The sequence below is a fragment of the Rosa rugosa genome, chromosome 3 (genome assembly GCF_958449725.1).
Source record: "Rosa rugosa chromosome 3, drRosRugo1.1, whole genome shotgun sequence".
NCBI classification, from domain to species: domain Eukaryota; kingdom Viridiplantae; phylum Streptophyta; class Magnoliopsida; order Rosales; family Rosaceae; genus Rosa; species Rosa rugosa.
In genome coordinates this window covers 25,756,347-25,823,616 of record NC_084822.1, presented here as the reverse complement: position 1 = coordinate 25,823,616, position 67,270 = coordinate 25,756,347, and the positions used below count along the sequence as shown (strand labels likewise).

Sequence of the window (67,270 nt, the reverse complement as noted above, 5' to 3'; positions counted from 1 at the left end):
TTAGAGATGAGAGACCATTGTTTTGGGTTGTCGTTGAGTACTATAATTCCTTCAGAATCAGGATTGTTGGTAGAATTGGAATTAGTAGTAGTTTTGATGATTCGGAATTTGAATTGAGTTCGCGAGATGTGTCTTATATACGTGGTTGATGTTGCTTGCATCATTTTGGAACGATACGTTACGATTCACAAGGAAAACTGGATTTGAAATTTATTCATTTGAACACCATGGGTTGATGACCTGACCGTGACTTGTGAATATAGTTTTGTTCAAGTGAATGAAATTGAATTTTGTGGCCTTTGTGTGGTGAACTAGTTTTCTTAAGTTTTGGATCGTAGTATGGAGATGGACTGCAGTGAATTTGAAGTTGTTGTGTGTTTTAAGTTTAAGTAGGCGGGACACTTAAAGTTTTGCAATGGAGTTGATTTTGGTGTAATTAATTGGGAGAGTTTGAATCAGTTCTTGTTAATGATGTTGGATGAGAGTGTGTGCCTTTGGTGATTGATTTTAAGTGATATAGTTAAACGCAATTTCAGATATTGATTTTAGTGACTTTGTTAGGTATCCATAGTGGTTCAAGTGAATTACTATGTGATATGGAGTTTGATTCGATTTCTGAATCGCTAAATGTTAGGGATTGAATTGTGGTGAGTTTTTGTGGAAGCGATTGATAGATGGAATTATCGAGATTCTATAAGAGTTGTAAGAGTAACTCTAAAGACGTGGGTTTTTCCTAGCTAACTCAGGAAGTGTTTAGCTTTATTAATCCCTAATTCTAGCGACGAAAGTATTGTGTTTGGTTTGACTCAGAGGATACTAGCTTGACCTCTGTGTGACTTAATTGATTGCTAGGTTGAATGATTGTTTGTGATAAATCATTTTGAAAGTTGTGTGCAGCAGAGTTGTTTATGGTTTTGAAAATAGTATTGGGTGACCAAGGTTCGATCCTTGGTGTTGTTGTTGGTTAAACAAAAAGAAAAGAAAACATGCACACCATCTTATTGATTTAATATTACAAAAAGGAAATTGGAACTACGCTATACTAAGCCTAATTAGTAGCTCCGGATGGGTTGAGGCTGAGCTCAAGAGAAACTGGAGATCCACGGTTGTAACCGCCTGAGCCACCAGAATAGTAACCAAATGCGCTACCTTCCTCGGAAGTAGTCTTCGGGTTACCAAAGACGTCCTCGCCGTGCACGGGGAACAGAGGAAGAGTTTCAACCTCCTGGCGATCTCCTCCTCGTTGTTGCAGGGATGTTTGTCCTCCTGTTGTGCCAAAAGAGTTGTACTGGTATTAGTGTTGAAGTGTGAGGAAGAATATGAAACAAAATTTAAATCAAGAAATCCTTCATTACCAGTAGAATCGGTGGAACCAAAGTTGAGATTAATGGATCTACCATCATCAGTAGAACTAGTGGACCCAAAATTGATGTCAATGGATCCACCAGCTGGCCCAAAATTGATGTCGATGGATCCACCAGCACCAGTAGAACCAGTGGACCCAAAATTGAGATCAATGGATCCACTAGTACCAGGAGAACTAGTTCCCATGGGCACTTGAGCAGCCTGATTGCACCTCTTCATCTGCTTCTCTCGAGCCCTGACATTCTGGAACCAAAAATAAATGTTCTTGCCCTCAACCTGTCCATACTGTTGCAGCTGGAGACAGATCTCGTGAATCTGCTCTGTAGTTGGGGTCTTAACTCCCTTGTCGTAGTAAAGATCCCTGAGGATCCTTATTTGATCTGGAGTAGGAACCCACCTGGCACGGCTTCGCCAGAAATCTGTGTTGGCACTACTCCCGGCTGCTTGGTTGTTTCCTCCATCCTCGATTTGTTGCTGGGTTTGTAGCTCCATTAGTTGCAGAGTTCGTGGTTCCATGGTGATGAGTTGAGAGGAAGTGTAAATTGAAGAACGAAGTTGTTGAGTGTTTGTGGGAGATTGACCTTAGAAGGATTAAGGTCGATGAAGGGGTATTGGAGATCTGAAAGTTCAGAGGAAAGAAGAGATCGAATCTTCAAATGGAAGAAAAGATCTGAGAGAGAAGGATTGAAGATTTGAGAGTGAAAAACTGGGGATTTGAGAAGAGAAAGGCTGAAGAGTTGAGAGAGAAAGGCTTGAGCTCGGAAGAAAATTTCTTTTCCTTTGGAGTGAACAGTCGCGTCTCCAGAATGCACCTATTTATAGAACAAGGTGAGCAGATCTCCACCGTTGGATGAACGATCTCAGAATTTGAATCCACGCGTTGGATTAAAGTCGCCCCGAAACCCGGAAAAACTGTTGGCGCGTGTTGAGCGTGTAAGGGGACCGAGGGAATCTCGAGGCGCTGTGGCAGACAGCTGTAGCCGAAAGCAGATTTGACTGCAGTAAATCACGGAAGGGATAAGCCGTGACACAAGTGGGCCGTACTTGGGCCTGTCTCGGATCAAGGCATCACTGTAGCTGTGGGAGGAGGCCTGATGGGCCGAGTTTCAGAAACAGTTTTGGACATGATGGGCCGAGTTTCTGAAACAGTCTTGGATGTTTTGGGCCGAATTGTTGAAACAGTTGAAACAGTTGGTTAAATAAAAGGATTGGTATGGATAATAACGTGAGCAGCCGTGCTCGAGTGGTTGAGTGTAAAGTTCGTGTACAAGAGGTCTGAGGTTCGAATCTCGCCTCTCGTTTATTTTTATTATGTTCGTTTATGACATAATAAGTATAAAATTTGTACACATTATATTAAGCACAGCTTGTGCTCCAGTGGTTGGGGACAAAGGTTTCGTGCAGCAGGTTGAGGTTTCGAACCTTGCCTCCCCCGTTATTTTATTTATGTCGCTTATGACATAATAAATATAACACGTGAGCATATATTAATGAAGGCAGCTCTTGCTTCAGAGGTTGGGAGCAAAACCTTCGTGTTTGAGGTCGGGAGTTCGAACCTTACCTCCTACAAATATTTTTGGATCTCGTATATGCTTGATATACGGACGTATATACGGTATGTACGGTATACATACGTATATACGGTCGGTACGATATGCATACGTATATACAGTTGTACGGTACGCATACGTATATACGGTATGTACGGTATACATACGTATATATGGCATGTACGGTATGCATACATATATACGGTCTGTATGGTATGCATACGTATATACGGTATACCTACGGTATGTACAATTTCATACCGTAGCCGAGCTGAAAGTTGGTGGGCCGATTGGTAGGCCCAAATGTTAAGCCCAATTGTTCGGCCGATTGGTAGGCCCAAATAGTAAGCCCAAATTGGTTGGGCCTATTCAAAATGCATTCTGTTCGGCCCGATTGGTAGGCCCAAATGTTAAACCCAAATTGGTTCGGGCCGGTTCGAAATGTGAATGGTTCGGTTCCTTCGGCCCAAATGGCCAGCCCTAATGCTTAGCCCAAGGATTGAGCAAGCCCACGTCATCATCACTGGGTGACATATTTTATTGGTGTACTTTTGGGGATGATTTGTTTTGAGTGATGCATCTCTATTGTTGTGTAGAATAGTGCATGCTTAAGTTTTACTATAGAGATTTACCGTGATGCTAATGGAGTAGCGAAACGCTTTGTGGGAGTCTTTACTGTGCTTGTATGCCAGTACAGGGTGATGATCTATGTGAGGATCTATGAGATAATCTCTGTGAAGATCTAAGTGATGATCTCTGTGATGATCCACGTGATGATTTTGTGTAATTGATGTGGAGTGATGTTGAGCAGTTGTTTTGTGAATTTACATCGTGACGAAAGGATTTAGTGGCCATAGGAATGTATTTTTATACAAAGGGCTGTGGCTTTGTAGATTACTACAACTTTGGGAATGATAGAGATTCGATGATTAGGTCAACCTTAATTGAGAGGAATTGACTTACGCTTAAATTTCGGGACGAAATTTCTTTAAGGAGGGTAGATTGTAATACCCCGAAAAATCCAAATTAATTTCCGTGGATTTTTAGAAATGATTTCACAATAGTGGGAGCGAGTACGAGGCTCTGAGAAGTTGTAGAATTAGTTCGAACGATTAATTTTCGAAAACGTACGTTATTTAGGGGCACGCGAAAATCGACTTTTTATACGTATGGAATTTGGGAAAACTTCCTTCATGAAAGTTGTAGAGCTCGTCGACACGATCGCGTGCATATATGGAACGCAAAAATCGGAGCTCGTATGAATTAGTTATGTTTTTTTGAAAACGTTTCCAGTTTAATATAAAAGCTTCCTTTTTTGTTAATTTTTCCAAAAATACATTAAGTTTCCAAAATTGGAAACTGAACATTCTCTCTCTTCCTCACGCGTCCGAAACCGACGGAAACTGGGCAATCCTTCGCCGGCGTCTATCTTCCAATTCCGGCCACCTCTGGACGAGAAACCACGTCCATCAGCTTCGCCTCACTCCTCCGAAGCCATCTGTGGCAACCTTGCACGGCGGCACGGCCCCTAGCGGCGGCGGCGGCCCGGTTTCGATTTAAGCTCGATTTTGGTCAACGCCGGTTTTCTCCTAGCTCCGGCCACCAAAACTCACAATCATTAGCTCCTTGAACTCACCTCAACCTAGTGATCATGCTCGGAGAAGGATCGCACCTGGAGTGAAGGTTTTCACGTTCGTCGGAGCTCGACTGTTCTTGATCGAGAATCAAACCTTTCGATCGTGATATCTCGAGCTGTAGTGCATCGTTTTGATTGATTCTTGAACCAGTGAGTTCGCCTTGATGTTCTTAACAACTCTCCAGAAGGGATCGAGGCCGGAGGATGAAGTTTTCACGTCGAAATCATAGCATATCGGTTTCTGCATTTCTTCGCCGGTTTCTGGAAAAATTCCGGCCACTCCAACTGTTCTAGGTAATTTTCGACTACTTCCGGTCATTTTCAGACTTCATGCTAGTTATGAAAATTGTTAAGCTTGTTGAGATGAAGAAGGGCAGCCCGGCCCCGACACCATTGGCGGTGGTCGGCGGCGGCTCTGCCACTAACTCCGGCGGCCCTTTCCGGCCACCTCCGGGGATCAAAAATATGGTTTCTGTACATTTTCAGATTCTATATTTCAATACGATCATTTTGATATATTATGCGCAATTTTTGGATATCGTATGATGAAGTTATGAATTTTTAAGTTTCGATCGATTTCGATCGTTAGATTTGTGATATGTGAAGTTAGGACCGTCAGATGGACTTGTAGTTTTGATATGATGATCTTATGACTGTCCCAGTGGCTTTGTGTGGTCATGGGCGAAGATCCGACCGTTGGATCTTCGTATAATTGAGAAATGGTGATTCGGAAGGCGATTCGTGAGAATCTGACCGTCAGATTTTCATATAATTTTGTGGAGATGTTTGTAAGGATGATTCGAGAAGATTTGACCGTTGGATCTTCATTATAATTTTGGAGGATGATCCTAAGGGCGATCCGTGAGGATCTGACCGTTGGATCATCATTAAATTAAGATTCGACCGTCGGATCATCACATAATTAGAATCCGACCGTTGGATTTCAGTATATGTGTGGTTTATGAGTAATTTACTAAGTCAAGATAGTATCTGATTAGGTGATTGACGAATCGAGTTGGTGGACGATTCAGATGGATATGTGGCTTTTAGAAGACGCAGCTGGAATTGGAGGTGAGTAAACCTCACGTGGTTCATATTACGAACCCAATATATTTAATTGCTTTATTTTGCAATCATATGAACTATTGTTGGTGTATTAGACATTCCTGTGTGAATGTCTGTATATATATTATTACGTGAAATAATATGTATTGTTGGAGTTGTGTTGAGTTTATTGTTGAGAAACAATATATTGTGAGGGGTATTGAGTTTATTGTTGTGAAACAATATATTGTGAGGGGTATTGAGTTTATTGTTGAGAAACAATATATTGTGAGGGGTATTGAGTTTATTGTTGTGAAACAATATATTGAGAGAGATGTTGAGTTTTATTGTTGAGGAACAATAAATTGTTGTGATCTGTGGAGATCAATAGGTCACGGGGTGACCATGGCATACTATCAGCGAACCACGCTCTCGCGCCGGGTAGGTGGAACTGAATAGTATTAAATCGTGAACCACGCTCTCGCGCCGGGTAGGTGGAAACGATCAGTTAGAGCTCTAGTCTGTCTGCCAAATATTGAGTGACCTTATGGGGGAAATTGAGAGTAACTCATAAGTGTCTATATATATATATATGAGAGTGAGAAAGTAACGTGGGTTTGTGGTGGTCTTGTAATTTAATAAATCAACAGTTCTTTCTTGTTTACTCATACTAGCTGTCAAAAGCTTACCGGGTTTTGTGTTGTTGCAACTCCCGGTACACTATTCAAATTGTGTAGCGGGTAATCCTACAGGACAGGAGAACCAGGACGGTGATCGTGCGGTTAGAGCAATTGTTAGAGTTTTACAGCAATTGTACGTTGTGAGGTGTGTTATATGCTCATTTGAGCTTTACAATATTGCTTGTGAGAGTGAATTGTAATAATGAACTCGAAGTTTCGAGATTTGGATTTTGTAATTGTAATTATTCATGTTTCGGATTTGAATTTATTATTCAAAATTCGGGGCGTGACAGGCGCAATGGGAAATGGGTGTCATCTAAGAAGACCAAGAGGAATGTTGTGCGATGAAGCTGTGTCGTTTTGGGCTTCTGATTGTTCTGATCTTGTTAGCTAGTACATTTTGTTTCAGACCAAGAAACAAATTAGCCGATCTGGTTCTTGTATTGTAAGGGTGTTGTTGATTATTGAATGCAATATAAGCTTATTTCAATGCATATATATATATATATATATATATATATATATATATATATATATATATTCCAAATCTTATAAAAATATTGATGTTATTGCCATTTATGCTATATTAAGCTCAAACTGCTGTGGTTTTAATTACCATGTTTTGAACCTGGAGATGAACAGCCACACCAATCGCCTTGGCGAAGTAATGTATTAGCATTATTCACTTTTATCTCTGACTAATTGACAGATCATGGTATCAATCTCATTCTTAAGGATGGGAAAGTTGAGATCACAAATGAGTCTTCACAGCACCTGGGATATATGATGAATGATATCCTAGTTGATACATTTGTGGAACTCAGCTTTCTGCTTGATAAATGTCTGGGACCTATAAATTGTCCTAATCTTGGAAGTTAATTTCTTTGTAGTTAAATTTTTTCTTTTCTTCCTTTTGAAGTCTACTTACATGGCTGATGATGCTTAAATTGCCGTTGGTATTCAAGTTGTGTGTAACTAATTCCAAACTCCGTTGCAGATAATTTGACTTGGGTGAACAAAATCAAGGTATATTTCAAGATGGGAATTCCCAGTAACACACTCATTTGAGGCTTGTTGAACCTCACTCTAGAATCTGCATATATATATATATATATATATATATATATATATATATATGCTAGTCTAAACTAGGAAAATAGTTTTGACTTTTGAAACGGATGCTGGGACTATTGAGGATGATTATGAGAAGCTTGACAGCCATTATGATCTGCTGGAGTGGTTTTCGGTTTCCATTACAACTTTTGTTTATTCTTTTGCTACAATTATGCCGAGTTTATCTTAGCTGGAAGAAAATTAGAGCAAAGAACAGAGAGAAAATCATAAAATGATGGGAATGTTGTAGCGAATATCGGTATCATTTGAATAGCTCGTGTTTGTAACCATACAAAAAAAAAATTATTTGGTATGGTTACATAATTAAAAAACAAAATTATGTATTTTAGTAGCATATCTTAACATGTATGACCATTTTGGTAATTATACCTAGCCAAAGCACTTTTGCCTTGCAACTTACCAAACACTTAGAAATTGCTTTTTGTTCTCACAGCACTTTTAAAAACAGTTTACCAAACACTCAGCTACTTCCTCTCACAGCAAGTTCGGAAGTGCTTCCTCTCACAGCAAGTTCGAAGTGCTTCTTCTCACAGCACAACAATCCCAAACTAAGCCTAAGAGTACTTTAGGTAGCTAATTAATTTTATGCTTAACAAAAATAAACAGTACACGAAATCATGCATATGCATGTAACTCCTTTCATAATTTAGATGCAAAAGTGAAGTTAGACAAAAGGAAAAAAAAAAAAGAGTTAGACAAAAGAAATATTGTCATAGAAATTGGTTTTCTCCCTAGGTGACTCCTTTATGGTCATTGTCATCTCCAGGTGAGAGTTTCTTCATATTTTTCATGCCTAAACAATAGAATATGATTGCTAAGGGTGGAGCTACTTCATTGCAAAAGGTGGCCATCGCCTCCCTCAACATTAGACAATGCTTTGTGTTCATACTGTATCAACAATCTTTAAGAATAATAACAACCTATATTTGGTTACACTGGAAAGCTCGGAAGTGTTGAGTTGGTTCCTTCGTCATGTCTACACTATTTCATACCATTCTAGGTTAGAGTAGATTACCAACCTCTTTACTTGTACCAAAACTGATGAACCAATTCCATCCAAAATTCATGATGCAATTACTCTCTAGTTAATGTAGCATCTGGTATACATTTGATGCAAATAGATCTCAACTGACCAATCAACTTTTTTGCAATGTAAAGGTTTTGAAAGAAAATACTATAAATTTAACTTATATCCGGTCCCTTTCCCCCCCAAAAAAAAAAAAGCTATTAATACTAGGTTTTTTTTTTTTTGCACCCATAAAAGCAACTCTTGTTGGTTGAATAATGTTATATATAATTCTTATCATGGTATAAATGAATTTCTGTATTTAAATTTTATTTATTGGTCATTCCCCGAATAAATTTCCTAGGTCCACCCCTACATGGTCACATGATATATATAGTATATATACACACATATATATAGTTGGTATTGATGCAAATACATATCTACTTTATAGCTGTTTAGTTTGTAATAACTTTTGGAAGGAAGAAAATATATAATTATTGTGCTTATAAAGAGCAAATTGCAAGATATTAATAAGTTTTAGGAGAAAGGAGCTCCCGCTCTCTCCATTTTGGAGGATCTGTTTTGATTCATGTTTATTCTTTTTCTTTAGAGAACAAATGAATGCGATTAATAAATTGTTTACTTTATATCACTTTTGTTGTTTTCTTTAGTTGAATATTCTTTAATTTCTTTTTGGGTTACATAAAGGCCTGAATCATTTATTTTTTTGTTTGACAATTAAGACTTTCATTATAAGTCAACATTTGCAAAATCAAGCACCCCGTTTCGTTTCAGCTTAGAAAAATACTTAGGTGCTCCTGTCAGACCATCTTATACTGTTAAGTGGTTTGACACCCCAATGATAATTCAACATGTGACTTAAAAAAAAAAAAATTAACTCAGTTATTTGTAATAAGACCATTAAGGAGTTTGGACTTTTGCTTTAGAGCCAACATGAGATTTTATAATGCCCTTGGGGTTAACTGAAGTTGTGAAGGGGGTTAGGATTTGAAAATTTTGGATTATGACTGGGCTAGATTATTGGTTCAAATTTATTCCAATGGAAAAAAATAGAATTTTAATATTAAAATGTGTATAATTGGTTAATTATCCAATAGAAAACAATAGGTGGGAAGAAAACCTATCACTCGGCCGAATGCAGCGATGTGAGGGGAATGATTGTGTCCAGCACCAGAGTTATTGGGAAGGGAGGATTTCCGACTTTGACTTGCACATAGAATAGGCTGGATGGGGTTCCAATTATATGTGTCCGAGGTTTTGGAAAAACAGATTTTGGAAAGGGTGAGAAGCTGGCTAACATTGGGGTTGAATATGGGGTTGGGCGATCTTTTGAAGGAGAAATCATCTCCATCTCCTTGAGCAGCAGTTGCAGCAAGGAGAGTGGTGATGACGACAATGGTATAGTAGGTAGGCAAAGTATCAATGTCTGATTGTCTTTGGTGATCGATGATGATAATGATATAATAGGTAGGCATTGTATCAATATCTGGTTTTCTAGGGATGAATTGTATTAATGTCTGATCTTCTCTAGTGTAGTGCTAGGCTTGTGGAAGAAGAAGAATGGATTTATATAGGCGTTGAATAGCTAGTATTGGTACATGTGGGAGGTTAAGATCAAGTGTACGTACATGCATTTTGGGGTTCCCGGTACAAATGTTGGTATGTTACCACCTCTAAATAAAGTATCTAATGGTCTGCTCACTATATATATATATATATATATATATATATATATATATATATATATATATATATATATATATATATCACATTATCACCATTTGTGATGTTGTAATAAAAATATTCAAGACTCCTATCTTATCATGCACTAGAAGTGTTGGAAAATATGGATGACATTGTGAATGGTATACTATAGGTCACTGCTTGATAGCCAACACACTAGCCTTGACATTAGTGGGTGACGATTGCGGTTCAGCTTCGACACCAATGTCAACTGCTTGACGACTCAATTTGTTAAATTGAATACATATATAAGCATACATATAACACATATATATATACATACATACACGATATCATTTATTAGGAGCATGAATACAATATGAAGGACATGAATAGAAAACATACCATTGATGATGGTGGCAGCCAAAGATGATAGCATCAGTAACACAACAACAAGTAAGGATTCTCTTCTACTCTTCACTAAACTCTAGCTTCTGGAATGGAGCAGACTTATGCTTATTGCTATAGTGAGAGCAGAGACCATAATATCCTATTATATAGACTAGTGATGAGAGCAATATCGGCTATGTTTTTAATGTTATTCTCTCTACATTTTACTCAGTTATTCTCTTAACATTATCATTTCTAACTTAGTTTTATGTTTTTAGGTACTTTGAGTCTAAAAAGGCAGGCAAGGAGTAAATAGGGCAGAAATAGAAAGAAATGGAGAAATGAAGTTTTCCTAATCCTACTAGGAGAAGGAATCCCAGTTGAAGTAGAAATTCTGAGTCAACTACGAGTGAGCTTGTGGAAATGATAACAGAAATGACAAATGACAGAATCCCAGTTGGACTAGGAAACCTAATCCTGCCAGGAAAAAGAAACCTAACATGACTAGGAATCCCTGTTACATAAGGAGAGCTCAGGAAGGTTCCAGAATATCTTGGAAATGAAGAGTCCTAAATATACTAGAAAACGTGTTGGCATGAGGAGTCCTGATGATACTAGAATATCTAGAAAGGCTAGGAGATGCTGTGGCTTCAAGATGACTTAAGAATGTGCAAGAATGTTCCAGAATGACAAGATAACGTCACAATTAGAAATACGGGCTTTGAAACATCCATGTGAAGAAGCCTAGCCCAAAGATTGAAACATGCGACTTCCATGTGACCTTCTAGAATACTCTTCACATTTTTAAGGAATCCTAATTCCATAATAATTGCTTTATGCCATGCAATATAGAGGATAATATCAAGGGAATTTTAGCAATTACAAATTGGGAGAGTTTGGAAGAATATCTACTTCGTGTGGATTATGAAAAAGAAAGTAAAAGAAAATATTTATCAATGAATGTTTCCTGATTGCATACGAGTTGAATGAAAACCAAATTGAGGGAAGATACCTGATAATTTCCGCAATGAAGAATACAACAAGAATCAAGATTGTTCTCTACTTCTCACTGAATATTTCTATTGGTTGAATGATGTCATTGAAGTAGAAATCAACCTTGATACCTTGGCTATGTGTGCACTATATATAGGGAGGTCTAGGCGTCAACTTTTCACCACCATAAAATTCAGAATCAAATTCACAAACACTTCCCTTCCTTTCTCAAGTTTTCGTCAATCTTCCAAGTTCCAAAGTTCAAGGCCGTGAGCATCCTCTCTCTCCATTCATCATCCTTGCCGTAGCTACCATCAAGTCCACCACCTTTGAAGCTTCTTGTGTCCTTGAAGACTTTAAAAGTGTAACCATGAACATCTTTTTATTGTTTTCGATTTTGATTCTTTGTAAACCAATTTCGGATTTGGTTTTTGTTTTAATACAATGGTTGCTGTGATTTCATGTGAAGATAAAGTTTTGATTTTAGATATTTAGTTTTCGAATATCATGAAGCATGTTTTAGGTTTTAGGTTTTCAAAATTATAAATTTCGATTTCAAGATTGTTATGCATGTTTGTTGGTTTTGTGCGAATAACCCATAGTTTATGTGTTTATTAATCTTTGGATGCATACTTTGATTGATGAGCATGTAATTGAATCCATATTAAGATATGCTAGCGTTCTAGGTCTTAATAATTAAAGTGAAAAACCTATAGTTCCTTAGGTAAATCAACATTGAGCTTTGCATGATGAGATTAGCATTCTAACTTGTTATCTTTGTTTGAAATGATCAAACTTCCATGTGTGCTTAATGCATTGAAAGTGTTTTTGTGAGTAATTAGCTACCATTGGTAATTGCATGCTTAATCGGATTGACTATGATGCGTTAATCTAGTTAATTTAATTTAGGGAAGTAATAAGGACTTTGTATGCGTTCATCTCTGTTCTTGATCGATTACTTGCTATAACATGTTTTGATTTGTGATTTGATTTTTGAAACCTTGCCAGCGTGTTAGTAGTGGTTGACTTCATCTAATTTCCGTTCCATCCATCTTATTTACTTGATTATGTGTTTTGGTGAGTCACTTGTATATTATTAAGTTGTTAGAATATAAATTAAATCCCTAAATCCCCATTTATTGTAAAATCGTAAATAATATATATTTTATACTTTGTTTTATTTTTGCTAACGTTTTATTTTACAGGAATAAATGAACCCTAATCTCCGGTTGAAAACGATATCCTCCTTACTTTTACTACATTGATAGGGTTTTAAATTGTGCACTAACTTTGTTGCAGTCAACGAGATTAAGGTTTGGACTCCTCCCATGAAAGAAGTTCAGTAACCCTTGACTTCATCCTTAAGAAGCTAATATATCATTCTTAGGTAAATAGTCTAACAAATGGATTTCTATCATTAATGTATTCTTAATGAAGAGATTAGTGTAAAAAATGTGATAGATTTCCTTAAAATTAGAGAACAAATAATAACATAATATTTAATAAAATAAGAATGAAAATAGTGATAAGAAAATAAAATAAAAATAAGAAGTATAATATAATATTTAGGTTTTATATAGGAAAAACTTATTCAGTCGAGGTGTGCAAAACACAGTCCTAAGAAAAGATTTGTTCCATGCTACACACGGTTGAATAATGAACTTTTCCTAAGTGACAACAATTCTTTGAGCTCTGTCGTGCAACTAGGAAGTTCCGTTAAACCTTAAAACCATGTATACTTCAAACACACACACACACATAGTGTAAAGTCTAAGAGTACTTTAGGTAGCTAATTAATTTTATGATTAACCAAATAAACAGTACGTAATTCCCAAAATGCTAGCTACCCAAAATCATGCATATGCATGTAACTCCTTTCATAATTCATATGCAAAAGTGAAGATAGACAAAAAAAAATATTGTCATATAAATTGGGTTTTCTCCCTAGGTGACTCCTTTATGGCCATTGTCATCTCCAGGTGAGAGTTTATTCATATTTTTCATGCCTGAACAATAGAATATGATTGCTAAGGGCGGAGCTACTTCATTGCAAAAAGTGGCCATGGCCTCCCTCAACATTTCTCAATTGACCTATCAACTCTTTTTTTTTTTTTGAATAAAGGGCTGGTGCGACTGTCCTCAAGCCTTGATTAATGAAACTATCGAATACAAGGGGGGGACTTTAAGCCTAAACCCCAGATTACAATAAGCATCTAGAGAACGTCCTGAAATACTATCACGAGTCTTTACCAAATAACTGTATTCAACTAAGCACCAACTAGCAAAGAGCGCTCTACTGGAGACTCTATTTGCTTTGACATAGCAGTGACATAACGGAAAGATAACATGATATGTAACTCGATTACAACATAGCATAATTACCATACGCACAGCTTTCCTACTATGTTGCCGCTGGAGGATAACTCTGGCGACACTTGGTCTCACCCTGCCACTAGGAGGTAGCGACCATTTGACGAAGCAAGGAACTCGCCGCCTACTTAGAGCAGACAAGGCACGTTGAGTGCACACACAGATACATAGCCCGACTAGCCCTACAGAATAGCTATAGGGACTTATTACTTGCAAAAAGCGCAATCTAATTAAACAACATAAATAAATAAATAACTACTTAATTTAAAGTAAAAAATAGCTAGGGCATGGCCCAAAACTTGAACCCAAACCCAAACCCGGGTAGCAAGGAAAGCACAACCCACATGCAAGGCCCAATCCAAATCTTGTACAGCTTCCACTGTCCTCCCACAATCCTTGTCGCGCCACCACCTGCGACGGGGTGCCACCATCAGCTCTTTTGCAATGTAAAGGTTTGAAAAGAAAATACTATAAATTTAACTTATTCCCCCATGACAAAAAAAAAAAAAAAAACTAGTTTTGTCTCTTAACCCATTTTTGCACCATAAAAGCTACTTTTTTTTTTTTCTCTCTTGATATCGCTAAAAGTAAGCATATAATTTAACCCTGAAAATATCATCGTTAGTATACGGTAAATAGGGATCGTTCTAATCCGGGGATTGAGGGTACACCTGTCATTTTAAAACAATTAAAGAATTAATAAAAATACAAAGTATAATATTTACAAAAATATTTACAAGTAACGAAATAAAGGGGGTTTTTAGAATTTGGTTTCAAAAATTAAAATAAACAAAACAAAGAAAATACAAAAACACAAGTACAAGAATGAAACATAAGAAACAAAGATCAAAACCAATTCCATAATCAAATTCGATTCAACCCTACAATTGTTCTTCTAAGTCATGAGAAAGAAGTTGATCATGTGAAACATTCGAAGCAAATGATTTCCCATATTTTACTTTCCTTTACTAATTAACCTAAGTGAAAGCACCTAGATCAATCCTATCAAACATGCAATCAAAGTCTAGAAAGCTAGCTAATCAAAACATGTTCAACGCAATAAACAAGAGAAAGGTTATCAACTTAAGTGCACAACTTAGTATGAATAAGTTCATCTAATTGCAATCCTTTTCAATTAAAGTCGACTTTTGTCCAAAGCCTTTACTACTTTTGATTTAAGTTCAAAAAACTGTTAGGTGAATCATGTACTTAAATCTAGCATCAATTATATGTAAACCCTAGATGTTTCGAACCATATAAGATAAACACACAAAAGATATCAATCAAGCAAATTTAATTGAACAAACTCACATAAGCAACTTTAGAATCACAATCATAGGAATCGAAAACTTTATTTAATCATAAGAATTGGGCTTAAGACCTTGCCCTAATGTTATTGTTAACTAGAACAAATCCAACGAAAATCAAACAAGGAAAACCTTAAAGGTTACAAAGAAAGAGAACGAATTACACCGTGAGATGGAGATGGAGATGGAGAAGTTGACGTTGGAATCTTGAATCTTGGAAGCAAGTTTTCAAGGTGGACGATGGATGATGATGCTCACGGCTCCTTCTTCTCTTCTTCTTCCTTGCTTGAAAACCGTGGAGTTGCACTAGAGAATGCAGAGAGAGAACTTTGACGTTTTATGTGAATTTTCTGAATGGGGAGGATATTCTTAACGTCAAGGAATGGAGAGTATATATAGGGGACGTTGGACTTGGCCTCCAAGCTTCATGAATCTTCTATTATTTTCCCAAGGAATGATCTGAAAATGCCACATAACTCCGACCAATCACAAATTGCCATGTAAGCCCTGGTGTGTCATCCAACCAATCAAAATTCTCCAAAATTAAGTCCATATCCCTTTTAATATATTGTTGCCGAAAATATATAAAGATTTTTGTGATTTTCTTCATTATTTTCGGCCAAAATTCCTTTAGGGAATGTAGGGATGAACCTAGACTTGTTTTGAGCATTTTCTTGTTGTCCACACTTCTTCTTTCCTTAAAACTCTCCCTAGGAAATCTCCAACGTAATCTCCATGATATTTCCTTGATTTTCACGTTATTTTCTCCATTCTTCCTTGGTGTATTACGGCAAAACACAAAAACTCTCCAAGAATATCTCTTTGACGTCACAAAACCCTAATTCCAATGGGCTTTTATCCATTTGCCGAAAATCCAAATTAACCTAGAAGGTTCTTGGGCCTTCTTGCGTCATCTTCAAGCCTTGATGCTTCCTAACGTCATTTCCCTTCATTATTTTGATCATGCTTCTTGGTTGGCTTAGGAGTCTTGCTTTGTCAAAGTTTCCTCTTCTGAACAGGATTTCCTGGTTGAAACAGGAAAACTTCATTTCTTCATTTCAGCTCATATATGCAGCCCCTTTGTGTCTTGTCTTAACTCCCTCCAACGTTTCCTAGCTCCTCTTTCCACTTTTGAGCTCATTTCAGCTCGTTTATTCCAACGACCTGAAAATAGAAACTACACTACACCAATTTCGGAATCAGACAACACATATCAGACGACAGCAAACATTTTAACTGTCGTCTGAAATAATCAGACGACAGCAAGAAATATTCTGTCGTCTAAGTTTTTGAATCCAACAACAGTTTTTTTTTTGCTCTTGTGCAAAAGCATTTCAGACAATGGTTGATTTTTTTGATGTTGTCTGAATGAGTCAATTCAGACAACAGTTATTACGTGATGTTGTCCAAGGTTCATTTATACAATGGTTGATAAAAGATGTTGTCTGATTGTTTTTAATCAGACAACAGTTATTATTTCTCTGTTGTGCAATTACCATTAATACAATGGTTGAAAAAGATGTCGTCTGATTGTTTTGATTCACACAACAGTTTTTCAGTTGTCTATTGTGCAACTCTCTTTCAGACAATATACTGAAATTGCTGTTGTGTGAGTTTTAGGGTTCAATATTCTGTGGCCGTATTTGACTTCAACACTTTGAGCCAAAAAATCTTAAATTTCATTTTTCCCTCCATTCAACCAAAACACCCGAAGTCGCGCTCCCCTCTCTCTCTCTCTCTCAAAATCACTTTCGATTTCACCCGAGCTGACCAACCATCTCCCTCTCCTACTCTCCTTCTCAGCTTCCTCACTACTTCCCATCTCTTTCCTCCTCCTATACAAGAAAACACAGCGCGAGATAGACGACAATTAAGAAATCGAAGCCCAAATCGGTCTTCCTCTTTCTCTTTCTCCGCCACCCCCTACTGCAAAATCCTAGCTTTCGCTTGCCACCGCCCCTATCAATAACGTTTCATTGATGAAAGGGCTAATACAGAAGCCCACCGAACTTGTTGAAGATCTCTACTCCCGATGTAAGTAATTCTGTAAACCCTAGATTTCTGATGTGGGATTTTATAATTTGGGGGTTTTTGATTGGGAGACCCAGAACTGACATGTGTGTGGTTTTAAAGGTGGAGGTTGCAAGTTTGTGAAGAAGGGTATGACCCCGTCTTAGATCGGTGTGATTCTTCGTGATTCTTATGGAATTGCTCAGGTTAAGAGCGTTATCGGTAGCAAGATCTTGCGTATGTTTTTTTTTTTTAATTTTGTTTTTATTTTGGTGGTTAAAATAAGGAATTGGTTCAGGCTTGAGCATGACCCTGTCTCTATACTGATTTCCTCTCCTTCTTATTGGTACCATTACGCAGAAGAATAGCACTGTCACACCTCATTTCTGTCTCCTCCGAACCAAGGCAATGATTTCAGTAAGGAATTGATTTTAGGGTTTTATTTGGGGGTTTTTACATATTATATCAGAATCTCGTTTTTTGTTTATATTTTCTTGTTGTTCTTCTGTTAATAGGAATATGATACAGAGTATATTTAGGTAGTTTGTGAGTTTGATAATGGGTTTTATGAACAAATTTTATTCGACAAATGATAGAAGTCTACTGATGTCACAGTTAATTGTGTCCTGCTGCTACTTTGTTGCTAATGAATTAGTGTTTTTTTTTTCTCCCAATTGTCCTGCTGCAATGAGTGCAATCACTATTTTGTATTGATGGGCATAATTGCCTTTACTTTAGATAATCACTATAAGAAGCATAGAATCCTTCCCTACTTCCAGGTTGGATTATTTTCTCCATTTGATACTTGTCAGTTTCTTCCTTAATGACTAGATTTGCATTGTTTTCTCCATAAAGGTGTCCTGTAGACATTCAGATGCACTATCATTTAATGTAGTTTGAAGTTTCATTGTGCATTTTGATTTGCTTTCAGTTTCTTTCTTAATAGCTCAGATGCAAGGATCAAGCTAACCATCTATAAAACTTGAAAGGTATTTCCTAGTTTGTAGTTTAGTATTCAGTTTGATATTTCTGTGCAAGTAGACTGTGATTGCAATTTGTGACAAGTACAATTGGATAGATAATCCGGCTACAGGTAATTGGGATGTTCAGTTAGATAGTGATTTGTAGTTTATTTATTCGTATAGTTATGTCAGTGAGTGAGAATTAAGACTATCAAATCTGCAGTGGCATATGTACAATCTGTTGACAATTTGACAGAAAGGCAGTTTAATAGAAACTAATCTTTAGTGTAACTTATGTGGTACTTTGGTTCATATCTTCTTAAATCTTTTGTCCCAAGTCTATAGATGTATCTACAATCTTAGTATAAAGCAACCACATGTCTGATCCGTTAATGAACAATAATCATGCAATTGTACTATCTATATGAGCTGCAAGTTAAAGCAGGAGGCCTTCAATGGTGCATTCGATTATAGGGAAAAGGCCCAAAATGTGAAGGAGCATTATATGTGACTTGCCAGTTGTTTAAAGTTTACTTAAAGGTAATATTTCAAGAATACTTAGCTCATGGTACGTTTTAAGTTAACCTGAATTAGCTATAAGGTGATAGTTTGAAATCTCAAGAAAGCACAAGTTGCCTGAGCTAGATGATGATAATCTATCTTCAACTATGTTGCAGCTTGGTACAGTTCACTTTTGTCGCAGTGTGATAAGGAGTATTGAAACTGCATGGATATTTGATTTTGAGGAATTCCCTAAGAGAGATAAGGTCAGAATTAGCTGTGATTGAGCAGATGCAGTTTTCACTCCTTTTCATTTCTTCTTTTCCCTTCCCTTTTGAATTTGTTCTCATTTTACAGTTCTTTTATGTTGTTCTCATTGTTGTGCTATGGTATGCAGGTTACCTGGCCTACATGTATTATACAGGTCGTCTAGAGGTTTTCAATGAAAACTTCCCTGCTATAAGTAACCTGGTTTTTTATGTTATTGATATCGAAACTCTGATTTTCAATATCCACTATAATGCATGTAATATATATCTATATTGATCATTTCAGTTCAAGGGAAAAGACACACACTCAAGAAGGGATTGATGTAGTTCGAGTAAGGTGGGCAAAGCAGATTGATGGATATATTCAAGATTAGCATGCATATGTAGATTTCTTATTTGTGGTATTATGAAGTTATATAAATTTGAAGTCTACTTAGTGTAGCAGCTAGCAACTTTGAATTAAATTTGTCAAAACAATAGTTTTCTGCATTTATCTGATGGTTGTCTCTTCCTGATCAATGTCTTTTTGTTTCAGCTGGAGACTACATCACCGCCTTGAGCTTGCTGGATTTCAATACCTTGGTAGACCAGTGAGTTGACTCCCTCTCTCCCTCCTCCTCCAGTCCTCCCTTCCCAACCAAAAAGGTCCTAGTTTCAATACTAAATAAATAGGTTCTTATTATGTGTTCTGGATTTTAAGTAAGTGTTGTGACAGTTTTAGCTTATTCACACTGGCAAATTATATTTGACTAACTGGTAGTGTCAAACAGTCAAACCGAATGTAATTGAGTAAAAAATGTGTTCATTTATTTCATTCTTAGTAATGTTTGTTTTGAATCTTTTCTTAATAAAGTATTGTAATGTTCTTTGTCATAGTACTTTTAATGGGAAATTGACCATGTAATCATACATAAAGCATCATAAAGAGGAAAAAATGAACTGGTTTTTATAGTTTCTAGGACTATTGGACTTGTGTGCTGGGTTTTGGACCATATATGTGTTTATTACAGTAGTTTCATAATATTTCTTGTTTTAACAACTTCAGGGACAGAGATAGATATGTACAATGAGATCGCCGATACAGAAAGGGATACTGCAAGCACAACCCCAAGGAAATGGTGAAGGTATGGGCTGAGAAAGAAAAGAGGAATCTGGACAGGTAAGATGGACAACAATCTTAACTTATTTCTTGATAAGTAGATGATGGTGATATCATATACAAAGAACTGCTTGGCTTTAGCTTAAACCATAATTACGAAGCTGGGATCTTCCTGCTAATTGATAATAGATGGGTTGGTGTACATATGCAGGATGGTGAAAAATGGAATTACATGCCCAACTGCAATTGATATAAAAGATCATGTTCTGGTCCTGTTTTGTCTCTTGGATCTTCTTTAAACAGCAGCCTACAGTTTACTAATTTCCAGTTTCCAGGTCATCAGTTGCATATATTTACTTCTACTTATGGATGTAGGTTATGGAGAGCGCCTGTGGATTCCACTTACTCCTAGAATGGTAGACATGCTCAGTGAATAAGCTAAAGTAAACAAAGCAGGCCCTGAACCTTTGTTCTCTGTTAATTATATGCAGCATCTCAGCAAGGAAAATTTCTGTTCTAGGACACTTTAGGATGCCGGAAAGGGATCACTATCACATTTGCTTTAGTTATAGGCATGGTTAATGTGCAATGGACACGTTTTATGGACAAGTTTATATTTTTTGGGTTTATGTATTTATAGGCACCTAGGCAGTGTTAATTCCTTGTAAATGTTGGGATGAATATTGCTTATGGAATGAAATGGTTTTTGGAATCAAGGATGTGTTGTTCAATTGTACAGAATGTATGTCTTCTCGTCTATCTCAGACAATTCAACACCAACAATAAACCATTGTCTAACAAATAAACATGAAGAAAAAAGAAAGAAAAAACTATTGTCTGGATCATCTATCTACAATAGTTATTAAACATATTTTGTTTTAGGATGCAATAACACACAATGGCTTTAACAACTTTTCTGTTGTCTGGTTCAAAGTCAGTCAATAGTATTCAATTACTTTGCTGATCTCCAAGCGTCCTTCAGACAACAGTTTTTTACAAAAAAATGTTCTCCAACTGTTCTTTACACGTCCCATCCTTCCAGGATCTGCCAACTGAAATTGCTTTGCACAAGAGTGAAGGTACCAACTCTGTTGTTCTTTGTGGTATTCAGACAACAGACTGGGTAGTAATTGCTGTTGTACTAAATTTTATCAGACGACAGTTTTCTGGTATTGTCTGATTCATGTATCAGACGGCATTGAGATAGACAACAGCAAACCTTATACTCAGACGACAGTGAAAAACTGTCGTCTGATTGAAAAATTGGTGTAGTGCTATTACTAAAAATAGAAACTTTCTTAAAATAAGAAATGGAAACTTTCCTAAACTAAAATGGAAACTTTCTAAAAATTGGGAAATAGAAACTTTCCCAAACTAAAAGGATTTATTAAAGGAAATAACTAAGTAAATATGAGGAAATAACAGTTAAAACGTCGCATTAAAATGCTCATATCATCTCTCTGAGGGCAACGGAAGGCTGATCCATTGATATTAAAATCATATGACCTCACTCGGTCAAGCTTGAGAGGTCCAAAGACCCCTCATATTACAAATCAATGCTCGAATAAAACGACTAAAATCCAAAACTGAAACTCCAAAAAAACTAAAATCCTAAGGAACTGTACAAACAAAATGCAGAAATTAAAAACTCCCTAACCCTACACGGCCCTAAAATGAAACCACTTGATTGAACATCTTGACGCCTAAGACTTTCATGGTGTACGTCGCAACACTCAACACAGACATAACAACATTCAAGGAACAATATAGGGTAATTAAAGAGCAGGATAGACCGCCTCCCAGAAATCCCAAAACCAAGCCCAACCCAAGTGTTGGAGGAGAGGGGAATTGAAACAACTAGGCCCAGTTCACCAGCCTGCATCTGCAGCCCAGATCGGTAAAGGCCCAAAAGCCCACTACCCAAACCCTTCGCCTCCGACCTCCAGATTGACCGGTTCTAACCTTTCAAAAGATGCTGCCTCTGCCCATCACCGCTCCGGTGGCCATCCACGGCCTTCCCCCATCAAGATAGCCGGAAAGAGACTGCCTTGGATCTAACTTAGAGCAAGTTCACCCGTTGGGTCACCAGGGCAGGAAACTATTCACTGCCACTGGATCTTGGCTTCCACCCGTTGGGTCAGGGTCACCAGTCAGTTAATGTTCATCGAATATTTTATTATTTTTTTTTTTTGGAAAATGAGAAATGTATGATGTAAATAAATAGTATTGATAAACAATTTGAAAATGCAACTAAAGAAAATTTTATTGGTAGACAAATTATATGTCCACCGACACTCTTTTTTTTTTTGAGGAAGAAAGATGATTTTTTTGGTGTGAGAAGTAAAATAGGAGGTGAGGTATTTATAGGAAATTTTGGTTATATTTTTTTTTGCTACTGTTGTAAATGTAACCGTTAATAATTTTTTTTTTTTTAAATCACTGCAGCAAATCAATATCTCCTTAATTATATACCATAGGATCCCTCATATAATTAGAACCAACGGTCCAGATCTGTGGACCGTTGCATTTAAATTGCAAGCACCCAATGGCTAATTGCCATGTCACATCTCCAGCCGACAGCTTCTGGGCTTCCACGCGCTGCTCGCCTCCTTTCCGCTACACGACAAGAAACTGCAGCTCACCTCCATTGCCAGGCGCGTCTATCCTCAGTCACCACGGTGGAGGCCTGGGTCATCAACTCAGTCACCATGCTGCCCGAGCTCTTGACTTGGGTCACCCACTGCTCTCTTGCCCCAGCCCCGATGGAAGGAACAACAGTGGAAATTTGGTGACTTCAGTCACCGTTTGACGTGGTGCCCGGGCACCAGTTGCTCCGCTGAACTTGCTCTTAGGTCACCTGCAAGCAAAGGAAGAGAAGGTCCTAACACGAAGCCTCTGATGAAGCCTCGCCAAGCGCTTCACACAGCCACAGAAAACCAGGTCGACGCTGCCTCACGCACCACCGTCCTGCAACTCGATACCCTCAAAATACAACAACCAACGTCGCAAAACCAGACCTAACATCGCCCTTGCCTTCAAACCCAACACTAGATCAAAATCCTCGCCGCTGTCCACGTACCAGACGAGAACTACGCCTTAAGACGTCCTCTAGCAGGCAGGATCGAACCCGACGCTGCTGCTCTGCTACACGAAACCCTAGGTTTCGGTATATGGAGCTCCGAATTTTTGGGAGCTCTCTTGTTAACAAATTGTCTTAGTTGCTTTACCATTAAAGCTACTCTTGTTAGTTGAATAATGGTATAAATGAATTTCTGTATTTAAATTTTATTTGTTGGCCATTCCCCAAACAAATTTTCTAGCTCTGCCCCTATCTAGCCACATGTAATAATCCTATCCAGATATACAAGAAGGAAACGTAAGAAACAAAGATCAAAACCAATTCCATGTAATCAAATTCGATTCAAACCCTATAATTGATCATCTAAGTCATGAGAAAGAAGTTGATCATGTGAAACATTCGATGCAAATGATTTCCCATATTTTACTTTCCTTTACTAATTAACCTAAGTGAAAGCACCTAGATCAATCCTATTAAACATGCAATCAAAGTCTAGAAAGCTAGCTAATCAAAACATGTTCAACGCAAGAAGCATAGAGAAAGGTTATCAACTTAAGTGCACAACCTAGAATGAATAAGTTAACCTATTTGCAATCCCCTTCAATTGAATTCAACCTTTGTCCAAAGCCTTTACTACTTGTGATTTAGGTTCACAAAACTATTAGGTGAATCGTTTATCTAAATCTAGCACCAATTACATGCAAATCCTATAAGTGTCGACCCAAATAAGATAAACATATAAAAGTTTTCTGTCAAGCAAATTCAATCGAACAAACTCACATAAGCAACTTAGAATCACAATTATAGAATTCGAAAACTTTATTTAAACATAGAAATTGGGCTTAAACTTTGCCCTAAATGTTATTGTTAACTAGAAACAAATTCCTACGAAATCAAACAAGGAAATCAAAAGATTACAAGGAAAAAGAACGAATTACACCGTGAGTGGAGATGGAGATGGAGAGCTTGAACGTTGGAATCTTGAATCTTGGAAGCAAGTCTTCAAGGTGGATGATGGAGGTAGATCTTCACGGCTCCTTCTTCTTCTTCCTCTCCTTGCTTGAAAACGCGAAACTCGCAACTAGAGAGTGGAGAGAGAGAGAGAGAGAGAGAGAGAGAGAGCTTATGACGTTATGGAGAATTTCTGAATGAGAATGTGTGTTCAAAACGTCTAGCATAGGGGGTTTATATAGGGGGACGGCCAAGCTTCATGATCCTTCTTTTAATTTCCCAAGGAATTAATCTGATAATGCCACACAGCTTCGACCAATCATGTAGCGCCACGTCAGCTCTGTTGTGTCATCCAACCAATCAAAAAGCTCCAAAATCAATCCCTAATATATTGTTGCCGAATTTCCAAGGATTATTTCTGATTTTATTCATAAATTTCGGCCAAATATCTAGGCATGAACCTAGACAATGTATCTGGACGCATTTTGGACCTTTTCTCCCATAAATCTCTCCATGGATTTATCCTTAATGTCCTCCCCTTGATTTTCTCTTGATTTTCACATTAATACTGCAGATTTTAATTCCTTAATTTCGGCCAACATATCTTGAGGGAATTGAGGAACGAATCTGGACTTGTTTTGAGCCTTATCTTGTTGCACACACTTCACCCTTCCTTGAAATTCTCCCTTGATATTCTCCAACGTAATCTTTTTTATCATCCTTTGATTTTCACGTTGTCTTTGTGATCTTCTCTTGATAATTCATGGCAATTAAGGATTTATTCTCCAAAAATCCCTCTTTGACGTCCACAAAACCCTAAATCCAATGGGCTTCCTCCATTTGCCGAAAATCCAAACTAATCCATAAGATTCTTGGGCCTCCATGTGTCATCTTCAAGCCATGTGGTCTCCTAGTGCCTCCAGGACTCTTCTCCCAACGTCCTCTAGCTTTTCTTTCTCTTTTTGAGCTCATTTCAGCTTGTTTGCTCCATAGGACTTGAAAATAGAAACTATTACTAAAAATAGAAACTTCCTAATAATAGTAACTTTCCTAAACAAGAAGGATTCATTTAAGGAAATAACTAAGTAAATATGAGGAAATAACACTTAAAACGTCGCATTAAAATGCTCCTATCACTTTTCGATCGCATATCCACATCTCGACCGTTCAGGTTTTAGGTACTAGTGTATAGATCATCTCTGCAAATTTTCAGCCAAATTGATGATCGTTAAGGCATTGATAACTGCTTTAAAGCTAGTACGGTTCAGGTTGACAGATTCAGTCCGTCCATTGGTTTAAGCGAGTTAGATACCTTAACGATCATCAATTTGGCTGAAAATTTGCTGAGATGATCTATACAGTAGTACCTAAAAACTGAACGGTCGAGATGTGGATATGCGACCGAAAAGTGACCGAAAACTCGAACTTCACACGTTAATTCTGGATAGGATATGTATATATATATATATTGATGCAAATACATATCTACTTTATAGCTGTTTAGTTTGTAATAACTTTAGGAAGGAAGAAAATATAAAGTTATTGTGTTTATAAAAAGCAAATTTGCAAGATATTAATACATTTTAGGAGAAATGAGCTCTCGCTCTCTCCATTTTGAAGAATCTATTTATTTATTTATTTTGGTTACAATCGGGACCTAAAAGGCCCAAACAAAAGCAAAAGAAAACAACTTAAGTGTTAGAGCACAAGCCAAATCTTCTGGCTCTAGACACAGCAGCAATATCATCTAAGTAAGCCTGAGTAGCATGAATAGGGGGGCTCTCAAAGGTGATGATACCCAGATCATGACTGATGCTGTTCTTTGCTAATACATTTTGAAGAATCTATTTTGATTCATGTTTATTCTTTTTCTTTAGAAATAAGTGAATGCGATTAATAAATTATTTATCTTATATCACTTCTATTATTTTCTTTAGTTGACTATTCTTTAATTTCTTTTTGGGTTACATAAAGACCTAAAATAATTTTTTTGTTCTTTGACAAGACTTTCATTATGAGTCAACATTTGTAAAGTCAACTTAGAAAAATATTTAAGTGCTCTCGTCAAACCATCTTAAACTGCTAAGTGATTTAACACCCAACGATAATTCGACACGTGTCCTGAAAAACTCAGTTATTTTGTAGTAAAAACAATAGTGTGTGTTGAGTACAGAAAGCATCATTCACCGGCTAAGCTGAATAAACGCCAAAAAATATTATTATTCACTGAAAGGCATCCATCGTCGTGGGTTCGAAAAGCTCTAAACGCCAAAAAAATAAAATCGGTGCAGCGGCGATGCCGAGGAAGAGTAAAGCAAAGAAGAAGGAAGAGATTTGCGAGGAGGTTTGCTTCTATTGCAAAGACGGAGGACTCCTCTTGGTCTGCGACTACAAGTCAGTCTCCGCCTTCAAAAAGTTTGATACTTGAAAAAAAGTTTGATACTTGTTCGTCTTTTGCTTTTCAAAATCCTCTACATCGTTTTCATTTGCTACTCTAGTCTCTGCAAAACATGACCATTCTTGATTTCTTGCAATGCATTTGGTTGAATAAAGCCATCACCTTTACTTGTTCTTCTTAACTCCAATTTTTCATGTCAGTTGTCTATTGATTTCAAATATGTACGCAGATGAAAAATGTTTGGAATGTAGTATATATGTCTCGTTCTCAGTTGAGTAATCAAATGAAAAATGAAATGGGTATGTTTTGTGATGGATAAAGTTGAGTACTTCACCGTGTTTTAGCATTAGTTAGCTAAATAACAAAGGCTTATTTTTAGCAATAGTGGTCCGTTTCCTTTGGGTCTTTTGGTTCAAAGATAGTGTTTACATCTTTCAGGGGTTGTCTTAAAGCTTATCATCCTGAATGTGCGGGAAAAGATGACTCTTTTGTGGAGACTGCACGGCGCTGGAACTGCAGTAAGCTGCTAAATCTTTTTTCTTTTCTATCATGATCATTCAGATTTGTCATTGTCAATCTTATATGTCCCGTTGATGTATTGTCAGAGTTTTGGTGCGTGTAATCTGTTATATTATGCATGAAACCTGACTCGACATGTTGTTCTTGTCAATGAAATGTATCCCTTTTATGCGTACTAAGATGAGTGCTACATTTCAGAATGGCATTCTTGCTTCATGTGCCATAAGGCTGCAAAGTTTCAATGCTTTTGCTGCCCACAAGCTGTATGCGGACGCTGCCTCTGTGACTCTGAGTTTGCGGTTATTAAAGTGGATAGAGGATTTTGCAATCATTGCTTGAAGCTTGCTGTACTCATAGAAGAAAACTTGGATGCTGATTCTGACGGGGTATGATTTCTTCTGATTCATTATAAGTCTTTAGTTTCATTTACAGCTTAGGCATACATAAATACTGAAATACATTAACAATAAATACCGACATGTGTGTGTGTGTGTGCTACCATGCCCTTTTTGAAGAATGAAAATCAAATGCCACATTAAATATTAGTGATACTGCAAAATTTTCCTTCTCTGAGTTTTTTGATTCTCTAGCTTCGGTGGATACTATGTGACCATTAATATTTATATCTCTATTCAACATTCTGTCACATAAATCCATCAGACTCATTCTAGACAAAAACTTGGAAGTAGTTAAAACCTTGTCAATTAACCCTTTGTGCTTAGTGGCAATGGCAAGTTGGCAACTAAGAAAATTTTCTTTCCTTTTTGAAGTGTTGTTGTTGAACAAGTGTTGTAAATGTAATTTTTATTTTTTGACACATCTCAGCTTGCTACATAATTTTCTCATCTTCGCCTCCAGATCTACATTTCCTGTACTTCATAGAGCCTATGCATTAGAGTTTTTCTTGGAGGCCGTAGACATTTTAAGTTGTAAGCCAAGGCTTCCATTCGCCATGTGGACCTGTTTACTAATTAGGGTATGGAACACCAGGATTTGTCAGCTTCCTTGCAACATATGTCGCTAGTTTTCATGGCGAGTTTCCCTTGTTTTTGTTGTTAACTATCTCTTTGAGGGATTTTGGTGCATGTTCTCCTTGGGTTAGTTGTAATATCGTTAATTTTTATTAATAAATTTCCCTCGTACCTGTGGAATTCTATTAAAACAAAACCTCCTGATGTGGGATATACTCTCAACAATAAGACAAAACTAAATGGGAAGAGCACAAATTTACATGGTTTGACATACTTTGGTTATAATTTATTTCTCAAAATGTTTTTCCCCTTTTTCCTCATTTGTTTTTTTCTTCTTCTTTTTTTGTTTTTCGGTTTCTCTGTTTGTGCAGAAGTGGAGCATGTCAGTTCTTTTGTTCAATGATATAATATAACTTTCGTGTTCTTTTTCACCTCACAGTATGTTCTTTTCCTTTTCAGGGCAGAGTTGACTTCAAAGATATAAACACATTCGAGTACTTATTTAAGGAGTATTGGCAGGTAATGAAAAAGAAAGAACGCTTGTCTGCAGAACATGTCTACTCTGCGAAAAAGTTATTAAAGAAGGGAAAGAACTACGTGCGTGACTTTGATTCGAGTATAATTTATAAGAAAGAAGAAAAATTTTCAGAATCCGATGAAGAAAGTGACCTTCAGGTGTCTGATTATGATGGAGTGGAAAGTGGAGAAGAATACATGCCAGTTGCCAAAAAGAAGAGATCCAAGGGAAAACAGTGTGCAGTGAAAAGAAAAGTAGAAGCAGAGAAACGAGAATTTATGGGATGGGGATCAAAGTCTCTCCTAGAATTCCTTACTTCTATGGGTAAAGATACATCCAAGGAGTTGTCACAGTATGAAGTCACCTCTGTGGTTACAGACTATTGTAAAGAAAACAAGCTTTTTGACCCAGAAAAGAAGAAGAAAGTAATTTGCGATGCAACCTTGCAGTCTCTTTTAGGGAGGAAAACATTGAGTAAAAATAGTATATATAACCTTCTGACTTCCCATTTTGCTGACAATATGGAAGAGTCAACGGAAGGGGATGAGAGTGGAAGTAGTTCAGAAGACAAAGATGAGAGTTTTATGGGTACCTGTAAAAGGCAGATCAAGTTGAGCCCTAAAGTACCAGATGTGCAGAAAAGCTGTTTTGCTTCCATAGTTCCTGAAAACATCAAGCTTGTGTACCTGAAGAGGAGCTTAGTGGAGGAATTGTTAAAGCAACCTGAGACTTTTGGTGAGAAAGTAACAGGATGTTTTGTGAGAGTCAAATCTGACCCAAATGATTATTCACAGAAAAATTCTCACCAGCTCTTGCAAATTAAAGGTAATTATCATAGTGGTGTATGCTTCTGAATGTTAAGAAGTTCAACTCTGCTTGTTGCAAATGTCTTCAGAAATGCATGAGAGTAAAAAACCCATGATATTTTAGTAGGGATTTTGTCTTTGTGTTAGCTTGGGGGAGTACCATCGGTCTTGTTATGCAGAGATTACCATTTCTGTTACAACTTATCATGACAACACAAAAGATCTTAAATGTTATCTTGAAATATATTATTGACAACTTCCCTGAAAAATTAAACTTTTGGGTTCTAGAGTTTGCCTAACATGGTATCAAATTTTTGGGTTGTAGGAGGCCCTAGGTTTGAAACAATCAATCCTCATTTCCCACTGTCTGTATTTGTTAGTGACTCCACGGGATGGACATGAGAAACGGTCTAAACTAAACGTACCTTATTGTCTCATTTCCTAACAGCTTAAACTTTTGAGATTTATATTTTGTCTGTCATAAAGGCTGTCTTCCCATATTAAAATTCATAAAGATAAAGTTATAAATGTAGAGAAAACTTACCTTATCAGCAACAGGTTAGTTTAATTTAATGTTATTAAGACTGAAGCATGTCTATTTGTGCTAACACAATCTTGACTGGATAGAGTGACCTTTTAGATTACCATGCATATAGCTTGAGCTTCCTTTATAACTTATGAAGGCTATCGAGTTCATTTTTATCGAGTTCATTTTTCAACATATATGGCTCGAATTGTCAATGGAAAGTAAAGCGATGGAAACTGGTTTTGTCAAAAGAAAATCAATATGTGTATATGCACGCTCCTTGTTTCAGAATGCATTTAGCTTTTGATTTTCATTTAAGTCACTAGGATCTTAATTATTCTCATGCAAGGAGCCAAGGATTAGGATACGCATGCAATATGGAATTTTTATGTGCTCAACACTCCCAAAGAAGAGGCTGCTGATTCTTGAATGCTCAAACTGTGATCCTGCCAAATTTCCTTATTGTATCATCGTTATATGATTAATGTTCTGTTTTGTGTTATTCTTATCCTGACAGGTATACAGGAAATTTTGAGGAATGGCAGAGAGGATGCAGAAATACTTTTGCAATTTTTCAATAATTTTAAAGATTTACCTGTTTCCAAGCTGTCAGATGATGACTTCTGTAAGGTAATATCATTGTGACTGTTTGATTTTCCTTTTCTAATTAGGGATATAGAATGCCAATAGTTTTCAATAAGATGGTCAAAGTTATTAAGGTTTTATTTCCCCCCCCCCCCCTTAATTATAAATATATACTACAGAATTTACAAGAGAGAATTAGGGTAAAGTTTTATTGCTAGTGACAGCAATAAAGAATTAGGGTAAAGTTTCTGTGTTGGAACTGAGATTGTCCAGACTCCAGAGTTGAGCAATGTAAGAAGTGAGAACCTAAGTTTTGTCAGATATGACTTGTAAAAGTTCATTGTTATTACTGGGAGTTACTACTTTGATTTTTCCGCTTGTCATTCCTTATTAATTCTCATAAAGATTCTTCTTTAATTTAAAGCCAAATAGTCCCCAATGTTATGAATCAGTTTAAGTTACTATAAGTTTGTAGTTTGCAGTTTTGCTTTAGGGAATAAACCTTAGTTGAGTATTACATGCAGGAAGAATGTGAAGATTTGCATCAGAGAGTGAAAGATGGCCTCCTTAAAAAGCCAACTATTGTAAGTTGAGTTATTTTATGCGTAGGTAGTAATTAATTTATCGTGTTTCCTATAATGATGTTGCAGACTGTTGAACTATTGTAAGTTAAGTTATTTCAAGCATAGTTTAAAGGGATTTTTTTTTTAATTTTTTATTTTTTGCCCGGTCAAGTGCTCCATTTCTGAGTTTTATAAACACAATTGCATAGATATTCTAATCTGATCACTAGATGGGTTACATTTAAATCTCTTCTACACTTAACATTTTCAGATATCCAAAATCGAACCATAAATTATACAAACCATCCAGTCACTTTATGATTTACAGAAGTAACGGAGGCAAAAAAATACATTAGAATCTGGTTGTGTATGGAAAGTAATTGAGACAAGAATATGTTAGAATCTAGTTAATTAGATTTTGTATTGTAAGTAGTTGTGGCAAGAATACATTTAAATCTAGTCAGTTAGATTGCCTACATATGGACAGTTGCCATCTGCAGAGACCCATATATGCTCTTACTAGTTTCTTTTTTTGTAAGCATTTGATTTCCATTAATAATTGTATCAGTGGTCTTTACGTTTTGGTTTAAGATTTAAATTGTATAAAGCTTGTATAATATCTGGGGTTTTAGCCGGTAATTGTATGTATTGCAACCAGTTAACCTGGGTTTTCTTGTTTAATAGGTGGAGCTTGAACAGAAGGCTAGAAGTCTACATGAGAATATAACAAAGCACGTATGTTTTCTGGCTTCAACCTGAAAATAGAATTTCTATTTAGTCATAGTTCATTCAAAATTTCGCAATAGTTTCAGGTGTCTAGCAAATGGACAGCAGGCATCCTTATGAAACTTTCATCTCACATTGTTTGTGGACATTAATTATGATTTGAATCTATTAGTGGTAAACTGAAACTTTATGCTACAACTACAAATATCTGAAGGATTTTTTTTTTAATTTTTAATTTTTAAATTAAAATTTTTTTTTTCTCTAAGGTTAGAAACAGTTATTTACCATCGGGATGTTTTTCAGAAAATCTGCTTGAAGAAAACGTCAAAGTCAAATTTTCCATTCAGAAATTGAAGAAGTACAGAAAAAAAACATTTCCATTACTGTCCTGGAAACTTTTTTGACTAATAGTTTTCATAATTCAGCCAAATAGGCTTTGAGAATTCATGTTCCCTCTTTGATCATGTCCTGCCAACTGCCATCAAGACGTTCCAATGCTATAATTTCTACTTATGTAACTATGGAGTGAATCAGACTATATAGTGAGCCTTTGAAAATATCAAAGATGTAACTTTTGCATTATGTAAATGCTTCTATTTATAGTCTGCACTAGGTTACTATGGAATGAATTAGACTATCTACTCGGTAGGCCTTTCTATGTATGGTTTGAATTACATATGTATGTGCTGGTATTTCAAGTAAGTTTATATTACTATTGGTGTTTCCCAATTTGATCAGAACTCTCTTAATATATAATGTTTAGTATTTGGAATATTCCTATTTGATTGTCACCATGATTTTTAGCAATGCCAATGAATTATCCAACAGCTTTTTAAAGCTCAAATCCTACCCAAGACATTTGTATTGTCCAGTATATATTTGTATCTTTATTGGTATATGTAAATTTTAATGTTCTTACTTGTTGATATTGTTATCTTGTTGCATTATCTGGCTGAAAATTTCAGTGGCTTGCAAGAGAACTGACTCTGTTGCAGAAGCGCATTGACCTGGCAAATGAAAAAGGATGGAGGAGAGAATATCCTTCTATTAAGTTAATTAATATAGCAACAAAGGTAGAGCAATGACACATTTGGGAAATTCTAATTTATTGACATTGTTATAATACATAGTTGTAGAATCCTGTAGATCTACGGAAGTTCAAATTGTATATGAAACCTATTTTCATATGTTTGCAACATGAACATAAATATGACCTTTCCCATATCATTTTTATTTTATTTTTATCTTTGGGGTGCCCCCGGGGGGGTGGGGGGTGGTGGGGCGCTCGTATATCTTTAGGTTTTATATGGATAAGAGAAAGAATGTGAGGTTGCCTCCTCCAGATAAGAAACTTTGCTATTTTTTTTATTGATACCCAGAAATCCCCGCTACCCACATTATGGACCTGCAGCTGAAGCTGCGGCTTCCTCCTGTACTGTACAATCTCTAGGAGACAGACAACTATAACAAATAGCAATGTGAGTAACCTTGCAGGGGTTCAACCCCGGACCACATGGGAGCAAAGCATGATGACTATTCCTACTAACCCATTGGTGGGACCTCCTCTGTAATTTTCTTTTGGTAGCTAGAAATCCCATAAAGCGTGATTCATGGACCTGGGCTCAAAACTTGGCAGACAATCTTCAGGAGACAGGAACTAACAAATAGCTAGGTAATGTATCCAGGGATCTCAAACCCCAGATACAAGAAACTTTACTAACCTTTGGCCTGAACATTCAAACTAACTCGATCACCTGCTGCTTGATTGCCCTGCATCTCTATTGTCAAAGCTTTTTAGGAGGCTAGTTTGAGTTGGGATGACTCAGCTCTGTGCAATGCATTACTATATGAGAACTTTTAAGTTCTTCAGAGGAATTGTTGGAGGTGTAAATATTGGGAGATGTACTTTGTTGGGCGTAGAAAAATAGTAGGGGTTTGATGATGTGAAGGGAGAAGTGGACCATTTATAGGAAAAGGTTCTGTTCTGTGTTACCTCATGGTTTTGATGTTTCTATTAGTTCAGGATTACAGGGGTACCTATTTGTTTGTATTGCCTTCAGGTTTCCTTATGATGTGATTTGTTGTGTTCTTGCTAGTGTACTGCATGCTCTTATGGTTTCGATGATTTTATTAGTTTAGCGGACTGGTGTTTTCCGTTGTTCCCCCTGTTTGTTTCTGATAAAAAATTTTGTTTGAAATTAAATGAAAAAAGATAGGATAAAGTGAACCTTGACCCATATTTTCTGTATACGCTTGATGCGTACATGAATAAGAAGCTGCTACTTGAAACACCATCAGAACAATCACGGCTGTTAAATGAGGTTCCGGAAGTAATTGCAGCCATAGAAAAATGTGATCCTGTTCTTGAGTACTCCAGAAGCCAGGATAAACAAGGAAATGATGGCTCTTCCGAATCTGCCCCCAGAGAATCTCCTCAAACTCCCGGCACTGCTCTAGCCAATGAAACCTCATGGCGTGCAAATGGCAGAACAGATCCTGCAGGTTTGTTCCAAATCTATGTAAATTGTACGATATTGTTTCCTACAGTTTGTTCATCATTGTTTCCATTTACCAATGAGAACATGGACATGCTTGCATTTAGAAACTACGTTTCTGGATCATGACAACTTTGACAATTTTATTCTGAGTGACAAGGTTTTCATTCACAAACTGTAAAACTGTAGTATGTTGACAATTCTAATGGTTATAAAATGCTACTCTTCTTATAAATTAGTTTGGTGATGAACCTAGAATTTGATTTAATATTAGATTCACTCTGATTTGTTGTAAGTGGTCTTCTTGTTGTATCATTCCTTTTTCAAGATTCACTGCTTTTTCCTTTGATGAGCATGTGAATTGTTTGGATTTTTGACATTTATTTTGCTGAATATTCTGCAGGTTCACAGCTAGACCAGGAGAGAGACCTGGAGGGTGCAGCAGCTAAACGTAAGAGAAAGCAGGCTTCATCAAACTTTGAACAGAACTTTAGTATAGATGGTATGGTTTATTTTTTTTGTTCAGTTGGATCATGTCCTCGATTTTTCTTTAAATGGCATATGAGAGGTCCATAATATCTAATGGTTTTAAGTTTGTAAATAATAGTTTTGGGTATGAACTGGTATGCTTGTATGACTGAAACAGAAAAAAAAAAAGTATTAAATGGAATGAATTGGTTGGCGAATAATTCAAACTTTGATCATGTTGGTCGCAAATTTTATAAATTACTATTGAACAGTTTGCAAAAGAATAGTCTAGAGGTATTTCCAATGCTGTTGGTGACAAGTGGACAACAAGTGAATCTCTCAAGTTATTTGCTATTAGGCTATATGTGACAAGTACGAATTTTGTCGTTTGCTGCCTAGTATCACAGAGGAGGCATTGACATTTGCTCTTCTCTAATCAATACATGTCAACTGTTCTAGGGTGAAAAAAAGTAGAACTGCTCATAAGTATCCTTGTGCCTCCCCTGCTTCCGCCCAATCCAACAATGTTTCTGCAAAACTCCTGATATGCTGCATTCACATATAGGGGCAGTGTTTCTGCATTTGGTTTTCTTCTTGTGTAGCTTGATGTGTATGTGTATTTTCTTGACTTTCCTACAGGTTCAAATGGTGACCATGAGAGAGACCTGGAAGATGCAAAGGATAGATCTAAGAGAAAGAAGGTTCCTACAATTCATGACTGCAAGCAGTCTCCTTGCATTCCATCTGGTCAGGCAGCAGAACTAGTGGAACCTAAAGTAGCTCGACTAGAAAGGATGAACTGTGAAAGCACATCTGAAGGTAAGGTAATTGAGTTGAGCGATGACGATGAAGATGTAATGGTTTCAGTTACAACACCTGCACTTGAAGTCCCAGGTTCTGATTTATGGTATTGTATGAGTCCACTTGGTGAAATGAGGGGCCCCTATAAATTGTCATTGCTAAAGCTATGGCGCGTCTCGAGTGGCAATGAATTAAGATACAAGGTTTGGAGAGTGGGTCAGAGCAAAGACGAGGCAATCTTTCTCAATGATGCCATTCATGGAAATTTTCCACCATGTAGAAATGCTTCCAAATTGTAGACCGGTACTTGACTTGCTGTTGACAGTAATTTTATGAAGAGAGAAAAAAGAAAAAAAAAAAAAAAAACTATTATAAATGAAAGTTACATGATTTAGTTTACATGTTATGTTAGAGGCGTATTCCTCATACAAACGGGGGATGCCAAAAATTAGATTTGGTGAGATTTCCATTGTCGGTTGCAAGTCCGGCGTAAGTTTTGTAATCAATCAGGTACTTGTGTAAACAGCAATTTGATAGCCCAGTGTTGCAATTTGGGTATCTGTCTACAACTATGGGTGCTGTTCATATGCTTTCTTTTGTTGTTCCAACAGTAGATGAACGTAGTCAAATACTTTTTGACTATCCTTCTGATTAATCTCATTCATGTTGGAATAACCTTTGGAAGATGCTTCCAAGGGCAGTTAGCCTAGATAGAAAACTCCACGGTTTCGGGGGACTATACCACATAAAAACGAAGGGGTTCCGACTCCCACTCGGGTTCCATCAGCAGATTAAGTTAGGTTGAGACCTCCATCGATTTTAGTTTTCATACGGCTTTTGTGTGATGCGTGATTCTCACCTCAAAATGTTGTTTCTTTTGTTAAATTACTATGAAAACCATTTAGACCATTGAAGACACTTGAGTTCTTTTTGGAGGATTGTGTGATTTGATCGCAAGTAATTGAGTTTGATCTCATGCTTTACTACTTGCACAAGTATCCTCAGCCTCTGCGTTGGAACTTGCAATTGGTGAGGTTCGCTTCGCTTCATGTGCCCGCGATTGACGAGGTTTTTCCAGCAAGATTGGACTTGATAAGAGTTAAGACTTCCAGCACCGGAAACCAGCCAACTTGTTGGCAATCCTCAGCATGATTTCTTTTGTATTTGAGGGATCCTTCCAAAAAATTACATCGTGTATACCTAGATATTTTCCTATAGTAGCTCTATGTTGAATTCCTAATATATTAACAATGTCAGATCTAGCATGAGCAGAGACTTTTGGGAAAAAAAATTTAAGGTACACTTGGGGAAATTGATTCTCTAGCTAGAAACAATTTGCTGTTTAAAGTTCTAAGGTCTTGCAGCTTTAGGATTAGTATTCCAAATATGGGACAATTATCAGCAAATATTAGGTTTGAAATTCTAAAGCAAAGAGGAGAAGAAGTCCTATATGGGAATTGCTCTTATGAGATAAAGCATTTAGTTGTCTAAAATTATTGCTAAAATAAGAATATTAGAAGGCATAAGATCTTCTTGTCTAATTTCCCTTGAACATTAAAACCAATCTTCAGCTGTACCATTGATTAGAATAGGAAAAGATGCCCCTCCTCCTTGGATAATAGTCGACACTGACGGGTCTTTTAGAGACTCAGATATTGCGGGGTTTGGTGGCATTGTGTCACGCCCCGAATTTTGAATAATTAAATTCAAATCCGAAACGCGAGAACAAATACAAGAAAACACACATAGAAAATTTTTCATTTAAACTAAGCAACAAACAAACTGAACACACAATGTCAATACCGACTCGTTCTTTAGAGTCACATATTACATTACAGATAGTTTACAAATCAAACTGAATGACAATTCAATAAGTAAACACACCCACCACAACTCACTACCGAGCGGAAGGCTTAAAACTAAGAGCACCATTCCACATCCACGCCATCGAACATACACATCAGCTTTGATAATGAATAATCGATATACAAACCTGCACGATAAACCCTACACCATAGAATAGTGCACCGGGTTGAACAAAACAAACCCGGTAAGCCTTTCAGCCCGTATGAGTAAACTCAATTAAAGTGACTCACGTCACGTATGCTTATAATTTCTCAACTAGTGAAATGAATCAAAGCAACAATATTTAATTTCACGAAACACAACCAAACATCAAGTTCATATCATATCATATCATCACAACGACAATTCACACTCACTTCCCCTCAACATAAAGCATTTGTCAAAACGATGACCTCACAACTCATTCACAACTCACTACAGATCACAACCCACAACTGTACCCACAATAAGAATTAAACAAAATCTGTAATCCCTGCATAGAAACTTAGTTCAGGAGATCACATGAAAACAAACAAAAGAATTCATAGTAATCCCTGCATAGAAACTTAGTACAGAAGATCACATTAAAACAAATAATAAAAATCATAGTAATCCCTGCATAAAATTTAGTTCAGGGAATTACATTAAAACAATCAATAAAATCATAGTAATCCCTGCATAAAATTTAGTTCAGGAGATTACCAAGAAAACAACAATTCAATAATAGAAATAAATAGAAACATTTACTAAAAACATCTATTAACAACGCCAACCACCACACAGGTCATCACACAGATCAACAACTCACACTAGAGTCGATGATCACCCATCAACACCAAAGTCGATAGTCGATGTTCACCCATCGACTCCAAATAAATCATCTCACAACAACCCACTGCATTGTAACCTGCCCCCTTGACCAAGGTACAAGCATCCGATAACTGAACCGTAACCTGCCCCCTTGACCAAGGTGCAAGCATCCGATGACTTACACTCTAACTGTATCGTAACCTGCCTCCTTGACCAAGGTACAAGCATCCGATAACTGTATCGTAACCTGCCCCCTTGACCAAAGTGCAAGCATCCGATGACTTAACAACAGGTTACCACTGTAACCATCGGATTTCGGACCACCTGGCCCTCAGAACAAAACCCCCCTAACAGGTTACCATTGTAACCGTCGGACCTCGGACCACTTAGCCCTCAGAACAAAACCTTTTAAGGAAATCCCACACGACTCACAATGTCACATCACATTTTCAATTCACTCTTTCAACAATATAATCATCAAACATATACATGCGTTGTGATCACACCCTCCATATATATATTCCACGTAAATATATATATACGTAGTCATTCACGCAGGAATGACCACTAATACCAACTATAGTTTTATAAATTATTCCTCTCGAAAATCATTTTATATCAAAACATTGTTTTAACCTACCCATGAACCGTTGTCGATCAAGTTCATATATTTTAAAACAAATAATTTGTTTTGAAAATGATTAACAATTAAACAAGTAATTTCGAGTAATAAATAAATCTGTTCGTAAATGAACCACGTGAGATTTACTCACCTCCAAATCCTGCTGCGTATTCTCTAACAGCCAAGATACGATTCACAATCGTCCTCCAACTCAAACCATCAATCACCTAACCAAATCAAGGCCACACTCAATACAACACAAAGCACACAATTCACAAAACACACTTATACGACGATCCAACAGTCGGATCCTCATCCGAGACCATCCATCGTCTTCAGAACACTTCTACGATCAACAAATCAAAACTACAAGTCGATCGGACGGCCAAATCCTCACGGATCGAAAACCGAAACGAATCGAAAACCCTAAAACCCTAACATGCATCAAACTTTCTCCAAAATAACCTTATAATATATCAAAACGACCGTATCGATGCGTAGGTGCATAAACTGAAAACAGAACACAAAAATATAGTCTGACGCGCGCCGCCACAAGCGACGGGTAAGCAGGCGGTCAACGGCGGTGGTCAACGCCGAGTCAACCACCTCCGATGCCAAAGTCGTCAACTACAAACAGGTTCAAAATGAAGAGATGGGCCACATTCAAACCTGGAGTAAAGTGAGATTCGGTCTAGATCGTCCTAGATCAAGCTTGGAAGTTGGATCACTCTCGTGCGTCTGATCAGATCCTAGATCAAATCAGGGACGTCGAAAACTTCAAACCTTGATCTACCACTCTACACACCAAATCGTGATACAAGGCCTATATGGGGATGATCAGTAGGATGAGCCGATCCCAGAACCGTGAAGAAATCGTCTGGGAAGTCGCCGGAGATCGGAAAACCGGTCGGATCCTGAAAGCATAACTTTGGGCGCTCCGATCTGCTACTTCCAGCCGTTATCGTCGACGGCGAGCACCAAAGGGCGGTCGGCGACGTTTGTCTAAGTCCGATACCGGTGGTTGCGTCGCCGTTGGTGGCCGGAGGTGGAAGATTCAGTCGGGTCGGATTCCGGGTTTCTCCTCTGGTCGGGTTGCGCGGAGGAGAGAGAACAGAGAGAATTCTGGGGAAGAAAATGGAAATTTCGGAAGTTTTGGGATTTATGAAAAAATCTCTGATTTTCTTATATTTATAGAAATTTCCCCAAATTTCAATCGCTCATAACTTTCTCATACGAACTCCGATTCGTGTTCCACATGTCCACGAACTCGTATCGACGCGCTCTACGACTTTCGTGAAGGAAGTTCTCACAGAATCTAAACGTATAAAAAGTCAACCTTTGTGAACCCCCTAAAACATGCACTTCGAATAATTATTCGTCCGAAAATAATTCCACTTCACCCTCGAACCACGAAATCGTACAAACGAACACTTCATTAATCCCAGGAAACATTTAGGAATTAATAACAAATTTCCGAGGTCTTACATAATGGAAGTGGTCGTAAATGCTATATGCGAGTTGTGTAGGCATGATGTTTTGCAGTTTACTGTTCTAACATCTATGGCATCAATTTTGTGGGTTGTGCTGTACTTATCTCTGGTTAAGTTTTCTAGCTATTGCAAATTTATTATTAGTTATTAACTTCTCATTAAGTTTATTGATATATAGGTAATCCCACTGTGTTTTATTATGACGTGTTTCAGTCCGATTGCTTTTATGATGCTGGTTGGACAGAGGATCTGCGGGCAGTCATTAATCATCTCCATGAATACCCCAACGCTCCTTTATTTGTTGTTGGAATGAGTATGGGAGCCAAATTTTGGTATGTAATGTGGTCATGTTATATAATTATTCTAAGCATTTTGAAAGAAGCTACTATTTGTCTTTTACTTTTGCTTTAATTTTTTCTTAGGAGAAGCTTAAGCTTTTATAGGAAAGAAGAAGGTCATGATTTTATGGAGATGTGGTGTAATGTAGTTACATGAGTTTGGTGGCACTGGATAAACTAGGATGGTTTTTGATGATGTAAAGGGAGAGGGCTAGTTTATGGGCATCCATCGGGCCATTGATAGTTTATTGTTTGGTGATTCTTTAATCTTTTAAATTATTGGGAACTTTTATATAGTTTGCTATTTTATATTGGCTTTTCCTCGGCATATACCATGTCCGCTATTGTAGTCTGTCCTTTTATCCACGAAGATTGTTACACTTGGGTAAAAAATTAAAAAATCTCACTTAACCTTGCATTTCTAGTAATGTTCGCGGTTCTTAGACCAAATTTCATTGTAAGTTCCATTCTAGTACTCAACTCTAATTTAATTTATTCCAGGTGAAATATCTTGGGGAGGATGGAGATAGTATTCCAGTTGCCGGAGCTGTAGCAATATGTTCTCCTTGGGACCTTCTGGTTAGTAGTGCTTTAATTTTGTTGTGAATGAAAATGTTTCTTCATAGTAATTTTTGGAAAAATACCACGACATATGAAGAAGATAATTCTTATCCCAGTGGGAAAAGGATTCTAAAACAATGAGGAATTAAGCGAATTATAATACTGGCTATGTTGCATGCTTTGTTTCATCGGGAATCTCAAACCATGCATGTGGATAGACATTCTTTTGAGCCTCATAGTTAGCTCACTCTTTTTATTTTATTTAAATATGTAGATGGACTTCGTATGCACATTACGGCAAGTACCCGGATATTGAAAGTATCCCTGAAGTTATGCATCATTTTTTATTATCTAAATATATGTGGATTTATCTTAGGATATCTGTTAATACATCCGCAAATATGATTCTATATAGAGAAATTTTAAATGCACCTACCTATTTCTTTAATACACACCCTCATATTTTAATTTTTTCTTTAATACATCTTTACCCTCGTAACTAAGAATACCTAGAAAGAAGGGGTAAAAAAAAAAAAACAACTTAGATCCGGACCACCATGGTTGAGAGGTGCAAAATTTATCATATTTTAGTCTATTGCTATTTGCTATTTTATAATCAAATGAATAAATTAGAAAAACAATGTAAAAGAAGATGGACAATACGAAGATGATGAGATCGATGATTGTTGAAAATTTTGATAGGTTAAAATAAAATCAACTAATTGCACACATCTTCCCCAAATCAATATTGCAGAGAGTTCTCTGGGATCAATGTTCATGCTTATAGCACTACACCCATACACATAATTCATGCTATTGTATTACCAACGTATAAGATTCAGATTATAAATACAAATAAATAATCAAAACATAAATTAATAAACTTAAATCAGGGCAGTAGAGAAGAGAAGATTAATGAGAATCATATGCTAGAGTGTCCAAATAAAATATAATTACAATCCAATTGGATCAAAAACATAACTATGCAGTCTATACTACAAGAACTAATTATTCAATCTAATTGTCATGGCCATGAATCTCTAATTTCTCTAGGACCCCAGCCTTCATCGAAAAACACTAGCTAGCCTTTATCAACTTTGCAACCTCCATCGCCATCAAGAAAACTCGTTACTTTTTTTTCTTCATATTTTATAATAAGGGGTATAAGAGGAAATTCAAGAGAAAAGATTGGCAAAAAAAAAGTTGTGAGGTGTGTATTAAATAGGCATGTGTATATAGAAGAGAATTTCTATTGGGACCTCTTAATCTGCTCACTAAACCTCTCTAAATTTTTAATTATTTAATGACATATATATCCTTATACAAAAAGACTGTTAAAGACAACAAACTAATAAGGAAAATATTTTTTTTCTCTGCAAAGATTTATAATAATGGAAACACATTTACAGTACTTTAATTATTCTTTTTCATTTTAGTTCTCATTTCATATTTCTCCTTTTCTTTGTTTATAAAAGTTTTTAAAAAAGAAAAAATCAAGAGAAAATGCATTCAAAATTACTTGGCGAATTATATCTCTACTACTATAAAGCCAGGCATAGTCTTTGGTGTCAAAGGCTTCACCAATTTTTTGAAGTCCCTAAATTGCCTACTACAGATACAAAGTTCAGCAAAATAAAAGATATGAAGAGGGTTATTATTGTAAAAGACCAAAAAAGATGATAGTAAATATAAATACGGAATAAAACTATGATACAAAGGTCTTTCTTTTGAGGATCATGAAACGGGGGATAGAGAGTCCTCGTGTAAACTAACCAAATAAGTTTGTGAAGCGGCATATAAGACAAAAATAAATAATAAAATAACAGAGCGTGAACAAATTTAATATTGCAACCTATCTAAATTTCAGCATGCAACCATAAACCATAAAAAATAAGCTTTGAAAATTCATAACTAAGCATGAAATAGTAGGCTTGAAACACCCTTGATAAATTTATGTTAATTAGTTACACTATCTTTTTACAATAATTATCTTAGATTTTTTTTTTTGAACAATGTCAAGTTTATTTTGTGGTAAATAAATAATTATGGGAGCACTAACTCATCTTTAATGCTCTCAAATTTTTTTTTATGAGTAAGGTTAAGTTAGGTATTTGAAAGAGGTTTACTTAGCAAATTTTACTTTTTAAAAAGAAAATAGGAGGTGTAAAGAGATGAGAGGTCAAATGAGCAAATATGGAGGTCCCAATAGAAAAACTCTATATAGAATTACTCTTCTATATATCCTTTCACTTATTTAGGTAGAAAAATATCTACATGTTGCATTCACCACTGGTACCTGTTTTAATGTTATATGCTTTATCTAGTCAAAAATAAATAATAAATAAATGAAAGTTATATGTTTTAGCTAGGCTAAACAGTTTATTGTGAAATTTGTGATATTGTAAAAATAATGTTGGTTTTGGGATTTCAAACCAAGAGCTCTAACAAATATGCTCATTTACAATTCTAATGGATCCTAGTCCTTATCTATAGGCAGTAGTCTTTTATAGCTGTGAACTTACTTATCCTATTTTTATTTGCTCTGCAGATTAGTGATGGATTTATACGCCGTAGGCTGTTGCAAAAAATTTATGACAAAGTTCTTGCAATTGGCCTTCAAGGCTATGTACAATTGTATGTAACTGCTTCCCTTTTGAATTGGGTAGTAAATAGCTTCTAAATGATTGTGTAATTTTCTACTTTATATGCTTTATTCCCACTTATATATGTTACACATTCATATCTAATTACTTGAATATCTTAAAGTTTTGAATTTCTTTTTTTCTTTGAATAAAGGGCTGGTGCGGCTGCCCTCAAGCCAGTTATGAACTTCTTTATCAAAATGATGTTTATGTGAAGAAATTTTTAATTTTTTACTGCAGACACCGCCCTATTTTTTCTCGGCTCGCTAATTGGGAAGGTATAAAAAAGGTAGGTGTTGTCACATGCATAAGATTTTCAACCCCCAGCATTATTTTAAGAGGAGCTTTTAATAGTTTGAGACTCGATAATTTAACACTTCAGGAAACAATGGTTTGACCGACAATAAAATTCTTGCATGATCCTTTCATTTATTTATTTTTCTTGGCAGGAGACCAGAATTTGTTAAGGAAATAGTGTATTAGAAATCCACTAGATTAGAAGGCTACAAACTAAACAACCCAACAAAAGCCAGAAAAAACACCCAAACTCCAAACTTTTAGGGCTTTAGATATCAGGTGCATCGTAATTTTAAAATAAATGGCATCAAAGTAATTGTTCTTACACTCTACTAAACCCCATAAAGAAGTGAAATATCCACTCATACCCCACATATGATTCAACTACTTGCCCCTTACATCTTCTCTTTCATCTCTGTCACTTTTAACCTTCAGTTGTCAGTTTTTGATATTAGAAGGTTCTTTGAAGACTAGGGAAAGTGGGTGGAGGACCTTTTGGAGAAAGTTAGGTTCTTGTCAGCCTTATGGGCTTCAGTGTATGTTGCCCCAGCGTCCAGATTCATCCCTTTTGAAAACCTTGATTTATAGTTTTATACCATTCATGTCTCCTAGGATGAGCTTGGATCGATAACATTTTAGCTGTGTTTAACATATTTTAGTGTTGAAACATTGATGCTATAATATATATATATATATATGTCTTGCCTTTACCAATATTTGCTTTATTGTTATCTTGGGCTTCAAAAGTCGCGTTCTATTCGTGATTTTGATTATCATGCTACTCGCCTTGTTCGGAAATTTGAGGTATCAATGGACGTGATTTACTAGTTTTTCTTGCTCAGCTGATTTTTTTCTCAACTTTTTTATTTTTTATTTTTTCTGATTAACTTGATTGTGCTTTTGTGTCAGACTGTGGACACATATTATGGGCATTGTAGCAGTGTTAGTTATGTAGGAAACGTATCAGTGCCACTACTCTGTATCAGTGCATTAGATGATCCAGTTTGTACTAGGGAAGCCATTCCTTGGGATGAATGCAGGTGGAGTTGCTCTTAATATTCCATCTATTGCTTTAATATTCAATCGATTGCTTTCTTTCATTCATTATTTTTTTCTTCCTCATAATTTAAGCACATGTTTGATATTCGTCATCAATAGGGCAAACTTAAATATTGTATTGGCTACCACAAAGCACGGAGGACACTTAGCTTTCTTTGAAGGATTAACTGCTACTGGCATTTGGTATTTAATGTTTCTACTTTAGCACCTTATTTCCAAATTTTTTAATCACATCTATGTAGTTCATTCCCATTTTACATATGAAATGCTATTGATCATGTAAAAGGTTATTATAGCCATTTTAATGAAATTGAAATTTGTACTTCGTCTCTACTTGTGCATTTATTGAGGAAACTGCATCAGAATTTCCCTTCTGATATTTGGTTGTCTATTTTCTTTCCTTGCAGGTGGGTAAGGGCTGTGGACGAATTTTTAAGAGTTTTACATTGTAGCCAACATATGCATGTAAAGAAGGTATAAATTTGCTTTCATTACATTTCAAATGCTTAATGAAGTAATAGTTGGTGTATGTGATTTATGCATTTTATTTTGTGATACTGTTGAACAGTTGATTGTTACTGAAAAGTATTGGAACTAATGTTCTTATAACTTCGTGCTCTATTTTGTTGGCATGCTACAGCATACAGGTTAAATTCTGCAAGTATTAAGTGTTGAATTTCACGTGTTTTCAGGTGGCAATTTCACAGCATACTAGCATCACCTGTGTATTATGTAAAACTTATAATTAAGTTGCAACACCCAATGTACAATAAAACCTCAATAAATTAATAACGTCAATTAAATAATAAATTTCTTCAGTCCCGACTTGGGACCGGCGTATATTACTAAAAATCTCGCTAAATGCATAAGATAATAATTTTTCTAGATATCCTTAAGGACCTAGCAAATGTATAAAGTAATAATTGATGAAATAAATATCGCAAAAGATATTAATGATTGATGAAATACATAAAAGAAATAGTATATAATATTCAAAAACATATTTATTAAGTGTGAGATCTCGAATTTCGGTTTTCTATTTTTTAAAAGAAAAATAATTTCAAGCATTTTTTATTTAATTTCTATTATTTTTAAATTCTTTATAGCTTTCAAAATATTTAAATTTTTGGTTTGTAAACTCTTGTTCAGGTCGTCTCGGATCGTTACTGGGAGATTACTCCTGATGTACACCTTCCGGTCTGAATATGCATCGGACAAGACCTTAGTGTCACGCCCCGAATTTTGAATAAGTAAATTCAAATCCGAAACGCGAGAACAAACACAAGAAAACACATCATAGAAAATTTTTCATTTAAACAAGCAACAAACTAACTAAACTCACAATGTCAATACCGACTCGTTCTTTAGAGTCACATATTACATTACAATAGTTTACAAATTAAACTGAATATCAATTCAACGTGTAACCACTCTCACCAACTCACTACACAGCGGAAGACTACAAGTATAAGCGCCCTTCTACACCACGTGACGGAAAGTCCACCTCAGCTTCGATAACGATCACCCGATATTCTAACCTACACAATAACCCCTACACCATAGAATAGTGCACCGGGAATGTAAACAACAAACCCGGTAAGCTTTTCAGCCCGTATGAGTAAACTCAAATAAAATGACTCACGTCACTCATGCTTATAATTTCTCAATTCGTGAGATAATTAAAGCAACAACATTTAATTTCACAAAACACAACCAAACATACAAAACCATCCTTCAATATCATGCTCACGTAAGTTAACTCATATCAAAATCAACATGCTCTGACTCTCGATTCAAGCATCCAATTTCACAATACTTCAACGAATCAATTAAACTCAATTATGTTTTAAACATTTTAAAACACAACGAATTACTAAATCAACCTTCATTTAACTCAACAAAAGTAGTTGTCACCTCAGTGACGTTTCAAATCATTTTCAGTCTTGACAACACAACCACGAAATCACACTTCTTTCCGCTCAACATAAAGCACTTATCACCACAAAGACGTGATAAAACATTTCTTGACTCACCATGAGTCACAACCACAACTGCACTCACATCATTAAAGTAAATAAAACCAGTAATCCCTGCTTAGAAAATTAGTTCAGGAGATCACTAAAAACACACAATTCAAAATCATAGTAATCCCTACATATAACTTAGTTCAGGAGATTACGATGAAACCAATTAATTCATAAAATAGTAATCCCTGCATATGACTTAGTTCAGGAGATTACATTAAAACAAATAATAAAAATCATAGTAATCCCTGCATATAATTTAGTTTAGGGAATTACATTAAAACAAACAATGCAAAAAGCAGTAATCCCTGCATATAACTTAGTTCAGGAGATTACAATAAAGCAAACAATTAGAAAGAAAAGGAAAATAAATGAAGAAGTCAAACAACTCACACTAAAGTCAATGATCACCCATCAACTCCAAACTAAAGTCAATAGTCGATGTTCACCCATCGACTTTGACTAAAGTAGATGATCACCCATCAACTCCAATTACTCATTTAATACAATTACATCAATCACTCACATGATGAATTGTATACCACTACACTCATACAATTACATCAATCACACACATGATGAATTGTCGCCACTTTGGTCACCACTTTGGTACTACTGTATAAACTATCGCCACTTTGGTCACCACTTTGGTACAACAATATAATTAATCACACTCTCAAACACAACTTCACCAATGTCACACCACATTTTCAATTCACTCTTTCAACAATATAACCATCAACATATACATATCACAAAGCCACTCCATCCATATATATATATTCCACGTAAATATATATATATACGTAGTCATTCACGCAGGAATGACCACTAATACCAACTATAGTTTTATAAATTATACTTCTCGAAAATCATTTTATATCAAAACATTGTTTTCACTTACCCATGAACCGTTGTCGATCAAGTTCATATATTTTAAAACAAATAATTTATTTTGATAAATATGATTTTGCATGCTAACAATTAAATCTACTAAATTAAACATAACTAATTTATCAACCGAAACACCATGAGATTTACTCACCTCCAAATCCAGCTGCGTCTTCACACAAACCAAGACAAGCACAAAATCACAATCACAACCGTCCATCCAAAACAAATCCGTCCATCACCTAATCAAATAAGATCGCAACTTAGCAAACGAATCATAAAACACACTTAAACGACAATCCAATGGTTGGATTCCCACAGATCGCCCTTGGGATCATCCTATCAAAATTATACGAAGATCCAACGGTTGGATCCTCGCGGATCGAAAACCGAAACGAATCGAAAACCCTAAAACCCTAACATGCATCAACTTTCTCCAAAATAACCTTATAATATATCAAAAAGACCGTATCGATGCGTAGATGCATAAACTGAAAACATAACACAAAAATAAGGCCAGACGCGCCGCCACAAGCGGTGGTTCAGATTGTGGTCAACCACGGCGGTCAACGCCGGATCAACCACCTCCGATGCCAAAGTCATCAACTACAAACTTGTTCAAAATGAAGGAATGAGCCACTTTCATACCTGAAGCTAAGTGAGATTCGGTCTAAATCGTCCTAGATCAAGCCTAGAAGTTGGATCAATCTCGAGCGTCTGATCAGATCCTAGATTGAATCAGGACCATCGAAAAAGTCAAACCTTGATCTAGCGCTCTACACCCCAAATCGAGATGCAAGGCCTATATGGGGATGATCAGTAGGAAGAGGCGATTCCAAAACTGAGGAGGATCGGCCCGTGCAACGCCGGCAAGGCCAAGATCCGATCGGGTCGGTTTCGCTTGGCTGGGCGTCTTCGATCCAGGTCTGGGGGCAGCGGCTCGGCAAAGCGACGGCAGAGGGCGGCTGGGCGTGGAGCGAAGAGCACGGAGAGGGCCGGGTCGTGGCTGGAGGACGCCGGAGCAGAGAGAAAACTCCGGGTCGGGTCGATCGGAACCCGAGGGTTCTGAGGAGAGAGAACGGAGAGAATCTGGGGAGGAAAATAAGAAAAAGGAAACTTTTGGGATTTTCTGAAAAATCCGGAATTTTCTCATATTTATAGAAATTTCCCCAAATTTCAATCGCTCATAACTTTCTCATACGAACTCCGATTCTCGCGTTCCACATGTCCACGAACTCGTATCGACGCGCTCTACGACTTTCGTGAAGGAAGTTTTCGGAGAAACCCAACGTATAAAAAATCAACCATTGCCACCCCCCTAAATCCATATTCTTCGACTAATAATTCGTCCGAAACACTTCCGCTCCATTCACGAGCCACGAAATCGTACAACCGAACACTTTACTAATTCCCGGGACCCATTAGAAATTAATAACGAATTTCCGGGGTCTTACACTTAGGCTCGGCCTCTTCAGTGGCACCAGGTCGGTCCTCATATATGTCTGAAGGTGAAGGCTCATTTTCCATCGACAAGACCTCAGTTTTTCCCCGTTCTCAAGAAAACCGTGAGGGAATAACATTGTTGGGCTACACTCTAATCTCTTCGTAAGCATCCACCGGTGTAGGTACTTTCATCATAAGCATGTGACCTGCCATGCAGATTTTCGAGTGCCACAAAGTGGGCCGCCCGAGGATAGTGTTGTAAGATGACAAGCAGTCCACCACGATAAATTTCGTCTCCACCGACGCACAATTTGGGCTTTCACCTATAGTATCAACAGTTCATTGTCCTACGACAACTTGGACCTGCCTCGTTGCAATGCTTTGTAAGCGTATCTAAATAGTACATTAACAGACGCCCTAGTGCCGACAAGTACCCACTGGGTGAGATAATGATCAATCTGGATGGTAATGAGAAATGGGTCGTCTTGAGGAGGCATCCAAACACTTGCGCGCCTTCTCCTCTTCATGGAAGGTGATTGATTTTCAGCCACTCTTAGCGGTAGTTGATTTGCCTTTGTTGAAACTGAACAACTCAATGGCACTCCTTGCCCGAGTACATCATTTTTTAGCTTGATAGGAGAGTTAGCTTCTCTGCTCTCCACTGTAGATTGTGAGAAACTTGCCAGAGACATCGATGGGTTCCGCCACCATTGCAGCTTGCCGCTTTGTACTAATGACTCGATCATTTTCTTCTGTGTGATGCTAGGTATTATGTCCTGCATTATCGTGATACGTACTTTACCTACCAGTGTCCCGTTATGTGAGTTTTCTCTTTGGGAACTTCCTTGGAGGTGTCTCAGGTATTTCATCACTTTATTCCCGATCATCTTGCAGGACGCAATGAGGACTGTGAAAACCTCGTACTTGGGAGATAAGGGCTTAGCATAGTGATTCGGTGCATATACTAGCGCCTCACGCGTAATACAACACGGTCATTAAGTTTAGGGCAAATAAATTACGCTCCAAGTATCATACCCAAGGGAATAGGGAACCCCACTTAGTTACCAACAACTAAGCATAAATACAAATTATCTTAGCAACAAGTATCCGAAATTGTGATTTTTAATTGTGAAGACTTAAACTAAATTTGAGAACCGAAAATAGAAAATTGCTAAAAATGAAAAATGCAATGCTAAAGTAGTTTGCAAAAAATTCAAGACAAGAGAGTGTTGGGTGCTAGGGAGGTTCTTTCACCCAAATCCTATGTGCCGGAAGCTAATCTAATGTAGATGCAAAATTCTTGATTAGGCGGTAGTCGTATCCAAGGCGGTTCAAGGCTCAAGGATCATATATTCTCAATTACGGTATTAATGTGTCATTGATAGGAGCATTTTTATGCGATGTTTTAATAATTATTTCCTCATATTTTTCTTAGTTATTTCCTTTACTTAATCATTTTTAATTTAGTTTCTATTTTCTAGGTACATTGGAATAAATGACAAGGAAATAAGCTTAAAGACACATGAAGGATGTGAGACATTGGAGATGACAAAGGCAAGGCACAAGGGATTCAGAAATGAGCTGAAATGAAGAAATGGAGTTTTCCTGGTCCGACTAGGAATCCGAGTCAACGCAAGAATCCAGATGAGGCTAGGAAACCTGAAGGCATTAGGAGACCACATGGCTTGAAGATGACGTTGGAGATATTTTGGGAGATTAAATCTGATTTTTGCCATGGGAAATGATGGAGATAATGTGAAAATCAAGGAGATTACGTTGAGAAAATCTTGGGAGAGTTTCAAGGGATTGTGCAACAAGAAAAGGCTCAAAACAAGTCCAGATTCGTTCCTCAATTCCCTCAAGATATGTTGGCCGGAATTAAGGAATTAAAATCTGCAGTATTAATGTGAAAATCAAGAGAAAATCAAGGGGAGGACATTAAGGATAAAGCCATGGAGAGATTTAAGGGAGAAAAGGTCCAAAATGGGTCCAGATACATTGTCTAGGTTCATGCCTAGATATTTGGCCGAAATTTATGAATAAAATCAGAAATAATCCTTGGAAATTCGGCAACAATATATTAGGGATTGATTTTGGAGCTTTTTGATTGGTTGGATGACACAATAGAGCTGACGTGGCGCTACGTGATTGGTCGAAGCTGTGTGGAATTATCAGATTAATTCCTTGGGAAATTAAAAGAAGGATCATGAAGCTTGGCCGTCCCCCTATATAAACCCCCCTATGCTTGACGTTTCAACACACACTTTCATTCAGAAAATCCTCCATAACGTCATAAGCTCTCCCTCCCTCTCCACTCTCTAGTTGCAAGTTCCGCGTTTTCAAGCAAGGAGAGGAAGAAGAAGGAGCCGTGAAGATCTACCTCCATCATCCACCTTGAAGACTTGCTTCCAAGATTCAAGATTCCAACGTTTCAAGCTCTCCAACTCACGGTGTAATTCATTCTTTTTCCTTGTAACCTTTTTGGTTTCCTTGTTTGATTTCGTAGGAATTTGTTTCTAGTTAACAATAACGTTTAGGGCAAAGTTTAAGCCCAATTTCTATGTTTAAATAAAGATTTTAAATTCTTATAATTGTGATTCTAAGTTGCTTATGTGAGTTTGTTCGATTGAATTTGCTTGATAGAAAACTTTTATATGTTTATCTTATTTGGGTCGACACTTATAGGATTTGCATGTAATTGGTGCTAGATTTAGGTAAACGATTCACCTAATAGTTTTGTGAACCAAGTAGTAAAGGCTTTGGACAAAGGTCAAATTCAATTGAAGAGGATTGCAAATAGGTGAACTTATTCATAATTAGGTTGTGCACTTAAGTTGATAACCTTTCTCTATGCTTCTTGCGTTGAACATGTTTTGATTAGCTAGCGTCTAGACTTTGATTGCATGTTTAATAGGATTGATCTAGGTGCTTTCACTTAGGTTAATTAGTAAAGGAAAGTAAAATATGGGAAATCATTTGCGTCGAATGTTTCACATGATCAACTTATTTCTCATGACTTAGATGATCAAATATAGGGTTTAAATCGAATTTGATTACATGGAATTGGTTTTGATCTTTGTTTCTTACGTTTCATTCTTGTACATGTGTTTTTGTGATTTCTTTCTTTTATTTATTTTAATTTTCGAAACCCTAATGTTAAAAACCCCCCTTATTTTGTTATTTTGTATATATCATTTATTTTATTTTGTTGTAAATATTATACTTTGTATTTTTATTAATTCTTTATTTGTTTTTGCAATTATAGGTGTACCCTCAATCCCCGGTTAGAACGATCCCTATTTACCATATATTAACGATGACATTTTTCAGGGTTAAATTGCGCGCTTACTTTTAGCGTTGTTTGGCTCCAATTTTGCTGCAGCTGGTCAACAGTCTCTTTTCTTGCGCGGGCGTGCCAGCACCGTTCGGGTGCGGTCGTCGGGGGTGTCCCTTGACCTGACTTCTGTTGAGCGATTGTAGACGAGGAGAGCACCAACCTCGTCGCGGGATTCTTTGTGCCTCGTGGCGAGGACTTTTGCTGAGCTTCTTGAAAATCACAATCGATACTCCATGTTGTAGATCGAGCAGAGCGAGAACCACTGGGAAGTGAGGAGAACTTGCTAAAGCGTGACTTTAGCTTGGCTGGGTTGCTAGGGCGTTACCCTTGCTTGGCTGGTTCTGTAACCGTTGTGGTCGCGGCACTACCGTCGGCTCCCGAGCAGACTAGGACCGAAGCACGTTGACAGAGGGTTTGGTGGCACTGAAAGTCGGCTTCTGAGAAGACTAGGACTAGGAGTGTGATCACCGGTAAGAGAAAGAGAAGGAGAGGAGTTGCTCTTAGAGAGGTTTGCTCTAGAGAGAACTTAGATCATCTTAGAGATGTTGTTGTTGAATGTGAATGGGTGTTTGTGTCGGTGTTTGGTCGTGGTACTACAATCGGCTCTTGAGGAGACTAGGACCGAAGTACGTTGACAGAGGGTTTAGTGGCACTGAAAGTCGGCTTCTGAGAAGACTAGGACTAGGAGTGTGATCACCGGTAAGAGAAAGAGAAGGAGAGGAGTTGCTCTTAGAGAGGTTTGCTCTAGAGAGAACTTAGATCATCTTAGAGATGTTGTTGTGTTGTGAATGTGTGTTTTAGAATGAGAGGAGAAGGTGTTTATATAGGGAAGAAAAAGAAGAGTGAAATGATGAGTGGAAGAAAAATAATGAAAGTAGATCTAAGTTCACTTGTAAAATATGGAAAAGATAGAGAAAAGATGAAATGAAAGCAAAGCATGAAGGTGCAGCAACATGGAAGTGGTGATGATCTATTAAAGAGATTGTAGAAGAAAAATATATCCAAGGAAAAAGAGAAAAGCATCTAGCTTTCTTCATGTGGGTAGGAAACATGAACATGTGAATATTGAGCTGGTTTTAGGTCAGTTTCTGCTCCTTTATTCCTTCAATTATTTCTCCAACAAGACTTCATTATATGCCTTCGACTTCTTCATATGAAATGTTCAACTATGAGTGTAGATCATCCTGACAAATTTTCAGATTTTTATTCCATGTGGTTGGGCCGAAAATGCTGCTGGACCTCTTACAGGTCCAGTTTTCCAGTTTTGCTTCTGTAGAAAATTGGGCTGATTGTTTGAAGGCCTTCCACTCAAAAAAAGCTCTTGCACTCTTCATAAGAAATGATCCTTGGGCTGTCTAGAATGGATCTGGAAAGTTTCAGCACATTTCAATTTCATTTGGTTAGTCTGCCACCCCTCCTTCCTTGTCTAGCTCGGTTTTTCCTAGCCGAAGTAGGAAAATATGCTAAAGTTGACTTGTCATACTTCCATGCTTCCATAGTAGGCTTTATTTAGCCTCTAAATATATATTTCGAACTTGTCGACAATATATAGCTTGAGCCACTGACATTGGCTCAATTTCTCCAAGACACGCCTTGTCAGGCCAAAATGCTTATTTTGGGTCCAAACAAGCGTATCATTCAAGGGTCACACAAACTCAATTAGAGAGAGCTAGAGCCGGTTCAAGGGTTTCTAAGTCACTCTAATTGCCATAAAGCTCAAGAATTAGACCACTAAGCGATTCACCCTCGCAATCATGCGGCGGGTGTAAATTACCATGCTTATAACCCCTACAATACTTAATTAGAAATATTTCTGGAGCCAACTGGAAACCTATTTCTTTAAAAGTTATTCCACCAACCTCTAATATCATACACAACCCATCTGATAAGAAAAACCTCCACCAGAACCTACCACAATTCAACCTTCAAGGCTCCATGATTCAGAACTCGAATCAAATTCTGTATCACCTAACAATTCCGTTCGAACATCTAAGAACACCCAACAATGTCACCACTGCTATTCCTGATCTTAGAAGTAACCGTTTCACTCAAAAATGGATAAGCAAGGGCACCCATTTGCATAATATCACATACGAAAAGTTGATTCCAATTCTCACAATTATTTACCGACCAAGGTCGTAGCCCGATTGTAAAACCTTAAGCATCCAGCTAAAAACTCAAGCTTGGACATATAACTATTTCAAAACTCAGTTCTGTCCATCACCTTACTCATTACAGTCCAAAACTTAAAAGACCAATTAAAAATCAATGTTTCTAAATCAATTTCTTTCAATTCGAACAAAACTAGATCCAAATGTCATGGCCAGGTCAACAATCCAAGATGACCAATCCTATGAATTTCCAAGAAATCTCCAACAACTGCCAAAAATATCCCTCAATGTCGTTTACCGGACCGATCGTGTCAAGTAACACATTCCAGTCGGTTCATAGTCATAACCATCATTACTACTAATTCCAATTCCAACAACAATCCTGATTCTGAAACAGTTATAATACAGAGACTGTCCAAAACAATGGACGCTCAACTCTAACAATATAGCACAAAATCAAACTCTGGTCTCGCACCTTAAACCATGCCCCAACAAACTTGTTGCCATCGAGGAAGAAATACCCACAACATTTCCTCGAATCATATTTCACAGCACAACTCGAATCTGTAGAGTAGTCTTACTCTACCATCATCAGGGAAAGGTGTAGGACCTGTAAACATTCCGCTACGCAGCGTAAACCCTATGAGGTCGGCGTACAAGAGGCATAGCACCTAAAGGAAAACCAATTAGACATGTACCGTACACACTTGATGAATACATCAGCACCGAAGAGTATATGATGGGGAACCGCTGCAGTCGGGCCATCACTCGGGAGGTACTGTGTAACATCAAGCGTATAAGGTAACAGGATAGAAACAAGTCTACAGAATCTGACAACCTAATGCTCTGATACCAACTGACAGGACCCGCCCCAGATTTCACCCTGAAATCCGAACTGGCCCTGCGGGGCCCACCTTAAAAGAAATTCTTCCAAAAATTTGGCAGAACTTCCCCTAAAATAGACTACCCAAAACCTGTAGAAAGGAAATTTACACTTCTAAATCACCCGTCCTTATTCTCTTGGAGCCACCCTGCTCCCCAAATCACAACATTGTCCAATTCAAATAACACAAAACGCAACTTGAATAACATTAATCCCACAGGTAGTCAGAGCAATTCTAATAAAAAGGGTAAACAAGGAAAACCTACTTCAAAGGAAAACGCGGAAGCCATGCTGTTAACTATGCCTCAACTCCATGTACGCCCGACCTCAACTAATTTCGCCTGCAAACTGGGCATTTGAAACCGAAGGGCCCAAGGGAAAGTAATTGAAAAACACATCAGCGTGAGTGGACAAAAATAAACAACTAAACAAATAATTTAAAAGAAATGAAGTTGTATTACTTTCCCACGGATTTAAATTCATAAAACTTCGATGCATGCAACGTTTATAAAACGTATGTCGTTAAAACTCGGAGTCTCGTGAAAACATACCAGTTCCCGCTGGTTAAGAGAATCGGACTAGCCCCGCTAGTCAAGTAACAAATAAAAGGATATGGGGAAGAGATGTCACCATCCGGGTAAAGGAGCCCCTTAGGCTCTACCTACCCTCAACTGCCACCCACACATAGATTGTGTGAGGAGGAGAACTAATAACCTCGACTACCACTCACGTGAGGAGGAGAATCCTCGACTGCCACTCACAAACACAAAGTAAGTGAGGAGGAGACACAATCCGAATGACCCGAGTATGGTGAGGAAAACAATCGGAAACCAGTAAATCCATAAAGCTTCCCCAATATCTCACGAGAAAAAAAAGTATATCTTCCAATGACGTGGCCCCGCACGCCAAAATAGTCTCGAAGTCATAACAAATAGGCGAGATCAAATTATAAATCGCAGTTCAGAAACAAAACCGAATCAAGAATCATCAATAAGGCATTCCCAATGCCAAAACCGAAAGTCGATAAATAAACAAGAAATATAATTCCATCGAAATCCCATTTCGAAAACTCTTTCAGAAATTTCAAATCGACGAATGAAAATAAATATGAAATTCCGGAAATCACCTCGGAAAACTAATTCGTCGAAAATCAACATAAATTATAAATTCGAATCCGAGCATAACAAAATTAATATCCGAAATTCACAACCGGAATAAATCATAATCACTTCATGAAAATCATCATTAAAAGTAATTTCACGAGATAAATCGAAATCAAAATCCGAAAACAATCATATGCTCGAAAGGTAATATGGCAATTAAATAGAGAATACTTTAAAAGATAAATGCATGCATCATTTACTTAAAAACAAAAGTCCACTCACAGTACTATTCAGGCGATCACGCATACGAGTTCCTTCGTCGAGCAATAACTCGGTACGTCGCCCTGTACACAATTATTTTCCGTGAATAACTATTCAACAATTAAATACGATTCCCAAAATCAACTCCTCACAAATCATCTCTCCACTTCTCCTCCGATTCAACCCAAATTTTTCCTCTAATACCAATTCGTTATCTTAAAGGTTCCAAGTCAGAACCGAGAGATATCCGACGGTCGGATTCTCGTAAATCGATAATCGAAATCCTAAATTTTCAGAAATTCATAATCGATTAAAAACTTCTCCAATTCCAACCAAATTCACATATTCAACCTCTACAAAAATTATAGGATTTAACTAACTAAAAAAAAAGAATTTAAATTACTGTTTAAACGCCACCACTGTTCACGCACCGCACTGTTCCCGCGCGGCACTGTACATGCGGCGGCCAACTCCTCCTCCGGCCACCAAATTTAAACCACAGAATCATCTCAACATTCTAAGCATTTTTCATAACTGTGACCAAGTGAGAAAATACCTTGAAGTGCTCCAATTTTGCCGATGAACACAAACCCGGAAATCTCCAAACCCACCAATTTGGAAATCCTTCAAATTCACCTTCTAAACGTGGAAATTTCAGCTAGAAGTCTTGAGAGAAGATGATCAGTGACTCGAGGCGCTCCTAATAGAACCAATTTCACCGCCGGAGATAGCCGGAAACTGGAGAATCTCGCCGGAGAAGCAAACTGCTACAGTAACAATGATTGCATAAATTCGGGGTTTTCCGGCCAAATCGACGATACCCACTGGTACCACCGTGTAGAGGAGGAAGAGACGGTCCAAGGGCAACTGGAATCACGTCTATCGGACGCCGGGCGGCGAAGAAATCGGAAAAAGAAGAAGGGTGGGCGACGCGGGGGAAGAGGGAGAGGAGAGGGAGAGAGTCAGGGTAAGTTCTGAAATGGGAACTTACCTCGGTAAGTTTCCTTATATAGAGAGAGTTACCATGAACAGTAACTTTCACATACGAACTCCGATTTTTACGTACCACATATGCACGCGCTCGGTTTAACGTCCTCTACAACTTTCATGAAGGAAACTTTCTCAAATTTTGACTCGAACAAAAAGGTCAACTTTTAGGGCCACTAAAAGTATCAAAACAGAGTAAAAAGTGGAAGTAGTTATCGTTTACCGTCCAAATGACTAGTAAACGGTTAATTTAAGATACGGGATGTTACAATCTCCCCTCCTTATAAAAATTTTGTCCTCGAAATTTCAAACCGCTGAAGAGTACACATTACGAAAAAAGATAACACACCGATCTCACAACAATGGGGATGGTAAGGCACAGAAAAATATGCCAAACTGCTCAAAACATGTAGAACTTAGTTTCAAAAATGATCCAAGAGTTGGCCGATTGAATAAGGAGATCAAACCTTAAAAGAAACAATCCTCAAGTCACTACTTAACAATCCATAGAGTCTCCAACCATCCCAACTACTCAAGCAAATCACAACATGTGTATAGCTCAGATAACACAAGGTATTGACATCACAAGTCATTCGGTTGGAATAGAAATGTCCATAACATCTTCATATAAGTCGCACGGTGAAGATCCACCCCATTCACCAACAACATTGTGATAATACATCGACCCACAAGTCCAAAACAAGCAACTTCCTTAGCAACCCCAAAACCGCACTTTCTTTTTGTCTGTTTGTGCTTAGATTTATGGTCAAATGTCGTTCACGCAAAAGCCTCACAGTTGTCAAGCATAACAAAGGGTAGTCCTGAACAAACCCATAAGTTCTTAATCATGTAGGTTATGGGGCCACTACACTTCCTCTGCGCTACTCTAATAACTAACTGGAACATTGATCACGCCTTGAAATGACATTCCAAGTCAACAAGGAAAACTCATTTGATAGTTACCCTGCTGGCCACACTTAGTATCTCAAACTGGCTAACTAGCGTTGTCCCTCGAAAACTTTCTATAATTGTAATGTAGTGGAAAACTCTTTTAAATCAAATGTGTTTCAAGGAATCTACTAATTACCAACGTCTCTAATCAAAACTGCTAAAATTCCTTACATGTTAGTGTTTATTTAATGGTACGCAACGAGTACCACGTCATTCGAAACCCGGTGCAAAGCAAGAACCGTAACTACTCACTCCACTCTAGCCCAAAGACTCAAATCCAGGAGGAGATGCATCACACTAAAACTGTTCTTAGCTGATGCTACACTTCTTTAATAGTCATAGGTCTAACCTCTAGTTGAATCCACGTCGTTCTCGCTGGCCTCCAATGCCACAAATGATAATTCTACTTCATATGCCAATGTAATTCTCACCACAGAAAACACTACTATCCGTATTATTAGATACTTGACTGGAATTCTGATCAAACTTAAATAAAATAGCTTCCTTAGATAACTAGGAAAACTCTCTTTCCCAACTGCTCCACCAACCCCAAGTAGAACATTTCCAACCATCTGTTCGATATCACCACCTGACAATTCTATTACAGGTACGACATTATAGAAAAGTTCTAAATTCTGTATGTGTCAAATCCTCTAATGGACTATGATGTATCCAACAACACTAGAAATTACTCCAAATCTGATCCAAAGTTGACCAACTAGAAAAGAAATTCAACACTTGAAATCAGTCATGTCAACGACATTGAACTTGCAAGTACTAGAATATAGCCAACACTTCTTATTTAACTTAAGGCCAATACTAATAAACGACGATTGTCCTTACCAAAAAGTGGATAAAATAGCCGCAATTCCGCTCCGCAATCGACACTTAACTTATAAGATTTCAGCTACAACAAGGATCCCTATGACTTTCCTGTGCTAACCAAAATTGTACCAAAAACTTTTCCAAATCCCCTCACTAAGAATTTATCCAATAACATAACTCAACCATAGTGACTAAACAATTAGTACTTAAATATCTATTAAAACCCTTATAGAACATAAGCCCAATCAATTAATTCCAACTCAACTCCTACTTACCGTTAGACAAGTGGTGACCGGATTTCACTCGTACCAACAACTTCCTATACATTTCCAATTGAGGGTCACCAGGGTGGCAAAACTCGCTCAATTCCTTCAAAGAAAATCCATTACATGTATTCAATTCAAGCAATAACCAATTCCCCAAGATAGCTAACACATTTCACAAGATCTTTCCTAATGTATAACAAGAATTCTGGTCATACCTTAATTAGAAATATTTCCGGAGCCAACTGGAAACCTATTTCTTTAAAAGTTATTCCACCAACCTCTAATATCATACACAACCCATCTGATAAGAAAAACCTCCACCAGAACCTACCACAATTCAACCTTCAAGGCTCCATGATTCAGAACTCGAATCAAATTCTGTATCACCTAACAATTCCGTTCGAACATCTAAGAACACCCAACAATGTCACCACTGCTATTCCTGATCTTAGAAGTAACCGTTTCACTCAAAAATGGATAAGCAAGGGCACCCATTTGCATAATATCACATACGAAAAGTTGATTCCAATTCTCACAATTATTTACCGACCAAGGTCGTAGCCCGATTGTAAAACCTTAAGCATCCAGCTAAAAACTCAAGCTTGGACATATAACTATTTCAAAACTCAGTTCTGTCCATCACCTTACTCATTACAGTCCAAAACTTAAAAGACCAATTAAAAATCAATGTTTCTAAATCAATTTCTTTCAATTCGAACAAAACTAGATCCAAATGTCATGGCCAGGTCAACAATCCAAGATGACCAATCCTATGAATTTCCAAGAAATCTCCAACAACTGCCAAAAATATCCCTCAATGTCGTTTACCGGACCGATCGTGTCAAGTAACACATTCCAGTCGGTTCATAGTCATAACCATCATTACTACTAATTCCAATTCCAACAACAATCCTGATTCTGAAACAGTTATAATACAGAGACTGTCCAAAACAATGGACGCTCAACTCTAACAATATAGCACAAAATCAAACTCTGGTCTCGCACCTTAAACCATGCCCCAACAAACTTGTTGCCATCGAGGAAGAAATACCCACAACATTTCCTCGAATCATATTTCACAGCACAACTCGAATCTGTAGAGTAGTCTTACTCTACCATCATCAGGGAAAGGTGTAGGACCTGTAAACATTCCGCTACGCAGCGTAAACCCTATGAGGTCGGCGTACAAGAGGCATAGCACCTAAAGGAAAACCAATTAGACATGTACCGTACACACTTGATGAATACATCAGCACCGAAGAGTATATGATGGGGAACCGCTGCAGTCGGGCCATCACTCGGGAGGTACTGTGTAACATCAAGCGTATAAGGTAACAGGATAGAAACAAGTCTACAGAATCTGACAACCTAATGCTCTGATACCAACTGACAGGACCCGCCCCAGATTTCACCCTGAAATCCGAACTGGCCCTGCGGGGCCCACCTTAAAAGAAATTCTTCCAAAAATTTGGCAGAACTTCCCCTAAAATAGACTACCCAAAACCTGTAGAAAGGAAATTTACACTTCTAAATCACCCGTCCTTATTCTCTTGGAGCCACCCTGCTCCCCAAATCACAACATTGTCCAATTCAAATAACACAAAACGCAACTTGAATAACATTAATCCCACAGGTAGTCAGAGCAATTCTAATAAAAAGGGTAAACAAGGAAAACCTACTTCAAAGGAAAACGCGGAAGCCATGCTGTTAACTATGCCTCAACTCCATGTACGCCCGACCTCAACTAATTTCGCCTGCAAACTGGGCATTTGAAACCGAAGGGCCCAAGGGAAAGTAATTGAAAAACACATCAGCGTGAGTGGACAAAAATAAACAACTAAACAAATAATTTAAAAGAAATGAAGTTGTATTACTTTCCCACGGATTTAAATTCATAAAACTTCGATGCATGCAACGTTTATAAAACGTATGTCGTTAAAACTCGGAGTCTCGTGAAAACATACCAGTTCCCGCTGGTTAAGAGAATCGGACTAGCCCCGCTAGTCAAGTAACAAATAAAAGGATATGGGGAAGAGATGTCACCATCCGGGTAAAGGAGCCCCTTAGGCTCTACCTACCCTCAACTGCCACCCACACATAGATTGTGTGAGGAGGAGAACTAATAACCTCGACTACCACTCACGTGAGGAGGAGAATCCTCGACTGCCACTCACAAACACAAAGTAAGTGAGGAGGAGACACAATCCGAATGACCCGAGTATGGTGAGGAAAACAATCGGAAACCAGTAAATCCATAAAGCTTCCCCAATATCTCACGAGAAAAAAAAGTATATCTTCCAATGACGTGGCCCCGCACGCCAAAATAGTCTCGAAGTCATAACAAATAGGCGAGATCAAATTATAAATCGCAGTTCAGAAACAAAACCGAATCAAGAATCATCAATAAGGCATTCCCAATGCCAAAACCGAAAGTCGATAAATAAACAAGAAATATAATTCCATCGAAATCCCATTTCGAAAACTCTTTCAGAAATTTCAAATCGACGAATGAAAATAAATATGAAATTCCGGAAATCACCTCGGAAAACTAATTCGTCGAAAATCAACATAAATTATAAATTCGAATCCGAGCATAACAAAATTAATATCCGAAATTCACAACCGGAATAAATCATAATCACTTCATGAAAATCATCATTAAAAGTAATTTCACGAGATAAATCGAAATCAAAATCCGAAAACAATCATATGCTCGAAAGGTAATATGGCAATTAAATAGAGAATACTTTAAAAGATAAATGCATGCATCATTTACTTAAAAACAAAAGTCCACTCACAGTACTATTCAGGCGATCACGCATACGAGTTCCTTCGTCGAGCAATAACTCGGTACGTCGCCCTGTACACAATTATTTTCCGTGAATAACTATTCAACAATTAAATACGATTCCCAAAATCAACTCCTCACAAATCATCTCTCCACTTCTCCTCCGATTCAACCCAAATTTTTCCTCTAATACCAATTCGTTATCTTAAAGGTTCCAAGTCAGAACCGAGAGATATCCGACGGTCGGATTCTCGTAAATCGATAATCGAAATCCTAAATTTTCAGAAATTCATAATCGATTAAAAACTTCTCCAATTCCAACCAAATTCACATATTCAACCTCTACAAAAATTATAGGATTTAACTAACTAAAAAAAAAGAATTTAAATTACTGTTTAAACGCCACCACTGTTCACGCACCGCACTGTTCCCGCGCGGCACTGTACATGCGGCGGCCAACTCCTCCTCCGGCCACCAAATTTAAACCACAGAATCATCTCAACATTCTAAGCATTTTTCATAACTGTGACCAAGTGAGAAAATACCTTGAAGTGCTCCAATTTTGCCGATGAACACAAACCCGGAAATCTCCAAACCCACCAATTTGGAAATCCTTCAAATTCACCTTCTAAACGTGGAAATTTCAGCTAGAAGTCTTGAGAGAAGATGATCAGTGACTCGAGGCGCTCCTAATAGAACCAATTTCACCGCCGGAGATAGCCGGAAACTGGAGAATCTCGCCGGAGAAGCAAACTGCTACAGTAACAATGATTGCATAAATTCGGGGTTTTCCGGCCAAATCGACGATACCCACTGGTACCACCGTGTAGAGGAGGAAGAGACGGTCCAAGGGCAACTGGAATCACGTCTATTGGACGCCGGGCGGCGAAGAAATCGGAAAAAGAAGAAGGGTGGGCGACGCGGGGGAAGAGGGAGAGGAGAGGGAGAGAGTCAGGGTAAGTTCTGAAATGGGAACTTACCTCGGTAAGTTTCCTTATATAGAGAGAGTTACCATGAACAGTAACTTTCACATACGAACTCCGATTTTTACGTACCACATATGCACGCGCTCGGTTTAACGTCCTCTACAACTTTCATGAAGGAAACTTTCTCAAATTTTGACTCGAACAAAAAGGTCAACTTTTAGGGCCACTAAAAGTATCAAAACAGAGTAAAAAGTGGAAGTAGTTGTCGTTTACCGTCCAAATGACTAGTAAACGGTTAATTTAAGATACGGGATGTTACACCTTGTGTTCCAGATTTTCTTCCAAAGAGTCTCATATGGATTTCCAGATGAAGTAGAAGTGAGGAACTCACCCATAACCTGCTGTCGAGCAATCCAATATGCCGACTTGACTGTATACTTGCCATTTTTCTCTGGCATCCATCTATATCGATCTGCACTAGCACTTCGACTTAAAGGGATACTAAGAATTTTATCAGCTACCTCAGGTAAGAAAGTGGCCTGCACAACATGTTCCTTCCAACTTTGGGTTTCCTCATCAATTAACTCAGCTACCATACTGATGGTAGTATGAGGTGGCTTTTGAACAAGGTAACGAGGACACTCTGGGATCCAATTATCCTTCCAGACATCTATCAGTTCTCCAGTCCCCACTTTCCATTGAATTCCGGCAACCAAGAAAGGACGACTCTCTAATATACTTCTCCATGAGAAGGAGGGGGCATCACCAAGTTCTGCATCCCAAAAAGAGTGGTGTGGAAAATATCTAGCCTTATACACTTGTGCAATCAAGGATTGAGGATGTAGGATTAACCTCCATGCCTGCTTAGCCAACATAGCTAGGTTATAGGCATAGAGATTCTTAAAACCAAGACCGCCTTCTTGTTTTGTCATGCAAAGCTTGCCCCAGCTTCGCCAATGAATTTTCCTGGTTTGATCAGTATCCCCCCAAAAAAATTGTGCACACAATTGATGAATATCATCACACAATGTCTTAGGAATGAGATAACAGTTCATAGCATAAGATGGCACCGTTTGTGCTATAGCTTTGATCAAGATTTCCTTACCTGCAGAACTGAGGATCTTTGATTTCCACCCCAAGAGTTTCTTTGTTAACCTTTCTTTGATGTAAGAAAAAATTGCAGTCTTTGATTTGCCAACGCGTAGTGGTAATCCTAAGTACCGATCATGTTCTTCCACTCTTTGAACTTCCAACACACTCGCTAGATTATCTTGCAAATCCGGATGTACATTTCGACTGAACACCACACTACTCTTTTGGTAATTTACCTTTTGTCCTGATGCCAGCTCATATGTGTTGAGAATGTGTCTCGAGACATGACATTCTGATTCACTTGCAGCTCCAAAAATCAAGCTGTCATCCGCAAAAAATAAATGGTGTAAAGTAGGAGCTTCAGGACACATCTTAAGCCCTTGTAGATGAGAGCTCTCCACTGCTTTCGAGATGAGAGCTGATAGTCCCTCTGCACACAAAATAAAGAGGTAAGGTGATAGAGGGTCACCTTGCCGAATCCCTCTGGTAGGAGTAATCGCTTTAGAAGGCTGTCCATTCACCAAAATCGAATACTGAACAGACGCTACACATTTCATAATGATGGTGATCCACTGCTCATGAAACCCTAGCTTTGTTAACATGGCCCTCAAGAAGTCCCATTCAAGCCTATCATAAGCCTTGCTTATGTCTAGCTTGAGTGAGAAGAAGCCCTCCTCTTGCCTGCGAAGTTTATACATGAAATGAGCGACCTCGGTAGCTACCAAGGTATTATCTGAAATCAACCGGCCCGGTACATACGCACTTTGTAATGGAGAGATGATGGAAGACAGGATTTGTTTCAACCTATTAGCAAGAACCTTGGACCTGATTCGGTATAGTACATTGCATAAAGCAATAGGGCGAAACTGATTCGCTTCTGTTGCTTCAGAAATTTTTGGGATAAGACATAGATGAGTGAAGTTGGCTGCATACTCCAATTCTCCTGTCTTTAAGAAAGTTTGCACTCCCAGACAAACATCAGTAGACAAAATACTCCAATATTTCTGAAAGAAAAATGGGGACATACCATCTGGGCCAGGGCTTTTGGACGGATGCATTTGGAAGAGGGCGTCTTTGATTTCCTTCTCACAATAGGGTTTGTTAAGTTCCACATTCATCTCTTCAGTGACTTTCACATCAACTGCTTCTAAAACTTGAAAAATAGCATTAAGATTGGTGCCAGAAGAGGTATATATATACCTTTGAAATACTGCACAAGAATGCTTTGGACTGCTTGAGGGTCAGTTTGCCACATACCTGCTTCGTTGTTTAAGCCTTTAATTCGGTTCTTGTTTCTTCTATTTGAAGCTTTCCTATGAAAAAAGGCAGTATTTTTATCTCCATCCTTCATCCAAAACGTCTTGGATCTCTGTCTCCAGTAAGTTTCTTCCTGTGCAAGTAATGCACTATATCGGACATGCAACTGCTTTTGTTCATCATACTGTTGAGGGGTATGTGGATGGGACATGATATCTTTCATTTTTTCCTGAAGTACTCGCATCTCCACTTTGTTTTTTGAAACATCTTTCTTGTGACACTCATACAACTGAGTACCAGTCGCATTGATCTTAGTTTCCACCTGCTTCATCACATTTCCAGTTAGAGGTTGTGCCCAACACTTCTTAATAATGTTTGTACACTGGGGATATTGATGCCAAAACTCTTCAAAACGGAATCTTGAGGGGGCTTGCCACTAAGTTGGTCGTTCTGCACAAACTTCTATTAGCAGTGGACAATGATCCGAATCAGAAGGAGGGAGGGTTACAACTCTCGAGAAAGGAAAGCATTCTCTCCAATGCATAGAATGAAAAGCTCTGTCCAGCCTTTCTTTTGTGTAACGATTGGACCAAGTATACTTGCTTCCAACAAATCCCATGTCGAACAGACCACACCCAGTCATCGTTCGTCAAAAATCTTCCATCGGTCTGGCAGCCCTAGGTGGTCCTCCAGATTTATCAAGGTTGCTCCAAATTTCATTAAAGTCTCCGGCCATAAGCCAAGGTAGGTCACATGTTTCTGCTGCAAGAGTTCGAATCAGGTTCCACGTTCGATGCCTTTGAGAGTGAGATGCAAAACCGTAAAGGCCTGTGAATCTCCAACAATCTTGTGATCCCCGCTTACCTACTTCTACATCAATGTGATGAGGAGAGCAAGTTCAGAGATGGACCAGAGTGTCTGCCTTCCAGAGTAGGGCGACTCCTTGTGAGCCCTCCTTCTCCTCGTAACATATAATGCCCTCAAACCCTAGTCGGTTTTGGAGAGAGGTGATCTGATCTGGTTGTGTTAGGGT

General features: G+C 37.6%; 3 protein-coding genes and 1 non-coding gene across 4 annotated transcripts; 2 read left to right on the top strand and 2 right to left on the bottom strand.

Moving 5' to 3' along the window:
- The first annotated feature begins 26,285 nt into the window (after positions 1-26,285).
- LOC133738775 (uncharacterized protein At5g08430-like) lies at positions 26,286-35,997 on the top strand. The gene is made up of 11 exons (XM_062166387.1): positions 26,286-26,447; positions 26,890-26,969; positions 27,169-27,356; positions 28,401-29,283; positions 30,308-30,420; positions 30,900-30,959; positions 31,623-31,673; positions 32,630-32,700; positions 33,916-34,166; positions 34,563-34,661; positions 35,267-35,997. Exons 1-11 carry the CDS (start codon positions 26,350-26,352, stop codon positions 35,725-35,727), a joined length of 2,355 nt encoding a protein of 784 aa, XP_062022371.1. The 5' UTR covers positions 26,286-26,349; the 3' UTR covers positions 35,728-35,997.
- A 4,196-nt stretch (positions 35,998-40,193) lies between these two features.
- Positions 40,194-46,295, top strand: LOC133737479 (embryogenesis-associated protein EMB8-like). Its single transcript, XM_062165019.1, has 9 exons — positions 40,194-40,304; positions 40,409-40,531; positions 41,035-41,112; positions 43,643-43,728; positions 43,977-44,025; positions 44,781-44,837; positions 44,943-45,073; positions 45,500-45,566; positions 46,242-46,295. The coding sequence occupies exons 1-9, from the start codon at positions 40,194-40,196 to the stop codon at positions 46,293-46,295; spliced, it is 756 nt and encodes a 251-aa protein (XP_062021003.1).
- Positions 41,761-41,911, bottom strand: LOC133741600 (small nucleolar RNA snoR135). Its single transcript, XR_009862044.1, has one exon. It is a non-coding gene; the product is annotated as a small nucleolar RNA snoR135 (small nucleolar RNA).
- A 12,614-nt stretch (positions 46,296-58,909) lies between the features above and the next one.
- LOC133737477 (uncharacterized) lies at positions 58,910-66,880 on the bottom strand. Its single transcript, XM_062165018.1, has 8 exons — positions 66,698-66,880; positions 66,238-66,559; positions 64,198-66,127; positions 61,003-61,092; positions 60,390-60,501; positions 60,184-60,277; positions 59,433-59,681; positions 58,910-58,953 (listed from the first exon to the last, which is right to left on the bottom strand). Exons 1-8 carry the CDS (start codon positions 66,878-66,880, stop codon positions 58,910-58,912), a joined length of 3,024 nt encoding a protein of 1,007 aa, XP_062021002.1.
- Positions 66,881-67,270: the final 390 nt, after the last annotated feature.

What these genes read in the sequence shown, in the direction of transcription:
- LOC133738775 (XM_062166387.1), top strand. Translation starts at nt 26,350, where the DNA reads ATGCCGAGGAAGAGTAAAGCAAAGAAGAAGGAAGAGATTTGCGAGGAG. An exon ending in TCCTTAAAAAGCCAACTATT is followed by an intron (nt 30,960 to 31,622) that starts GTAAGTTGAGTT and finishes CTTGTTTAATAG; the next exon opens with GTGGAGCTTGAACAGAAGGC. An exon ending in GAAAAAGGATGGAGGAGAGA is followed by an intron (nt 32,701 to 33,915) that starts ATATCCTTCTAT and finishes TTTTCTGTATAC; the next exon opens with GCTTGATGCGTACATGAATA.
- LOC133737479 (XM_062165019.1), top strand. Translation starts at nt 40,194, where the DNA reads ATGGAAGTGGTCGTAAATGCTATATGCGAGTTGTGTAGGCATGATGTT. An exon ending in TGGGAGCCAAATTTTGGTAT is followed by an intron (nt 40,532 to 41,034) that starts GTAATGTGGTCA and finishes AATTTATTCCAG; the next exon opens with GTGAAATATCTTGGGGAGGA. An exon ending in CTTCAAGGCTATGTACAATT is followed by an intron (nt 43,729 to 43,976) that starts GTATGTAACTGC and finishes TTTTTACTGCAG; the next exon opens with ACACCGCCCTATTTTTTCTC.
- LOC133737477 (XM_062165018.1), bottom strand. Translation starts at nt 66,880, where the DNA reads ATGACTGGGTGTGGTCTGTTCGACATGGGATTTGTTGGAAGCAAGTAT. An exon ending in AGGCTTAAACAACGAAGCAG is followed by an intron (nt 66,128 to 66,237) that starts GTATGTGGCAAA and finishes TTCAAGTTTTAG; the next exon opens with AAGCAGTTGATGTGAAAGTC. An exon ending in AACACAAGGTGTAACATCCC is followed by an intron (nt 61,093 to 64,197) that starts GTATCTTAAATT and finishes TAACTGTTTCAG; the next exon opens with AATCAGGATTGTTGTTGGAA.